This window comes from Falco cherrug, chromosome Z (assembly GCF_023634085.1).
Source record: "Falco cherrug isolate bFalChe1 chromosome Z, bFalChe1.pri, whole genome shotgun sequence".
NCBI lineage: Eukaryota > Metazoa > Chordata > Aves > Falconiformes > Falconidae > Falco > Falco cherrug.
The window spans coordinates 10,918,749-10,987,267 of NC_073720.1; the positions used below are offsets into that span (position 1 = coordinate 10,918,749).

Below are 68,519 nucleotides of genomic sequence, written 5' to 3' on the forward strand. Positions count from 1 at the left end.
CTGTAGAACAAGCCACCATGACATCCCTCGCCTTGGGTATCACAGTGCTCTTTCTCACCACAGGGGAAGGAGCAGCTTTTGAGGATTTGAAGCCTGATGCTGTCTTCACCTCTGCTGTGACTTTCTCATCAGTGAAAGAGGGAAACTCCAGTGTGATGGGTCGGAGTTACTGGGACCTGCTGGTGCTGTGGAGCAGGGAAAGGCCACAGAGGGGTGCGAGGCACAAGGCTGCAGCCAGGCCGGGGACTCCGGAGGAGGCAGATGCCACCCGGGCAGCGAAGCGCATCCCTGGTCTGCAGCCGGGAGAGGGCAGCCGCAGCCCGAGCAGCGGGGCCGGGAAGGCTGCCTGCAGCCCGGGCCTAGGCGGGGACTGTTCCTGCTCCCCCCGCCAGCCTCACAGCCCTTGCTGAGCACCCCCTGGTCCTGCCTGGTGGCTGCTGCCCTCCCCGGGCCTGTGCACACACCAGCCCCGTGCTCACCCGCTAAACACCCTCCTCCAGCAACGACACTCTGTGATGGAGCAGAGGATCCATCAGGATGGAGGGGTTTCAGTGCCGTGCTCTGAGTCTTCCCATCTTGCCCCTATTTTCCCAGCTCTGCTCCCTCCATGCTGCAGCATCACCTGGAGCCCAGAGGCATGGATCCGGGCTCATGGGGGCAGGACCAGTGGGGCTTTTCACGTCAGTGTAAAGACCTTTCCCATCCAATATGGGCCACATCCAGAAGCAGCCTCCAGGAGCATGCGCATAAAAAGAGATCCCATCCTGCCCTGATCCATAGGTGGTAGCAGGTCCCAGGGATGGCTCCCCTCTGATTTTACACTAGCCTGGCCGTGGGATGGGGGGAAAAGGAGGCCTCTCTGCAGGCAACGTGCCTAACAGCCAGAAGCAGGGTCTCAGACATTAGTGGAGCTGGTCCAGCAGGCACAGCAGAAGAATCTCGACCTGGAGCAGGCAGATGTTGCAGGAACAGCAGCATCACGTTGGCTCTGCTGATATTAGCCAGGGAGACAGAGTTATTCTGCCAAGGGACCAAGGAGCAGGTATGTGAGTGATGGGTCTGAACAAATGAAAGCCAGTGGCTTTGGGAAGCAGATGAACCTCATCCATGGGCAGGGTCCCCTTGTGCAGCACCCCAGGGGGTGGCTCCGGGGGCAGCATCCAGCTGCAGAGAGCTGGCACTGGGGAGATGCTGCCCAGAGCCACAAGAGAGGGGAGGAGAGGTGGAGTCATCCATGTCTGGAAGGAAACATTCCAGTTTTCCTTTGCAAATAACGTCTCATGTTCCACTTTTCCAGGTTTTTCTTGCTCACTATCTCACGCTATAAATTTCATGTCTTCAGAAAGTCAGGCTCATACATTGTGAATTCAGTGAATTCCTGCCTGGACTTTCTTTTGTTGGAAAACACAAAGACTTAAGATACCTAAATACAACAAGACTAATATCGAGCTCTAAAAATCCTCCTTACAGGCAACTCTGTACCCTCCATAATTTTAACTCTCTCAGACCACCCTGCTGATGATTTGACCAAGTGTTCAGTTCCACACAGTGGGCTCTGGCACCCAGCTGCCTGCTCTGGGGGGAGGGTTGCCAAATGGCCCTGGTTGTCAGGAGTTGGCTCACCTCCCCCTGTTTATCAGCTCACTACCTTTTTCTCCCTTTTATAGCAAGGCAGCCCAGAGAGCCATGTGACTCTGTTGCGACCAGAAGTGCTCCGAGTGCCGGGAGGTTTCGTCTCATGTCCCCAGGTTGCTGGCTGGTGGTTTTGGACTGAGATCCCTAAACACCAGCCCAGCCCTTGCTGCTGCCAGTCAAGTCCTGGCAGAAGGGCAGCCCCTATAAATAGCCATGTGTATAATGTCACCTCTCTCTGCTTTACTTCTTCAGCTGCAAGTTTACCCATGACTTGTAGCAATGCAGCTTTGCATGCTGCTGCCTGGGTGCTTGCAGTGCACAGTTGTGGGGAGCAGCTAGGGTGGCTTGAACCTCCATCTGGGCACATATCCCCAGCCCCATAGGAAAGAATTCTGTCCTCAGCATCCTCCAATACTTAAAACCCATCTTTAAAGCAACCATGGTCACCACCGTGGTGTCCTCTTCAGGATGAGGACCTGCCATGGCAGCAGAGCTGAAGCAGGCTGTGTGGAGCTGCTGTCCATGGGCAGCAAACAGCTGGAGTCCCACCAGCCCAAAGAGCTGGTGAGCCCCAGGCTCTGCACATCAGATTGGCAGCTCGGCTGTGTACCCCATGCATCCTTTTCAGGGCTGACAGAGATGGATAAAGAGAAAGTCCTGAAGCAGGGATGTGGCTACGGAGACTGGGACAAAAGATGTGACCAGGCTGGGACATCCAGGTGCTAGTGCAGGTAATGACTGTGGTGTGGCATTGGGCTGGGTGTTCATCAACAATTTCTTCTGACATGGTGTGGCTGGACATGTCTGGGACAAGCCACCCTATTCTTGGACAAGACGAGCATTGGATGGATCTCATCATCCTGCTCCTTGACCGGATCGCTCTCAGCCACAGGATAGCAGTATGAATCAGGGCAGGAGCCATACTGCAGCACTTGGGGTTTTTGTTACTTTCTTTTCGCAGTGTGGGCAGCCTGAGCTATGACCATAACAAATAAAGCGACAGCCAGCAAGCAGAGCTCTCTGGTTTCCTGTACACCTCAGGCTGGCCAGGGTAAACACACAACAAGCTTGCACTTCAAACAGGGCCATGCCCATGGCATGTCAGCCAGAGCATGGCCACGCGCCCAGACAGCACAAGCAAAGCTGCTGAGCAGGAGACTTCACGGGACAGGTCTCACGCAAGGCAAAAAGGCTGGTGCTGACCAGCACAGCTCCACTGACCCACAGTGCCCTACATCCAGCAGGCACCTGCACCTCTGGAATAGTCACCTGTTCCTCTGTGATTACAGGGACAGTCACTGGGACTGGCCTCTGGGGCATGTGTATACCTTGTAATTAATTAGTCCAGCCCCATCCAAGCGAAGGCTTCATGGTCATGGACCATCCTTACACAGGGCAAGGAGAGGCTCCACACCACTGGCCATCTCTGCACAGGAGGAGATGCACCCTGTGGCAGTGCCCTCTGCACAGAAACACCACGGCCTCCTGATGCACCCATCTCCAGCCCCCACAATCCTCTTTCATCCATCCATCTCCTTCACTCGCACCATGCAGACAGCAATCCAGCAAGTGCTAATTCATTCAGTGCAGTTGAGGACTGACATCCCTGTCCCTTGGCACGGAACCTGCACATCAGCATGACGCATCTCACTTCAAGTTTGGTCCCACCCCACCTCCTGAGCTTCTGATCCCAAACCTCCCGATCTCTTCACCCAGCCCAGCACATGGTAGCCCAGTTCATGGATGTGGCTGCTTCTTCCCAGCAAAGAGCTCAGGGCATCTTTGAGCAGATACTGGCAGTGAGTCAGGCAAAGCTGTGGACTGAGAGGGAGCAATGCACAGCTCGTGTGGCCCCAGTTCAGCTGGTCCTTGCATGGGTTTGTGATAGTGTAATATAATCCCCAACCGTCTGCTCATGTGTCCAGGTCTCGACCTGCCTGGACAAGAGCTGGCAGCTTCCCCTCTGGCCTGTTCTCTGCTCAGAGGGGAGGGAGAGGGAAGAGAGACCCTACTACCCCAAATTCAATCTTTCTGGGGTCCTGAGAGGGAGACCAGTGGCTGGACAAGATGCTGCAGACAGCTTGGGAGATGTCCTTTTGTAAACTCTCTTGCAACGGCAGAATGGAGGAGTTGGGAGGCTCGTCAAGGTTGCGATCCTCATCTGAGCCTGAGGATGGAGCAAGGGAAGAGCTGCAATGTCAGAGCTGCAGAATATGCCAGCGTTGCTTTCCCTGTGCCAGGGAGGTGCAGAGGAGTCCTTCCCCGAGGACTCCAGGGTGCATGCGGCCCCACTGAGCATGCTGGTCACCCGGCAGACCCACACCACTCCTGCCAAACCCGCTCCTTCTTCACCCAATGTTGCAGCTCTCTAGCTCTGCCCAGAGCTGGTGACCCAGCGCCCCACCACATCCCTTGTCCCAGCACTACAGTGAGATGTCTGTCCGCTCCAACCCGCCAACACGGAGACCCCTCCAAATCAAGCTCTGCTCTCGGCTACCCAGCCTCAAGGGTGGCCCCAGCCCTGCAGAGCTGGGGGATTCCCCAGATCCTCAGCTTGGCTCGGCTCTCCAGCGCTGCAGCGGTGGAGAAAGCAGCGTGTGGCTTCTCGCCAGCGCTGGCGCCAAGCAGCCCGGCTCCCGGCGCCCAGAAAGCACCATGGAGTGCTGGGGAAAGCTCAGGGTCTGCCCCCGGGGGGGGACCCAGGGCCAAACGCTTGCTGCATCCCGCCCAGCTCTGCTCCTTCCAGAGAGGCTGATCCTGCAAGATGCTCAGTGTCCCTCAGCTCGTGCAGACTGCAGAGTGCAGAATGGTGTGGAGAGGCGGGAAGGGGAAAGTGAGAAGCTGGATGGAGAAAACTTCTCTCTCTCCTCTGTCTGCTCAGGACCAGCCCCTCCTACATCCCCAGGCTCTCAAAATCCATGTGAGCCACTAGCTATGGGCAGATGGCAGCAGGCTGATGGGACCAGTCCTCTCCTGCAAAGCACCTGAGAGGCCACAAGAGCTGACTCAGGGAGGGACATCCCCAGCCCTGGCACGGCCCCAGATCTGGTAGCGCAGGAGGGACAGATCCGTCCACACGTGGCTGGTGGGGTGGCAGCCCAGGACACAAGCAGATATGCTGCACTGGGCTATTCCTCAGGCGATGCGGGCACCAAGCTTGAAGCACAGCCAAGCACAGCACCTGCAGCGCCGCAGGGAGCTGGTGCGAGCCCTGGGCCGGGCACACTCATGCTCACACAGCCTGCACCTCTCCGAAATCCGTTATTGTTGGGCGGCATGGGAGGGCTGGAGCGAAGGAAAACACAGTTTGTTACTGTGGGGTTACGCAGCAGGTGAGATGACTCACGGGCGTGTTATCGTGGGGTTGCAGAGGTGTGTCGGGACACAGGCAAGGATCAATTTATTATTGTAGGGTTGCAGAGGGGGGCTGTGACCCCGTTTATTGCTGCCAGGCTGCAGTCTATTGAGCAGGATTGCTAGAGTGGCACTGCACGGGTGCTGCACGCACCTGGGGCATGCAGCCGTTATCTCTGCACAGGCGCTGTGCCCAGCAGAGGGAAATGCTGGGTCTGTCCCAGGACTCCAGCAGTGCTGGTCCCAATGCCATCACGCAGTGTTCCCGGCGTGTCCCAAGGGGACCCCAGACCGCACTTGGTCCTGGGTGTCAGGCGAGGAGGAAATTCTCAATGGGTCTTCACCAGCTGGTCTCCTGTCGCAGGCTTTCAACATACTGTTTTCCTCCTGAAAAGTTTCACTGTGATAAAAATCGCGAGCCAAACCCATTTCCAAGAGAAAGCAGGCAAGGTGATGGAGGGGTCATGCGAAAGGGGTGTGCAAACACCCACCAAAAGCTGTGAGGAGGAACGAGGCTTTTCTTCAGGTGAGGAACACGAGCCCCGGGGCCAGATTTCACCTTGTGCGTTGCCCACCAAATAAACCGCTACAAAAACAAGCCCCAAGGAAATGCCCCTCCCAGTAGCAAGGGAAACTGAGTCACAGGTAGGACCTGCCTGCCTCGGCTCCTCCGGGATGCTGGGAGAGCAGCAGGCAGGGCTGGCGGGCGCCGGAGGTGCTGCCCCGCGAGGGGAGGGCTGTGCCCGTCGGAGGGTCCCGCAGGGACCTCCGTGCACCACTGACCCCCGGGGGATCCCGCGCCCAGCGCCCCTGCAGGGGCGGGACGGCGAGCCGCGGGGGGGACGGGGACCGCGCACCCCGGGGAGGACCCGGCACCCCCGGGGGGCGGGGTGGGGGGGTGGCGGGCAGCGGCGCGGAGCCGTCCCGGGGCGGGGGGCGGCTCGCAGGCAGGAAGCGTCCCGGGGCGGCGGCGCAGATTGGCAGCGCCCTGCTCCAATGGCGCGGCGGGGCGGGCGGCCTCGCACCGCCCGCGCCACCCGCCCAGCCAGCCCGGCGCGGGCACCCCGCTCCCGGCCACGCTCCCGGCCCCGCTCCCGGCCCCGGCCCCGGCCCCGGCCCCGCTCCGCCGAGCGCCATGGACACATAGCCGCGGCGCCACGCAGGAAGGTAGGAAAGCGGCCCCCGGCCCCACCCCGAGGGCAACGGCCCGACGCCGCGGTGAGGGGCGCGCTGCTGCGGCCAGGCTGCCGGCTGCTCCGGCTGTGCGCTGCCTGCGGGGAGAGCTGGGGGTGCGTGTGTGTGCGGGTGCGTGTCGCCTCGCAAAGCAGCTGGGCAGCGACTTGGCCTCCTGCTTCCCCCCGCCTGCCAGGGGGTAACCCCTGCTGCTCCCCTTCCTCGTCTGCCGCCTCGCCCGGAGATGCTCGGGGGACGGACGGAGTTCCCGGAGTGGGATCTTTGAGCCCCTTCCCCAGCTTCCACAGATGTCCCGTCCCCCCCATCCCCCCCCCCCCCCCCCCCGCGCCAAATTGGGACACCCCCTTCCCCCCATCTCTAGGGGGATTTTTCTGGACCAACACCAGCAAAGGTCCCCTCTGGCAGGGCCCCCTCTTCTCCTGGGGGGTCTAGGGAGGGAAAAGCTGCTCCCAATTACAAGAGGCGCGGAAAAAGGCGCTTTCCCATGCGCGGGCACTGGCAGGTCTCTCTGGCTGCCTTGTCCCTCATTGCCCCAGGATGCTGTCTCAATCACGACTTCTCTGTCCTCTGCCAGCCCCTGCGGGTGCCCAGCCCTGCGCTGTGCCCACTGCCACACTCATAAGCTGGGCAGTGTCACCCCCGAGGTCCCCTTTGAGCTCTGGCTACAGGCTAGTGAAGGGTGTCAGAGGGCACCGCGGGGCTGAGCTTGGCTCAGACATTGCTGTCAGCAAACTGAGACCCCACTGTGATGGGGCTTGGGGGTGACTTGTGCCTGGTCTCCATGGGGAGAAACCCAGAGCTGCAGCAACTCACAGATATGTTTCTGTGCCCAAACTGGTGTTGGACCGACTGATTTTGGTGGCATAGCTGGTGCCAAGCCACCCCAGGGCTGGCCAAGTGCCTTGGGTGCTGGGAGGTGCCTGCTGCTTGCAAGCTGCAGCCACATCTGGCTGTAGTATTTGCAGGAGGAGGTGGGGTGTTTGCACTCAGCCTGTTTAGAGGAGGGCAGGTCGCAGTAGCATGGTTACACATGGGGCTGCACAGAGTGCACGGCATCCCAGCCTGGCACAAAGGAGCTTCACCGGGAGCTGTGAGCTCACAGAAGTCCCTCCTGGAGGGACAGGGACAGGACATAGCCACAGTGTCCCCTCAGCACCCATGCACCCTCTGCTTCATCACTTTTGCCTTTTCTTGGGGAGGGAAAGGGGTTTCATCTCCTCTTTGGAGAGCTGCAAACTGACCTTGGCATCCAAAGCAGGAGTGGAGTCAGGGGACAGGGGCTGAGCAGTGACAGCGGGGTTGTGTGCGCGGCTGGATGTCACCAGCAGTGGGTGAATAGAGGATGGGGAGTGCAGTATGGTGGTGGGGAGGGGTCCCTAGGGGTGCAGCTGAAGGCAGAGGCGGTCTGCAGGGAGGTGGGAGAAGAGCAGCTCTGGTTTTGCCCTGCCTCCTGCTCCATGAACAGGAACCTCGTGGGGAGGGGAAAACTTGACTTGATTATATCTGATAAGCCACTTTTTCCCCATCCCAGAGAGCCATCCCAGCAGCGGGGGGAGGAGGATGCTTGGCCAAGTGCAGGCCCTGTTTGTGAAGGATGAATGAATGACTCATGGCGTGGCAAGTCTCCCCGCCGTCTTCATCGTGGCAGCAGTGGCGGTTCCTTTTTGCAGCTGCTGGGTTTATCGAGAAGCCGTCATGCTGGGTGGATGCCCAGGCAGCCCACACTTGAATCTCTTTGCCTGTAGGTACCCCACCTCCCCTGCCCTCCTCCCCTGGCTCGCCTGGACCATCCTGAGTGGGGAAACCCCACAGACGGTGACAGTGCAAGGCACCCTCACCTGCAGTGAACTAGCTGAGCACTCAGTTCAAACCCTTTCTTCCCACTCTGCTCTTGTTCAAAGGCGACTCCAGACTCTTCCTGCTCGTGCAGGGCTCAGCCTCCCTCTGGTTTCCTGCCGAATGTGTTCCTGGAGAGCTTATTCCCCTGTGGGTTTGTGCCAACATTGTGCTTTTAGTTCAAGACCTCTTCTCCCTCTCTGGTGTTTACCCTGCTGTATTTATAGCTTCCTTGTTAGGTTAAACAAGCCAAAGGATTCTTGCCTTCTCTTCTCCCACGGGTTTGGCACTGGAGGAAAACCCCTCACACAGTCCTTCTTGCAGGAGGGGGCAGGTGCCAGCTTGTGGTTCTGCTTTTCTCCCTTCGGAAAATTTCAGCATCTCTCCCAGTTTGTTCCCCCTCTTGTTCAGGCATGGGAGAGGGTGGCTCTGCCCCCGTTGAAGATGCAGCCAAGAACAGAGCTTGGATGGTATGGCAGCTTTTTGCTACGGGTGATGTGCCGGGGCCTCACCAGCATTTGGGATGCTGGTACAAAGCCAGCATCAGGAATTAGCCCTGGGATGTCTGGGTGACTCGCTGGGATGTTTAGAGAGCTTTTGGTTTTTCTAAGTGCTTCTGTGGTTACAACAGCATCACATGTGTGAAAAATCACCAAATCTCTCTGGCTGGGGATGCAGTGGCCTTATGACCTGAGTTCCTACCAGCAAATCTCTCTATACCTCCCAGTGATGGTTCTGTCCTCTGATCCAGGCTGTGAAGGTGGGGAGAGGTACAGATGCCTTGCAGTTGTGGTTCAGTTGTCTTCTCCAACAGCCAGATTCCCATGGACCATTTCCATGGAAAAAGGAAAATTCCTCTGAAAATTAGAAGCAGGTTTGCGGTGTCAGGGATCAGCATGTTAATAGGAATTATCTCTCGAGTCTGGCTGCTTCCCAGGTCTGTGAGTCACCCTGGCAGCGGAGTGGGACGGGGTGAGCTTCGGGCTCTTTTGGACAGTCACAGCACCCACAGCCCCGGAGCATGTGCCTGGCTCTCCAGTACAGGCAGAGGGCTGGGCTGAAAGGTGCGATTCTTCCTCCTCTCCAGTGGTATGAGTCTGGGACATAGGAAAAAGACCAACCTGGCAAACATCCCCTCCTCCTCTGGTGTTTGGAGTGGGGTGGGTCCAGGAGAAGAGGGACAAGAAGTCTGTTAAGAGCTGATTCACCCCCATGCTACCAGGACTGCGCTGTGTCACATCTGACCAGTGAAGCTTGGGCTTGCTCTAGCAGGGATTGGCCCTTGCTGAAAAACCTTCTGAGAGGTTTCAGAAGGGTCTGGCCAGGGGAAGGTCACATCCACTTGTGCCCTGCTTGTACACGTTTCCTGAAGATGCTTTTGGAGAGGACAAGCAGACTGGAGGGACCTCAGGAGAGACCTAGCATGGTCAGATGTGGGTCTGGCCCATGCAGGTGGTGATGGCCAGGGGACCACAGGTAAGACCATGCATCGACCAGGAGAGGGGAGGGTGCTGAAGGTGTTTTGGAAATCAGCCTGGGGCTCCCAGAAGCTGCTCGCCTCTGGTCCCCTCCTCTCAATACAAAGATGGCTGAAATAGAAACAGCCTAATAAAAATGGTTATGGACCCACAGAGATTGCCTTATAGGGAGATGTGGAAAAGTTTAGGGCTCCTTCATCTAATGAAATCCTGATGGTGGAAAGAAGTTTGTTTGGGCATCTTCTGGTTTACCACACCTCCTAAAGTGAAAATAAGGGATGCCAAGCCTTGCTGAAAAGCTGATGCTGGAGACACCCTGAGGGGAAGAGGAGATGCAAAAAGCTTTGGGTAAGCACTATCTCTGCAGCAGCTTGGGGAAAGTTTTCTGATACTGGCAAAAAGGGACTGCCCCTGATTCCCGTCCCACCTTGGGGAGCCCCAAACAGGGCTCAGGGCTGCTGCCTACCACACTGCTGGCAGCCCTAAGGGGTGTGTATGTCTCCACAGAAGAGCACGTGAGGCAGTGAGGCTGGCACGGCATCCTTGGAGCATCCCCACAGGGTGGTGCAGTGATTCCCGTCCAGCTGTTTCCTTTGACTTCCTGTGCTTTCACCAGCCCCTTCCTTTGGGAACAAAAACCCCACACACTTCATCCTGGCCGGACTGAGAGCCACAGCTGTAGGCAGGGACCTCACCAGACCCTTTATTTTTGATGAAGATCAGCATGGGCATCAATGCCTCTTAAATTCAGTAACAGCATGAAAGTCATGTTTCAGCACTCACCTTCCTGCACAAGTAGCTAGGAAAACCCAAAAAGAGGCATCATGTGGATTCTCCATCATGAGTGGGCCCAGCGCCGTGCTGGTCTTGCGACAGAGCTCCCGACAGCTGTGCTGCAACAGCCCCACAAAGGTCCCCAGGGATGGCTTGGTAACAGTGGCCCAGCCTGGCTTTGCAAAAGCCACTGTCACGCAGGGTGCCCAGGCCAGCTGGCATCTCCCCAGACTTCCTTGCAGGGCCAGGGCCAGCCCCAGGCCCCTGGGGAGGTCTGCAGGAGCCTTTCCTTTGCTTTCCATGAGTTTTGCCTGAGGCCTCAGGGCTTAGGATGAGCTGGTGGACCTGACTAGCTATTGCTCCATCCTTGTCTTGCAAGGGCCAACACGCAACCCTGGGGGGTTCCTCAGTGCTTTGGCTGCTTTTGATTTTTTTTAGCTCCTGAGGCTCCTGGGGGGCTGTTTCATAGCTCCCCCAAGGCTGCTTGACCCCATCCCAGCTTTGAGTTTTGCAGCTTTATGGGTGGAGCATGGCTGCACCCGGGGATGCGTCCCTTTTCCCTGGCCTCCCCGATCCTGCACCCAGCTCCTTTTCCCCTCTCCATCTGGGACTGTGCCCACAGCCCTTGCATCCCAGCACTCAAAAACATCCTGGTGCCTCGGGCTCCTTAGCTGCAGCACCAGGGCAGGCGGTACGCGCCAGAGCACGACCCGACCCCCCCAGTGCCTGTGACCATACAGGGAGCTGCCAGTGTGAACTCCGGAGGGGCCAATCTCTCAGAGCATGCTGCTGACACAGCCCTTGGTCTGCTGCACATCCCCATCCCTCCTTCCCAGCCGGAGGTTGCAGATACGTGCTGGGCTCTCTAGCAGCTCCAACAGCCAGGTCGTTTGCCCCAGAGATGCCTTGGAGGGCTCTGCTCAGCCAGTGAGGTGCTGAGGTTTGGACTTGGAATGGCCTGGGAGGAGGATGCTGAGATACCTGGGCTCAAATGGAGCAGCAGCAGTGCTCATGCTGTGCCTGGGATGAGTGAAGGATGTAAGCGAGGCAAGGTCCACGGGGAAGGTTATCTTGGTTTTCACCCCTGGGGAGCAGCTGGAAGAGTGAGAGGGGTACTGGGACAGCATATCCTTCACGTCTTCAGACAATGTCCCTGTCAGACGTGTCCCCAGGAGGGTGGTTAATGGTGAGCAGGGAGAGTTTTCTCTGGAAAGGTCCCTGAGGCTTTTTTTCACTTTTTTTGCTTGTCTGCCGAGGGCAGAGGGACCCTGTAGCAACGTTTAACCCTCCTGGGGCATGCAGGGGACCTCAGCAGTGCTGCTGGTGACGTGGCCACTGCGTCTCCATCAGGAGCGGCATTTCAGGGATGGCAGCGAATGCCTCTCCACCATCCCTCACCGCAACCAGAGGCGGGTGGAATGGAGCCGGAGGCAGCATTTGTGGCCAGCGCTATGAATTCCCAATTACCAGCTCGCCTTGCCACCACGCAAGAGGTTCCTGCACCTAATTTTTGGTGAAACGATCCATTTTTCTCAGTAATTTAATAGTGTGGGCAGGCTGCTTGCTGACAGAGAGCCAGCAGTCAGCACCGAGGAGCCTGTGTGCCGGGCTGCTGGCCGTAACCACCTTCCCTGGGCGACGCAGGAATGCTGACCTAATAGAAAAGACATTTAAAGAGGAGTTTTGAAGAGTCGCTCGGCTGGGATTCAGCTTGCGTGCTTGGCTGCCAGCTGCAGTGGGGTCTCTCCATGCCCTGGCAGGTCACAGGGACCAGCACAGGTGGAGGGGACATCCGCGCTGGGAGCCGGGCACCAAGGGTATGGGCCCTCTTGGCTGTCAGTCAGCACAGAAGCTGATTTATTTTCTGGAAAAAAAGGCTGCTTTGGGGAGGCCATCACAAGTTGTGAGCTGAGGCTGGGTTCAGCGCCTGGCTGCGGCTCTCCCAGGGCTGGAAAAGCCGTGGCATTTTGCTCTGACATTTTCCAAATAAGATGTTTTGATTTTTTTTTTTTAATTTTATTTTATTCCCCACCCCAAGGTAATGTTTGGAAGCCAAATGTAGCTTGATTTAACTCAAACCATTTTAAAAAAGTAAAACCACTGAAAACTAAACAAGGCCTATCATTTAGAACAAAATGTTTTGGTTTTCATTTTCCTTTTGGCACAAAAAGCACAAACACTTTTTGGTTTTGTTTTTTCTATTTTCCTCTTGACCCACAAACAATTTTATTATATGTTTTTTGTTCCTCCTGATTGCTTCTCAAGACCGCATTGTACACCGTGGCCAGGGGACAGGTGAGCCCCAGCGCTGTTCCTGGTGGGACAGGGGTCCCGCGGCGGGTGCTTCCCTGTGGAGGCTGGAGGGATTTTACAAAGGCAACCGGCAGCCACTCTCCCCGCTGCCAGCAGTGACTCAGCTGGGAGCACCTTGTGGAAAAGGGAGGCCCCCAGGCATGGGATTTGGGATTTGAGTCTGTCCCGGCTCTCCTAGGGCGATATGAGCCCCATGGCTGAGCCCTGCTGGTACCTGGGCTGGGCATGGCCATGGCGCGGGTGCTGTGCACCGCTGCTTGTGCGTCCCTGCCAGGAAGGGCGAGCTCTGGCATTGACTTCTCTCCTTGTTTATTCAGGTTTAAAATTAATCTGACCTTCTCCTGCTCAGACTTGTGCAAACACGGCATGTCCCTGAGCGGGGAGCTCCTGCCAAGCCAAGGGGAGCCCTGTCTGTCCCTGAGCTGTGCTGTCACTGTCACCCCTGGGTGAGGTCCCTGCTGGGACCCAGGTGCTGGGCAATGGTGGGGTGCCTGCTCTCACTGTTGGTGCGCCAGCTGCATCCCAGCAAAGGCACCTCTGGACGTAAATCAGCGTACGGTTAATCCTCCAGTGCAAGCTGCCAGGAGGCTGGGTGCCCAGATCCGGCGTCTCCAGGCTGGGTGAGGGGTGGCTGCAATGCCTCTATCCTGGGCAGGAGCCCACATGCCAGAGCCAGCAATTGTTCCCCCTGCCTTGACCCCCTCCGTTGCCTGCTGATCCAGTCCTGCATCCTCCATCCTTAGCTGAATCTCAGCTCTCCACTCTGCCCCAGCCTCACTGCGCTGTCAAACAGGCAGGGATCAGGGGAGGGATGATGGGGAGCAGAGCTGGGGCCAGCCCTGGTGCAGAAGCAAGCGTCCGACTCATCCACCACCTGATTTTATTTTATTCCCCTCTCAGTGCCTCGCTGCATACCACAGCCGTGCTTTTTATAGCCCCCAGCTGCAGCCTTGGCGTGCTCCCGGCCAGCTCCCTGCTGCGGCCCCACTCACTTGGTGCCAGCAATCCAGGCTGGGGGGGGATGGACAACATCCCTGGGGTCCCCGTGGCAGTTCAAAAAGAGGAGAGCACAGGCTGCAGAGGAAGGCAGATAATTAAACCCTAACCCGGAGCCACGCTCCTGTGCCGGCGGAGGCGTTTAAAGAGCTGCATTAGTCACCCCCATAGCAGCCGGCGCGTGCCTTGTGCCAGGTCGGAGGCGAGTGGTGGTGGCCAGTCCCTCACCGTCCCCTCTGGTGCTGCCCAGGGGTGTTTCCAGCCTGCCAGAGCCACCAGCTCCTTCTGTGAGCCAGTTTGCTCTGCTGTGGGGGGTGTCAGTGGTCCCCCCTCCACCCGCAGTCAGCCTCCAGGCTCTGGCAGGGTTGTATTGGTATGAGAGAGGTTAGAGGGAGGTTAGAGATTCCTGCCTGCTCCCTGGGAGCACTTTTACAAGTGCCTTGGGGCTTGCTGCCACGTTTCTGCATCCCGCACTGTTGTCGTAGCTGGGATGCTGCTATGGGATCCGGAGTGAGGAGGAGGAGATGAGATGTGCGGTCCTGTTGCAGGCTGTGTGCCTGGAACATCCCTCTGCTGGGATGCGGGGTTTGCAGTGTGGGGCAGCCAGCCAGAAGGCAGGGAGCGAGCATCCTCGCTGGGAAGCAGCGGGGTGGGGGGGGCAGCGGCTCCCTCTCCATGCTTTCTCCAGACGTGATTTCACCGCTGCGGGGAGGGAGCTTGGCCAAGGGACAGGCCCTGCTCGCCCTGACGGCACCCAGCTCGCTTGCCGGGGTGTTAGTCATCTGGGCCGTGGCTGGGGATGGGGTGTGCCCAGGGTCCCCATGAGCTGGGGGGACGGGGGAGCTTGGTGAACCTGCACTTTCAGGATGCTGCCAGGGAAAAGGGTGAGGGATGGGAGCAGGGGTGGAAGGGGGGGCTTCTGGACCACTGTCCCCTCCTTTCTGCCCTGGGGAGGGGGCAGAGGGCAGCGGTGAAGCCAGGTGTGTGCCAGGTATCTCTGGCTGAGCAGGTAGGTCCGGGACAGGACCACCTCTGCCTGGCTGATGCCTGCAGCAGCACCCCAGCCTTTTGGTGTGGCACTTCGGAGCTGGACATGGCAGCATGGAGGCGGAAGAGATGCTGCAGGGAGGCAGCATCGCACTTCAGGAGTGGATCTGGGGAGACGTCCCAAGGAGAGGGCTTCTGGGGTGGTTTGCTTGACCCTGGGGATAGGCTGAGACCCCAAGATGCCAGGGAGCCACATGGGACCCTGCCATGGCCCCTTGGTCTGTGTGGGTGCTGGGGGTGTCGGGGGCCTGGGACTAATTTTAAACCTTGACCAAAACACCGTCAGGCTTGTTCTGCCTCCAGCGGGGAGGCAGGGAGAGGCCAGGCAGTGGAATACTGGCAGTGCTGCCATGTGGCTGCTGCTAAGCAGCTGGCGCAGGCAGGGCAGTGGGCAGAGGAAGGCAGGGAGCTGCGGTGGCGAGGAGGAGGTGATGTGCAGGGGTGAGTTTTCCAGAAGCACCAGCTGTAATTTTAGCCCCGTGGGGGTGACTTTAAAACAGGGGCTTCCCAAATCTTCACCCACCCAAAGGTGCTGGGCTTCACCCTGTGAGGGTGGGGGTCTCGCCACCAGCACCTCAGTCCTTGAGCGAGCCTGGGTTGGCTGGGGGGGCTGCGGGAAGGGGGAGCTGGTTGAGCTGCCGGCCAGGTGCCGAGCATGCCGGGAGTAGGGAAAGCCTCGGAGACTCGTTCTGAAACAAGGCTACCCTTTTATTCTCCTTTATGACTGCATTTTAGTATCCACAAACATCCCTCCCTCCCCAGGCTGCTGCCAGCAGAGTCTGTATCGCCTGCACTTGGCCTCCCGAGAAACCCCGGCCAAACCCTGGGCCCCAGCACAGGGGAGAGGATTATTTTTCCCCCCTCGTTTTTTTTTAATATATGTTTTCTGTAGCTCTAATTAGACGGGCTTGAGCCCCAGCCAAGGCAAACACACCTGGGGGAGCCTTGCCTTACAGACCCCATCTGCTGCATCGGGGGCTCTACTTCCCGCACAGCCGCTGCCTGGCCCCTTTATAGGGGAGGGGGCTGCTGGGGGGGGGGGGGGGGGTAGGACCGCTCCTACACCAAGCCACTGAGCAGCCTCTGTGGAGGAGGAGATCCCAGCAAGGCGGTGCAGGGAGATGGTGCAGAGGCAGCGGGGGCACCCGGCGGAGCCCCGTCCCACGGCAAGACCCCTGTCCGGCGTGGAGCTGAGGTATCTCCCCCACCCCTGCTACTGCTGTTGCAGTGGCACGGGGCTCTGTGCCCACTGGGGCAGGATGCTGGGGAGGGTTGGGATGCTGTGGGTACCAGCAAGGTTTCGCCTTCCTGGCATGACAGCATGTGTGCATCAAGGGGTCACAGCCACCGAGATCTGCATGTGACTGGGGAGGGAGGACATGGGGGCTCCTCAGCGTGTCCGGGTGTTTGTTGGGCTGCAGGACCATCTACGCAGTGGTGCCCATCAGGGGACCATTTAAGAAAGTGAGCAGGGAACATGCCAGTGAGCATGCCAGGCCACCCCAATGGCTTGGATTGACAACCAAATCAATGCTGGGTTGAGCTTTGGGCGCTTCTTCCTGCGGGTGCTGGCTTTCCTGTGGGGCTTTTTGGTGGGGCTTTTCTCCTGCCACTTGTTTTAGGGGCCACTCCTGATGCCCCCATTGCCAGTGGGCTGAGCGGTGCTCGCACCCCCATGCCAGGGTCCCATGTGTTTCACACCACATCTGTGCCTAGCCAGAGCCAAGAGACCTCTTGGGGGTCTCTGCTTGCCCACATTGCCTGGGGTGCAGGCCCTGTCAGTGCAATGTGGGCCAGAGAGGAGCAGCACCCTTGGGTGGCACCCAACTATGGCTTATCCTGGAGGACATTTCCTCCTCCCTTCCACATGCAGTCTCCCAGGGATCTGCAGGGGAGAGTGTTGTGCCCCGACTCCACATCCTCGGAGCAGACCATCCCCTCCTCCATCTGCCCAGGCACTGAGCAGGCAGCACTGAGCCGGCATCACTGCTGCAAACTGCCCTCCTGGTGCATGGGGTGCCACAGACCACTCCTCCAAGGAGCTCTGGCAGCTGCTTCACCCTGTCCCCTCTGGCTGGTGCTGTGGAGATGCCACCTGCAAAGGGAAATACTGCGTGCTTTGGGATGCACACACACAGTGCACCCAAGCACTTTGCACCAGCGTCGCCATCTCAGGGCACTAATAACTGTAGCGGCAGTTTAAAATACTTAAAAACCCAGTAGGATCTGGCCTCACCAGGACCTGTTGGCTCCCTTTAGGTGATGGGCTGAGCTGGGGGGGATGTACCTGCTGGAACATGCGTTTGTCCCCATCTGGCAAGTGTGCCAGGCTGGAGGGTTCCCTGTGCATGGGGGTGCTTTGGGGCACAGCAGCTGCTGGTCCTTGCTGCCTCTGCCCAGAGCCAGGGCTGTGCAGAGGGCAGCTCGACCATTTTGCCAAGGATTTTGGAGCTGCCTTGGCCTCCAATCAAAGCAGGCTGCAACGGGAACATTTCGAAATTCTTCTGGATGAGGAAAATTCCACGGGCAGCCCCCCTCCAGAGAAAGTTTGGGATGGCTGAAATGTTTGGAGTGAGAGGCTGCTTGCTTTTGTTTACTCTGAACTATAATATTGAAGAGGAGGGGTGGGGGGAACCCAAAAGGAAAAAAAGACACAATAGGAGCCTGTAAACAGAGCTGGCCCCGAGTGGGGCTGGGGCGTCTCTCCAGCATTGGGGAAGGAGATGTGTCAGCACTCTCACCGCGTTGCCCTGCTTTCCCCCCGCTCCCTGCTCGGTTACGATCGCACTTAATCTTTCAGAAGAACTTGGCTGGAGTTTTTTTTCCCCAGCAGAAAATGAGCCGATGGTGTTTTTCCAACCTTCTCAACTTAGGCATGGCTCAGGCCCCATCCCCTGGCCCGGCACTGCAGCCCCTAGCCTCAGCGGTGGGCTTCTGCTCCAGCTTTTCCCCACTTCTTGTCACTCCTCCTTTTGGCTTGGGGGCTGCCATCTGATTGACCTGGCATGAGGTGAGGGGCACAGATACTGCCGCGGTGAGACAGTTCCTCAGTCTCCATCCCTGCCACATGCCTCACACCCTGCTATATCCCCTGGCCTGCCTCCCTTCAGGTAAGCAGGAAGGGTTGTCTCCAAGTGTGATGGAGACAGGACATTGTTACCCCACCAGGTGCCAGAACCTTGCTCCAGCATCCCCACACCACACATTGCAGGGGTTCTGCAACTGCCATCCTCCCCACACACAAGGATGCTGCCGGTGGAGTGCAAAGGGTTAATGGGCCACCCTTTGGTGGTGGCTTTATTTGGCCTCCCAGGTGGCCCTTAATGACACCTGAAATCCCTCTCCAGCCCAAAAGGGATTTTGTTTTGCAAAAGGAGTGACAGCAAATTGCTAGCTGGGGGAGCCTTTGTGTACGGTGAGCTGTTTATTTTGGCCCTGCTGGCCCCACAGCTATTTGGCTGACCCGGGTGCCTCCATGCCTCCAGGATAGAGTGGAGCCCAGCGGCTCCCAGGCACCAGCCAGCTTCGGAGTGCTGGGAGAGGTGGGGGGAGCACCAGGCAGGGGGATGCTGTGGGGCCCCTCTCCTGCTCAGGGTTCCCAGCTCGATGCTGGACTTCATCAGGACCATCAGGAGGATTTGAGCTTGCATGGGGCATTCACATGTATGTACAGACATAGATTAGTTCCCCACATATATGGATGCATATGCTTTTGTATCTCCTTCAGAGCCAGCTTATGGGGGGAGCTTATGCTGGGGGATGTAGATGCTGCTGGGGAGGTGAAATGATGGGGAGCGGGCTGGTGCCCAGCTGCCCTGTTGTGCCAGGAGCTATGGATTCATCAAAACCTCTGCCAGGATAGGCTGAGCCCAGCAGCGGAAAAATGTCCCAAACCCTAAAGCGTTCCTGGGACAGGAAAAGCCTTTCCCACCCTGTTATAATCACAGGGTGGCCCAGCTCCCTGCCAGCGGGTCCCACCCGCGTCCCTGCATCCAGCACTGTGCCCGTCCCTGTCCAGTGACTGTGTGAAGAGGACAGTGGGGACGCAGCCCCCCCATGACTCCATCCATCCATCCTAAAAATAGTCTCTTGCTGTAGCTGTAGTGCCAGTGGGTTTCTTTACAGACAGGAGATTATTTTTAGGAATTTCTCTGGCACGTGGCTTCGGGGGGAGTGTGGGGATGGGGACAGGGGCGGAGGGGCCCTCTCTCCCCCTCCAAACGCAACGCTGCCAGCCGGCGTGGCGTCAGGGCTGCTGGCTGCTAACAGAGCCCTCGCTGTTTTGGCGCTTGCTGATGCCTCCAGTTACAATTGGGAGCCAGAGACCTCTTCCCACGAGATGGAGCAGGGGAGGGTGGAAATTGGGGCATTGGGGTGAGTGTTTCCCAGCTGGGGTAAGAGCAGAGCCTGACCTCCATGAAGCTGTTGGCATGCTACGGTGTGTGGTGGCTTCCCAGGGCCCAGCACTGTGTCCCACCGCAGCTGCTGGCCCCACAGAGGAGGGAGATGAGCCTTGGGACAAGGAGGAGGTGGGTCTGGAGAGGATACCAGTGGGCCTGCCATCATCCAGTCATTGCCAGAGGTTACTGTGGGGAGTTGGTCTGAGTTGTGTGGCGATGTGCATCGTACCTGGCTGGGGAGATGAACCGGTTCCTTGGGCAGTGCTGGGGTTAACCCTGTGTTTGGGCTGAGCTGGGTTTAACCCCACTCCTGAGCTGTGCTGAGTTTAACCCCACGTTTGGACTGCATAACCCCATGTTTGGGCTGTGCTGGGTCTAATCCCACATTGTTGCTGAGCTGGGTTTAGTCCCACACCTGGGCTGAGCTGGATTTAACCACACATTCGGACTACACTGTATTTAATCCCACTCCTGGGCTAAAAGGGATTTAATCCTGGTCCTGGTCTTCTTGTGGTATAATCCCATGCTTGGGCTCCTAGGGGTTAAGCCCCATACTGGGACTGTACTGGGTCTTGCCCCAGGCTCGAGTTGTGCTGGGGTTTATTGGACTGCACTGGCCTCACAGGGAAAGGCTGCAACTGGTTTTGCTGGTTTAACTGGGGTAGTTTCAGTGTGCTGGAGTTGCACTGGCTGTAGTAGTGCCTGTGTGTGTGCTGGCTTAGCTCAGCCTGGCATGGTGTCCCCCCCCCCCGCCCAGCAGGCATGAGGTCCCGAAGGCACCAGAGGGGCTGGGAACAGTGAGCAGGGCTCCCCCCTTGGCCTCAGGGAGCACCCCCCTGGCAGTGCCCAAGGTGGGCAAGGAGTTACCCCTGGGTGCTGCCAGGGGTCCTGGGGACTGTGCATGGCTCCAGTGGCCCTGGAAGTGGTGGGGGACATGCTTCCCTCCCTGCCTGCACCCATTTCTGGGCTTTCTTGGGCACCCAGCAGCTGGCAGGGTGCCAGAGGTGTTAAGGGGACAGGAGTGGCAGGTTGCAGGGGACTGTCCTAGCAGTGACGTCCATGCTCCCCCAGCCCCAAAGGTGCATGTTGATGCAGTGATGATGGAGGTCACCGGTGCTGCAGGGGTGAGATGCTGCTTGGTTTCTGGGCATATCAGTGGCCATGAGGACTCGGGCCACACCACAGCTCCTCAGAGCAGGGCATGGTGCTTCTGCAGGGCTGCTAGGAGGAGAGGGGATTAGTGGGGCACTGTGCTCCCAACCCTGCAGGAAAGCAAGAAGAGGCAAATTCCTGCTGCTTCAAAACACTGCCGCTCTTAGCCACAGGACATGTTTCCCACAGCAGACACTGGCAGAGAAAAGGGTCTGGGCTGCAGGGCCAGGGATGCTCCCCCAGCTCAGGGGCAGGAATACAGTATGATGCCATTTCTAGGGTGTTATAGCTGGCTAGCGTCAGGTGTCACCCATTGCAGAGCAGCTTTGTGCAGGTTGGAGGCTGACAGGACCCAGCACGCAGCAGGCAGAGCTGCCAAGTGCTCTTGGGTTGTTTTACTAGCCACATCTCTATTGCAGCGATGCTGCCCCAGACCACCCTGGGGAGAGTTTAGGAGGCACAGCTTTCTGTGTTTGGTAGGAAGCATCCTGTATATCCCTGCCGCCATCTTCAGCCCCTGCAGCACAGCATCGTTTGCCTGTGTCCCCCTCCCTGCCACCCTCGGCTCTGCGTGCAGCTCATTCTCTTTGAAGAGAGACTTCAAATGAAGCAAAGCAAAAACAAACACAAAAAAACCAAAACCCACTGTCTTTCAAAGCGTCAAGCACAATGGAAAGTTGGCCTCCCCCAGGAATCTGCACTGGGCTTTGCCAGGCCACGGCGGAGCATGGCACAGAGCGGCTGTGCTGGAGGGGCTGTCACACCCCATGTGGGCATCAGTGCTGGTGCACATGGCTGTGATTTTGGGGGATGTTTTGTCTCGCAGTATGTCAGTTTGGATGCAGGAAGGGGCTCATGGCAGGATTTCTCCCTGCAGCTCCCCAAAAAACTTTTGGAAGAGCTCAAATGATGCCCAGTGGGACAGCAGGGTTGGTGCAGGATGGAGAGCAGCGCCTTTTGTTTCTGGCTCACATTCATGGGTGCCACAGTTGGGTCACCCTGACTGTGCTGGTGACCAGGGTGTCCCATGCCAAGGGAGCAGAGTCTGGCACTGCTGCCCTCCCTGCCAGTGCCAAGCCACAGGCCCAGGCTGGGCTGGGTCCCTCTGCCCAGGCCATGGCCATGGGAGGTCACCCAGCCCTGGCGGGCAGCAGATGCCTCTCTGGCCTGGGTTTGCATGTGGGGAGGAAGAAAAGCTCTGATTGTTCCCTCTGTCCTGACTTGGCTCCAGGACCACTGTGCCAGGACTCCCTGTCCCTGGGATGTGTCACCACCGATGCAAGTGTAGAGGGATGCTTTCTCCACCCATGTGCCTGTCCGGGGGTTGCAGATCTGCTAAGGAAGGTGGCCTGGCAATGCATGTTTGTGTGTGTTCAGTTGCACGCCTGTTTTCCCCTCAGTGAGGGAGTTTGGTTGCAGAAAGTAAGGGGATCCTTTATGGGCAGGCTGGTTTGCAGCACTGCCTGGCCTGGAGTGCCTGGCCCCCTGCCACACCACTGCACCCGGGGCGGGTGAGGGCTCTGGGTCTTCCCCGGCTCTGCGGCTCCTTCCCCTTTTGTTTGTGGCCTTTGGGCAGCCGAGGAAGGGCTTGCCCTGTTTCTTCTGTCTGTGGTGATGCTTGGTCATGGCTAGGTTTTGGCAGTGCTCAGGCAGGTCATTTACTAAGCCAGTGTGTGTCTTGGGGGGGCTCGGTGCTGCCTTCCCCAGTTGCTGCACTGGCAGGAGTGGGCAGCTGCCCAAAAGAGACCATCTGAGGCAGGGGAGCTCATGGATGCTGAAGTGAGGATGGGGAGCACTGGGGTCGCCCTGGGACAGAGGGTGCCTAAGTGTTGGAGTATGCAGGATCACCCTCACGATGAGTGGTGAGGTACCACTGGGGGGTCACTGTGGAGATCAGGGGTTGGGATGCAGCTGGAGTGGGGTCTGCAGAGATGTCCTCTGCCACCATGTAAAGGTTTGGTGTGCCTCTGGGTCTATTGGCAGTACCATCCACAGCCAGGCTAGCTGGGCAGGGCTTATACCATTCCGCAGTGATGGTAGCAGAGGGCTGGCTGCAAAGTGTGCCATGCCCCCAGCAGTTCCCTTGTCCATGCAGGGAGGGGTGCCTTTCAGCATTGCAGCTGCAAGGTCATTTTTTCAGACTTGCCTTGAACCAGTCAGCAGCCCTGAGGTGTAACAAACTCATGTCAGCAGTGAGCCAGCACCCAGAGCATGTCACCCTGCTACAGAGCAGCATGGTGGTCGATGGATGCAGCAGCTCTGCCTTCACCCTCTGCAGCGCTTGCACAAAACCCCAGAGCAGTCAGGAGAATAAATGATTTTATTTTAAAACTATTTCTTTCTCTCCACGCTAACACATGCTCCCTTCTCCCTGACCACCCCCCAGCGCTGTCCCCTTAACTGTGGCCCACATGGTGTTTGGAGTTATTTTTCATTGCTGCTTGTAAGTGTATTTTAAGTCTCTTTTCTTCCCCATCACCAAAATATTTTACTTTCAGGCTGAATGTTCCCAGTTCATTACCAACATAGTTTTGGCAGAGACCTTTTAACTGATGTTTCTTGGGAGTGTTTCTACTGGTGGTTTGGTAGGAAAAGCTTATGACAGTCTCATGAGATTATTTACATTTGGGGGTTGCATTTGAGGCTGCCTGGTGTGTTCAGAACAGGGTTGATGTGGGGTGCCACACACCTTCCACCCTGCACTGGCTGGGTTGCAGTGCATTGCCTTGTAGCTCTCATTTCCTTCGCCACATGGATTGCCATGCAGCCATGGGCACCTGCCCGCAGGACAGGAATTGGCAGCTGCTCTGGGGTGCTTTTGCTGGGCTGCAGCATCCTTCCCTGGAGCCCCTCAGCTGTTGAACCCAAATGACTTAAGGGGACACGGATTTATGCCCATGAGTTGCAGTATGCACTTGTGGCTGCCAGGGAGCTCACTGTCTCTGGTGCCCTCAGCCCCTGCCCACCTTTATCCAGGACCAGAACCCAGCAATACGAGTGAAATAAACAAAAGCCTGCCCATTCATGAGGAGTGGGCAGGGGGCTCTTCCAGGGAGAAATGGTTCAGCTGCCTGTGCATGCTGAGGGCAGGCAGGGCTGACTGATAGGGACAGTGTGACCCTGCTGGTATGGATGGTGTGATGCTGGCCAGGGTGGATGCCCCAAAGTGATGCTGGCTGTCACAGACAGGGTGCTGGCTGGGATGGACAGGGTGACACTGGCTGATACATGCAGGACTATGCAGGCTGGAACAGATGCCTTAGGGTGATGCTGGCTGGCACACACAGGGTGATGCTGGCTGGGGTGGAGAGGGTGACTGGCCAGGCTGGCCAGGGTGATGCGGGCTGGTATGGGCAGAGCAGTGTTGCCTGGGATGGACAGCTCTGAGCAGTGCTGGCTGGGATGGACAGGGTGATGCTGATGCAGAGACAGGGTGATGCTAGCTGTGCTATGGTGGGGAGACCCCGGTGTGTGGCTGGGATTGACCCATGGAGAGCTGGGTGCACATCCCTGACTCAGCATGCCCCACACTTCTCACCCCAGATCCAATGGTGATCTCTGAGTGGAAGGAAGAGATTTCAGGGCCATTCTCCATGGGTCCAGAGACCCCAAATGGCCTGGAAGGGCGCTGACCTGCATGGACCAGCCCTGCAGCGGGTGCAAGGGTGGGCAGTGATGCAGGACCCCAGCCAGTGCCAGTCTTGGTACAGCCTGAGCTCTCACAGACCTGCTCTCTGTGGCTGTGTGAGCCTGTTCAGATCTAACTGCTGTCTCCTGCCGTGTAAATACAGGCCAGAATTTCTCTTAAGTTCCTTCCCACTACAGCTGCACTGGCGTAGGTCTCTGGACCACCCTGGGGCTGGGAGCCAGCCAGGGCTCCCGGCACAGGACTGCAATGGCAAAGAGCCCTTAATCCCGCCAACCCACACAGTCCTGAGCTCCTGGTCAGTGTTTGCCCTTTGTTTTCCCCCTCCAGGCATGGGGACTTCTCTGCAGGCAGGGACCAGCTGTGACAGCGGCACAGACCCTGCCAACTGTCCCAGCTGGTGTCCCAGCAGTATGGTCCCCGTGCTGTCCCCTGCACGATGGGGTAAGACAAGAGGGATACGTGGGGTCCATGGTCCTGCAGGGGTGCTCTAGGCTGTGGACCCTGCTGGCCACCCCACTGCAGGGGATAACACCCTCTCCCTCCCGACTCTGCCTCCTCCAGATGCGCAGTCCCATCCCAGGCCTGGGCAGGGTGATGGTGTTCCTTGCGGCAGCCCTGGTGTCAGCCTCCCTCGCCGTCCCTGAGGGCTGGGGAGAGGAAGGTGAGCCCCCGCCAAGTCCCCACACAGCCCCCCATGTCCCAGGCATAGGGACCCCGGGGGAAGCCCATTCCCCCCCAGGCAGGCACAGACCTACCAGAGCCAGGTTGTACATGAAACACAGCCCCACGGTGATGGGTGTCCTCTGGCCAGTGCCCTGCTGCAGCTGCCTGTTGCCCAGCCCCAGGTGGGAGCAGTCCTTCCCAGTCCCCTGTGGTGGTACCTGCATGAGGCAAGACCCGACAGCTAGTGCTTGGCTCCCCAGGGGGGTACAACCCCAGGCTCCCCACCTTGACCCCCCCAGCCCTGGCACGGGGTGGCACAGGGTGCTAACATTCATCTGGGGTTGTGTGTGTCCCTCCAGGTGTGCAGTATGGACAGGTGGGGACAGACGTGACCCTGCTGTGCGCCGGTGCCCATGCCAGGTAGGTCTTTTCTGTGCACACCAGGGGATTTATCTGATGTGAAGGTTTACAGGGTGGGCCTAGGGTGACCTGCCATCCCTGTCCTTTAATGCCACCTGCCCGCTCTCTCCTCACCAGCTCACCAGTGCAATGGAGACGGGCGGGTGCTGTGGCACTGCCAGAGGGCTCAGCCATCCAGCAGGGAACCCTGGTACTGCCACACGCCAGCTTGGCCACTGCAGGAACCTACAGCTGCTACAGCGAGGACGGTAGCCTCCTGCACACCGTGTCCCTGCGGCTGGGGCGTGAGTAGCGTGTCTGCAGGCTGGGGTGTGGAGTGTGTGCAGCCCCACCAGGATGGGCCAGCAGTGCCTGCACACCTGGCAGGGGCTTGCCAAGAGGGGATATTGTGGTGACACAGGGGTTGCTGCGTGCTGGCTGGGCTGCAGGACAGGGGACCTCTCACTGACTCTCTTTTCCCCCTGCACCCCAGACCTTCCAGGAGTCCCCTTTGTGTCCTGCAGAGCGTCAGACTACGAGAATTTCTCCTGCTCCTGGACCTCCAGCGTGGAGACCTTCCTCCCCACCAGATACATGACCACCTACAGGTGATGTGTCCCCCACAGGGCATGGGCTGTGGCGTTTATACAGGGTGAGCCCTGGGGCCCGGCCACAGATAACAACCAAATTCTGTTGGCCATCCAACCCATGCACTGAGTTCACCATGCTGCACCCCAGAGCAGGTCATGTTTTGGGGTGAGCAGAGCACTCAGCATTTGCTTGCTCCAAGGGGAGCCCCCCAGCACTGTTGGGAGGCCAGCACAGGCAGAATCCCTCCCTGCTGACAGCTCTGCCAGCACCAGAGGGGCTATAAAAGAGAAACAGGTCATCTGGAAGCCGCTGAGCGCTTCAGCATGCTTTGGGATGAAAGGAGCCCTGACAGCATCGCTGCTTCTAATTATCCCGGCAGGCCAAATTAGCGGGCTGCTTTGAAGTCAACTGGAGCTCATAAAGCACAGCCCTGATGAAAGCTGCAGGAGCCGCGGGCTGGGGGCTTGGTGGGGAGGGGGCTGTGTGGAGCGTCAGGGGCTTGGAAGGGAGGGGGTGGGAGGAAGCAGGGGGCTTTTAGGGTCTGTAGTGGGAGGGCAAAGCCAGCCACCGAGGAGCTGCTTTTATTTGTATTCCTGCACCTTTGCTGATGCTGCATGATGAAATCCTGGGCAGGGGAGGGGGGTCCTCTGGGGAAAGACCCTCTTGGGCACCCTGCCATCTCGTTCCTCTGGGATTGCCAGCTCCTGCTGCCAGGCTGCTCACTGGCAGGGCTGGGCACAGTTTTGACTCCATCTGCCATGCCACGTCATCTGTGTGCACCACTGTGGAAGTGGGGGGCTGCTCTGTGGTGCGGAGACCGCTGTCCCTCCTCTGGGTCACGGCTGTGTTGGCTTCGTGCTGTGTCTTCATCCTCACCGTGTGCTTTTCCATCTCTCTCTATGACAGGAAGAAATCGCTGACGGGTGAAGAGAAGCGGAGGTAGGACTGACTCTCACTGCAGTCCTGCTCCCTGGGGACTGACCCCTGTCCAGTGACAGAAGGCTCTACCACTGTCCTCAGTGGGGTCCCCAAAGTGAGGACTGAAGGTCCCCATAGGGGAGCCAGCTGCCTAAGCCTGGGTGCCTGGGAGAAGCGTTTGCCCCCAGGAGGAACCTTCCCAGGAGGGGCTGTGGGGCTGGGATGAAGGTCCCTTTGGTCATGCTCAGAGGGATGTGCTGGGCTCTGGAGGGGTGCGGGCAGCGGAGCTGCAACAGGGGCTACATCCTCCACCAGGGTCTTGGCATGGGGGTCTCCCTGCATAGCACCTCCTTGGCAGAACTGTGAAACTTTGTGTGGTGAGCGGGACGGGGGGGGACACAGACGGACATGTCACCACCCTGCCTCCCTGTCTGCAGGAACAAGAACGGGCATGTGGGGCCATGCCTGCAGGATCCATCCCACCCCGGCACCTGTACTGTCCATGGGTCAGAGTTCTGGAGCTCCTACCGCTTGAACATCACTGAGGTGAACCCCTTGGGCTCCAGCTTTCGCCTCCTTGATGTCACCATGCAGGCCATCAGTGAGTCCCCATCCATCCATCTATCCATCCCAGTGTCTGTCCATCCCTTGGGCATCCAGCTCTGGGCGGCAGAAGGGAGCCCAACACCCCTCTGCATGGCATTCTGGTGTGATGAAGGTTCCCTGTCCATTCCTGCACAGTTAAGCCAGACCCTCCAGAGGGCTTGGTGGTGGAGCCCATCCCCCTCGCCCCACGGCGGCTCCACGTGAGCTGGAAGTATCCCTCCTCCTGGCCCAAGGAACCCCACTTCCAGCTCAGGTTTCGGCTCCAGTACCGGCCCGTTATCCATCGCTCCTGGTCTGTGGTAAGCGGTGGGCAAGAAAAGGCAAAGCTGGCCTGGGAGGAGGGTTGGCACAAGGGCAGTGAGGGGTGCCCGTGCCTGCCTCACAGCTCCCCTCTGCACGGCACAGGTGGAGACGGTGAACCTGTCCGAGGTGATCACAGATGCCTTTGCTGGGTTAGAACACGTGGTCCAAGTCAGCGCCAAGGATTTCCTGGATGCAGGGAACTGGAGCGAATGGAGTGCTGAGGCCCGGGCGACACCAGTCAGAGGTGCGAGGGGGACAGGCTGCAGAGCCCACCAGCCCTACCAGGTTGCACCATCCCTCCCCAAAACTCCTCCAGCACCCGGGCTTCTCCTCTCCAACCCCTTCCCTAGAGCACCCATCCTCCAAATATTACCCAGAGCAAGTCGCAGCTCCTGAGGTCCCTTAAAGTTGACCCAGAAAGCTGGTCCTGTGCACTGTCTAAGAACTGGCCCCATGGTGGGAGGCTGCATCAAGGGGGCAAAGCATGTCCCAGCCCCATGGCAGGGTGCAGCCATGCTGCTGCCGTTTGGGGATTGCCCCCCACAGCTTCGGGGCAGAGTGGGACTCCCAGAGCACTACTGGCACCCTGGGGGCATCCTTGGGCTCATTTGACCCCAGGGCACAAGGGCACACTTCTTCACTCCTCTCTGTTGGTCTCTGGGATGCTGCCCATGCTTTTTGGTGAGTATTTCCCATCCCCTCTGTCCTTCCAGACCTGGTGACCACAGCAAGTGAAGAAACCACTACAGACACCAGCCTGGAGATCCTGGCCAAGGAGCCCTCCCAGGCTTCCAACCCTGAGCCTATCAGTGAGTAGAGCCTGGGGGTGGCAGGCAGGAGTGCCAAGGGTCCCTTGCCCCATGCCCATGTGTGGCTGGGGTGCTGGATTGTCCAGGAGCTTGCAATAGGATCCCCCGGGTGCTGGGGACTGTGGCATCCCTTGACCATGGCAGTCTCTCTGTCCCAGACCACAGTGACCCCGTGGAGAAGATGGCTGTCCTGGTGTCCCTCGGGATCTTCGCCTTCTTTGTCCTGGCTGCTGTTCTCATCATCACCATCCTCGTCTGGTAGGTTGGGTTTTGAGACGGAGGAGTCTGCATGATTGCTAACCCATCCCACTCTGGCCCCCGAACCCTCAGGATGGGGTGCCCCATGTCCCCCGCCAGCCCTGCTCTGAGGTCTCTGCCCATACAGACTTGATGCCAGCCCCATAAGCTGCTTTATGCTCCCCTTGCCCCCTGAAACATCACTGCATCTTCCCAGCACACCCCATGGGCTATAGTACTTCCCAGCCTGCCTGGGATCTTTCTGATAAGCCCACATCCATGGGACCTTTCTGAGTATCCCCCAAAGATGTTGCGGCTACTAACATCACCGCAAAGGCTTCTGCCTTTCTGGGGACTCTCATGCTCCAGAGTCATCCCAGAGACACCTCCATATGCCTTCATCCCCTGGGAGTCCTGCCACTGGGCACTGCCGGCTGGTCCTTCCCCAGGTCCCCTCTCATCCTGCCATGGCTGTGTTCTCCCTGACACAGCATGGCTCTGCGGTTGGTCCCTGTCCCGATTCCAGTCCTGCTCTGTGTTGTGACGAGCTCCTTCTGTAGCCCTGGAGCTGACCCACTGGAGTGGCTGAGGCTGGAGATGCAGAGTGGGATCAACAGGGATGTGGGTAGGTCCTGGTGCCCAGGGGTGCTGCTTGGGGTCCTTAGCCACTGCTGCTTTGTCCCCAGGCTCCGGGTGAGGAAACAAGGCAAGGACAAGACCAAACCCCACAACTTCTTGGTTGCTGCCACCCACTTGAAGGCACTACCGAGTGAGTCGGGATGCAGGGGAGGTAACGGGGGGAATGCGGGGGAAGGAGCGTGGGGGGCCCATCAGTGCCCCCCTGACCCCCTGCCCTCTCTCTCGGCAGAGGCCCAGATCCTGTAGTGAGCCCTGGCCGATCCCCACTCCCTGCACCCGCTCGCTCACACGTGGGACTTGATGCCACTGCTGGCCCCTAAGGACCCCACGCCTTCTGGGTTGCCCCATGGTCGTGGACATTGCCGGAGCTCCCAGCACCCTGGGGCTGCAGGATGGACCCTAAGGAGAGAGGCACTGCTCCTGGGAGCTTTGGGCTGCCTGTGCCTTCCAGAAGCCAGCTGGAGGCACCTTGGACTCAGCGTCTCTGGCCAGCCCTACTGCTGGGCGCTGCTAAACACATGGGGATGAAACGCTGAGCCAGCCCCACTTCCCTGCCTAGTGTCAAGGGGGGGGGACCATGGGTGTAGGCTCCCAGGGGCGCCAGGCATCAGTGAGCAGGGAGTGCTGAGCCCTGCCCATCACCCCCCACCAGCTGCCAGCAGGCAGAAGGGACTCCCCCGACTCTCTGCCCCATGCCACGGCTGCATGGAGCAGTGATACCAATAAAGGGGGTAGCATTGGCACTGCCCAAGCAATACCCCCTTGCAGGTGGTGCTGGGCCAGGGGAGAGGTGAGTGGCACTGAGTAAGATGCCAGCTTGGGGACAGTCCTTGCAGGAGGTGCACAGGTGGCAGGGCTGGTCCCCAAACAGGTCAGCTCTTCCCCGGGTGCCTCAAGGGGCTGAGAGAGACCCTTGCCTGGGCCAGCCCCCGCTGAGTGCCAGAAGAGGATGCAGGCAGCTGCCTGGGACATCTCCCCTGCCCTCACCAGCCCGGCAGCAGGGACAGGACCCTCCGCACAGTCCCCCACTCTCAGCATGTGGCCCCCTCCCTGCGTCTCGACCCGGCCCCTCTGATGACTTCCATGTGTTGGCATCTCCTGACCCTGGTGCTCAGCGCCAGCAGCTCAATGAGATCCAGATGGGACTGGGTGGAAATTCAGGCAGCAGTAGTGTGGGGAGTATGGGGAGGAGAGTCAGCATGGGGTGGGGGTTCAGGGACCCTGCAGTGCACCCACCCCACCGGGGTGATGTGTCACTACTAGCTGAGCCCCAGGGCTGCCCTTGAACCCGGGATGCAGAGGGAGCCTGGAGGGGTGTGACTTCCCAGAGGGTCCTTGTGGGGACTGGGTTGGAGGGGACAGGGGTAGGGCTGTGCCTTTTGCAATGGCTCATGTGCCCACAGACCCCTCTGCCCTCACTGGGTGCCCCTGTGCTCCCACCCCATGTGCAGGGGCATAGGGGCTGCCCATGCTGGTGCTTGGCTTTGCCCTCACTGCCTCCAGTGAGCACACTGACAGTGGATGGGGGAGATGGGGGTCAGCCCTCCATCTACGGTGTGCTGCTGGTGTGGTATCATCTTTGGACAGGAGCAGGGCTGTCCATGGAGCAAGCAAGGCAGGTCACCAAGCTGGGGAGGTATAAGGGGGCAGATCCTACTTGGGCTTCTGGGCCCAATAGCGACATCCCTTCTCCCTGGTGCATCTCAGAACTTGTCAGCTCCAGCTGTGTCACACTGCCATCATCTGCCGGGCTCCGATCCCTGGCATCCAAACCAGACAGCACCCCTTCTGATGTGTCATGGTCACCCATTTCCCCTCAGTCCCCAGCATGGCGTGGGCAGCCCTTTCCACTTGGAAACCTGCTCTTATCACCACCAGCTCCCACTCCTCTGCCACTATGGAGGGAATCAGGGCTGTGGTTGTCCATATGATGCTGTTGAACATGGGTGATGTCCATTCCATAGCTAGTGGCTTCAGCATTTGCAAATTGAGCTCAGTGGTTTCCTGGCACCTGGTGCTGGCTTTAGGTGCAGGAGCACAATGGCCAGAAAATGGGAGAGTGTGAGATGGCGTCTCTGACCCCTGTATCCTGCCTGCTGATCAACTCCAGAAGGTCCAGGTGTGCTCCATATAGAAGGAGGTTGTTGCTGGCCGGGGTGAGAAGAGAATGCCAGAGCCTCACACATCCACAAAGGAATGTGTGCCTGCATTGTGCAGGCAAGCTTAGTGGGTAGATAAGAAGTGACAGGCACAGGGACTCCATAGCTATGCTGTTTCCATGTGCCAAGCCCTGTGTCCCCTTCGTTAGCTGAGGCTTGCCTGGCCAGGCACGGGGGACACCCAGTTCTGGTGACCAGAGCAGCTTGAGGGCAGGAGATGCACATCTGGTCCTCATCACCACATCCTGCTGCCCTTGGGCCTGGAGGATGATACCTTTCCTCTTCAATGGAAGCTTTAGAGATGAGACCTGCCACCCATTTGGCAGCTGGAGATACCAAGAGCGGGTGAGAGTGCATGCCACCATGAAGTCCTGCCTGCCTGCACTGCATCTGCCTGCTGGGATGCCCCAAGGCTCAGATCCCTGCCCCAGTAGCCTGTAAATGTGACACATCAAAGGCATCAGGGACCCCAAGGAGCAAGTTCAGTGCTTGGGGGCTGAAGATACTTGGTGCTGGGGGCTGCACTCACAGCTGCCCAGGGAGAGGATGCCCTGGTGCTGGGTAAACAGAGCTTTTCGCTGGACCAGTGAAGATGCAAGGGGAGGGCTGGGGTGGAAGAAATCTGGGATAAAGGAGAGGGCTCTACATGCCAAAGTCAACTTTGTCTTCAAGCATGGAGAAGAAAAACAGGAAGGGACCATGACAGCAGTCCCAGTGCCGGCACCTCCCTGTCCCACCATGGGGCCAGGGCACTTTCTCCAAGGCTCAGGCTCTTCAGTGGCTCACACAGCCACTGACTGAGCAGGAGGCTTCCAGCTGCAGGCTGGAGCCTTGCCTGGGCTCACCCTGCCCAGAGAAGGCAGAGGCACTTCCAAACTTGCCTTCCTGCTGTATTCCAGCCTTCCCAGTGTGGATGCTCTGCCAAGATTGCTGGGGGAGCTGGTACAAGCCAGGCCTGGGGATGTTGGGGCTGTGCCAGCTCGAAGCAGCCTGTGGGCTGCATCCCCAAGGAGTGGGGATGGGCCCAGCTCCCTGGCATGGGACAGGGACCAGCCCAAGCCCAGCAGAAGAAAAGAGCAGGAGAACATGGCCTGGGACCTGCTGGGGGTACAAAATTTCCAGCAGGCAGTGCTAGGTCCCTAGTTTCCAGCTAGGCTAGCGACAAGGTCCCCAGCACTGAGGTGCAGAAAGGTCTGTGTCTCCATTCAGTGCAGGGTGGTCACACCCAGAGCATCTCTCGGGCAGGGGCTGGGCTGCAGCAGGCACCCAGCTGTGTGTAGGTCTCCTCTGGGAAAGCAATAGCCCCGGCAAAACCTTTGCAGCAGGGCAGTGGTTGTGGGCAGTTGTGCAGCAGTGCCTGGGATGCTTGACTGCCACCAACCCTGCCAAATATCTGGGCTAGCCCTCAAGCCTAGCTTCCTCCTCTCCCTGCCTCACTGCCAGGATCAGCCCACATTTTGCAGGGGAGGAAGCGGGTTGCACAGGACTGTGAAGCAAAACAGTCTCAACTTACCTCTCATGGCTGCTCCTGCTTCCTTCTCCACCACATCCTGAGCCAAGGAAAGAAAAAAGCAGCTCTGGCAGGTTGTGGAAGCCATAGGGTCATGAAACATTCTTATGTTATGAGGTGAGGAAGAAAGGGTACATATACAGTCAGTGGTTCGCAGGGAGGGAAGGATGCATGAATTGAGGGAAGAAGCTGTGCAGGTGTGTAGATGGATGCATGGATCAGTTGGCATAGGATGCATAGATGGATGGATAGGTGGATGAATAGGCGGTTTGGACATCCAAATATCATCTAAGCATCAAAGATCCTCATTATGCAGGGGCTGACTTGTGAAGATGGCTGGGAGGCCGAATGTGTAAAGCTGGCAAAGGGGCACCCTTGGGCAGAGCAAGGACAGTGGGAACAAGTTGCAGGTGTGGCCCGTACACCTGGTCTCCATGGAAGTGGCATCATGGCTGACATGAGACAGAGCCTGAATTGTTACCGGTGCAAGTCCTGAGAGTGTCAAGGGAGAGAGTGGAGCATCTCCAGAAGGATTGTATCCTCCTCAGGAGCCACGGGGAGTGGAGCAGCAGTGGGAACATGCCCTGGAGACACAGTGGATCCAAACACAAATGCTTTAAAAAGCCAGTGCTGAGCATGCACCCTGGCCATAGCTTTCATCTCGCCTGTATGTGGGATACTCTGCCTGGGGTCTTTCTACAGAGAGTCCAAGCACCCAGCCCGCTAGAGACCCCTGAGATCACCCATATTCCCTCTTCTTCATCTGCCTTCCTTTCTAGCTGCCACAGGCCTGCAAAGTCCTTGTCCATCATCTGCTCTTTCCCAAGAGAAGGGGAGATCGCCTGCCAGGCCAGATGTGCTGGCACCCAAACAGATGTGGAGAGGGTAGAGGCCTGAGACACCTGTTCTTGCTGCCCCATGGTAGGCTTCTCCCTGCAGGAGTAGGTTGTTTCTTTCTTTGCTTGCTGGGGCTGGACCCTTCCCTGCCTCCAGGATGCTTTTGGTCTTTCACAGCCAGGAAATGCAAGGCACATGGCCACAGAGGTGCTGGGAGGCTGAAGCCAGCAGCTTAGCTGTCCCCAGGCACTGCTGCTCAGGATGCTCCCAGGGAGTGGCTGCTCCCATGTCAAAGCAGCAGCAACCCTTTGGATGAGCTCTCCCAGCCCAGGTCTTTCCTGCCAGCCTTTTTTTTCCACTGAAAACAGTCCTGTTGTCCAAGCAAGAGTTCCCAAAGTTTTGTGTGTTTGCCATGAGGTGTGGTGGCACTAGGGGACACATCCAGTCGTACTGGTTTTCACAGCAGTGTCCATGGCATATTCCCCATGCATACATCTCCTTTGCTGTGCAGCATGAGAACTGTATCTTCTCAATGCTGCTGTGTCACTTGCTCAGAGGAGATGATCTCCCTTCACTATGACAGAAACTTCATCTTCTCCTCCAGCTGTCTTCAGAGCTGCAGGGACTAAAACAGAGCAGGACACACTTTGGGAGCTTCCCCATGGAGGGAGAGAGAGCTTCCCTGCCTGCTCTTCTCCCACCAGCTGCACCTTATGGTCCTCTGCATCCATTGCCACGTCAGCTGCTTCATCTGCAGGGGCAGACCAAGAAAAGAGAGGTTATGGGCAGCATGGCCCAGCCTGACACAGGAGCTCTTCCACCAGCTGGGGACTCCAGTGCTCCATGAGTTTGCAGGATTGCACAGAGCAGGCACTGGGCAGACAGCCAGCCCTGTACAGCAGGGCCTTTCTCTGCATCCCAAAAATGATGGGCCAGAGTTAAATGTGACTCTGGGAATTGCATGTGGCTTTGTAGGGTTACGTGTGGGGCCCTCCCAGCATACAGGTAACTCCCAGCCTTTGCTCCACATTGGGAGATCCACCAGACACAGCAACAGCTGAGTGCCGCATACCTGCTGGGCACTAGCCTAGTCACCTCTGTGCTGATGGATACGGAGGTGGTAAGGTGCTAAAAGTGCCAGGTCAATATCTGCTCCTGGGATATCCAGGAGGATGCTGAATGATCCCCAAGAGGATTTGCTGACCTGAAAGGCACTGATCTGATCCCCAGGGAAATGCTGACCTGGAAAGTACCAATGACCAGGAGGATGCTGGTGTGGAAGACATCAATGCTCAGGAAACTACTCACCTGGAAGGCACTGATGCCAGTGGTGATGCTGACCTGGAAGCGTGCTGATTGCCAGAAGAATGCTGGGGATGCCAACCTGGAAGGCACTGATCCCCAGGGGAATGCTGACCTGGAAGGCACCATTTATCCAGGACATGGTGCTTTCTCCCCTACTCCAGAGCATTTCTTTCAGCTCCCCACTTATGCTGGGCACCAGCTCAGCCAGGGACCACTGCAAGGGCTTGGGCTGAGGATCCACACTCAGACAGCCATCCATGACTAGCTGGAAAGAGCCTGTTGAGCTGCCTGCAGGAAGCTAAGCCAGCATCACTTCTCTCAGTTTCTTTCTTCCCCGGAGCTCCCCACTGGAGCTGGGAGCTGCTGCCCACTTATAGGCAAGGGAGAGTGTGGCCCCCAACAGTGGTCCTGGTAAAACAGCCCCAAGCCCCATCCTTCTGCAGGCAAGAGGAATGCCCAGACCCGATTTTCCCACTAGATGGCAAACACTGCTTTCAAAACAGCCTTTCGAGGAATTACATGTCTTCCCTGGGAGAGGAGGCTGTGAAAATCCTTCCTTGGGGCAAATCCCTGGGGGCTAGGGGTCTGATGCTGTGAGGGAGTGGGGCTGGGGCAACAGGGACCCCTGGCATGAACGCCTCAGGCATGCAGGAGAGACATCTGGTTAAGCCTGGGTAGCACTTTCCACAGCCACAAAGTCAAACCCAGCTTTGTTGGGAATTAATTACACTGTGGTTTGCAAGCCAAAAGTGTGTTCATTCCTCCTTGCAAACCACCAGGTCCACAGGCAAGCCATAATGCTGGGTATAAATAAAGAAGGCAAGGGTGAAGGCTGTGCAGGTGGATGTGCATATTGGTCTAAGATCTTCTGCCAGCTCAGATGTATTTCCAGGCTTGTGTACATTTGTTTGAATTCAGCCCCAGATTTTCTCGTGGTCTTTGTGTTAAACCTTGTGCAGAAGTTTGCTGAGTGGTTGCTGCTGGCTTTGGTACTGCTGTAGTATTGCTGTGTGGTTAAACATGATGTGTCATTGCTAATGAAGGAGCTAACTGTAGATGGTAAATGTTTAATACGGACAAATCAAGCCAATTAGACAGTCTTGAGAGAGAAGTGTGTCATCTCAGCTGTGGCCATCCTGTGTGGAGGAGAAGGTCTGTGGAAAGAGTACAACACCAGCTGCTACAGCATCAGCAGCTCCCAGCAGCACTCAAGGGTAAAGACCCTGAATGCAGATCTTCGTGCAGACCCCAAGATCACCATGTAGGTAGCTCCACATGGGGGAAGAAGACAGTCGCTGAAGAGGAAGATTTTGTTTCTGAAAGACAGACTTCCAGGTGGATAAATGGGATGAGAGCTGTCTCTGGTGTAGAGCTGCAGAATGAGAAGTAAATCATCCTGCTCAAAGCACTCCTTGGAGTTCCCCAGCGGGACTCTTGGCTATTCAACAGCATGCTTTTGTGGCAAACCTGGGGCTCCAGAGCTCAGCAGTGCTTGGACTAGAGCACCAGGTGACCCCAGCAGCTGGGTTCCCAATGGCAGCCCCCCCCCACCCCAGCATTAACGAGGTAATGGCAGCAGCAGTATTTCCTCCACAAAGTGCTACAGAGACCTACCCATGGCAGCATCCTCTGCCCTTGCTGCCTCCAACTTTTCCTGCCTGGGGACATCAGTATCATTTACCCTTGGGTGAGAAGGGTCCTTCAGGGATCCTGGCCACTTCCTTCAGGAAGGGATTGTTGCCTCTTCCTCCGTGAGGGCTGGGAAATCCCTTTCGTGGCCATTTACAGTCAAAGAGAAAAATGTGAAAAATGAAAGGAAGAGAGTGACTGGGGAACAGAAACCAAGGGACTCATGTGGCTCAAGGCAGCAAGACACTGACCCTTTGTGAGCACCACTGAACCACAAGCAGAGCAGGTAGAAAGCCCTTCTGGCCCTCTGCAGCATAGTTGGGCTCCCTGCCAGCCTCTGTGTTGTCATGTGCTGATGCCTGGGGACATGGGATCAGGGCAGAAGGAGTGACAACAGAGGTGGCATAGGCTGATGCATCCCTGTGTCTTGAGGATTCCCCATCCCTTTGCCAGACTCAGCCTCCAAAGGCAGCAGAGCAACACAGATGTAGTTGCATCACTCTTGAAGGTGGGATTTACAGATCCAGGAGGGTTTGACCATCACTCCTGACCTGAGGGATGGACAAGACCCTTTGCCTGAGGATGTCACATCTTTACCTTGAAGCATGAGTGATTTCAGCTTTCCATTCCAGGTCCTGGGAGTGTTTCTGGCCCTTCCCTGTAGGCTGAAAGTTATCAGGGTTTCATCCTGGGTGTTTTTCACCAAGCAAACGCTTCCTGCCTCTGCACGGCATCTCTAAGTGGTGGCAGGATGTCATGGGCAGCAGGCACCTTCTCACCCCCTGGCCTTGCTTTTCCCCCCGTCTTGGGTCCCTAGATGCTGGAGCCTGCTTCCATCTTGGTGCCAAGTGGTCCCAAGCTGACCACCAAGCCAGAGGCTCTGGAGCAAACTGGGAGCCATGTCCTCTCCTGCCTGCAGCAGGGTGACACCATCCACATCCCTCACCTGGTGCTGCCAGGCAAGACCATCTAAGCACCTTGTGTGGCAGGTGGTGAATGAGAGGCATTAGCAAGCAAGGTAGCTGAGGGGGCTGGGGAAATGTTTTTGCTATGTGCAGAGCTGAGGGATGAGCCTTTTGAGACCCAGCTGACCTTGCTTTCCAGAGGGGTAAAGGCGATAACCCCCCATGACACACTGACAGCCCCAGCAGAAGTGTCATGCAGAAGCCAACACCCAGGACTGCACAAAGAAGGGCAGGGATTCTCCAGCTACATCTGCACTAGGAAACCAGCTTTGCTGGGGACCACTTTCTGTCCCTGGGCCAACAGGCATGTGACAGCCAACCTCCACCCTACTGAACTCTCTTCACCCTCCTTGGCTTCACCCAAACTGCCTGTTGGGAATGATGCCCACCTTTGGGGTCAGCTGCCTAGGCTAGTTGACCTGGGCCAAAACCTGCCAGGAGCAACGTTGAATATGTTCCAGCACAAGGGGACATTTGCTTCAGTTACTGTCACCCACAGAGCCCTGATGCCCTGTAATGGGCACTGCTGTGTCTTCAGGGGGCACTGGGGCAGTTGGGTACTTTGGACTCCTGCCTGTAGCATGGCTAAAGAGAACTGCTGAGTTAAGGGGCCCATTGGGAGGATAAATGGAAAAAAATGCAGTACCATTTGTGTGCCACCATGGCCATACCGGCCATGCTGCAGCCTAACAGGAGGGGAACCCAGCAGAGGCTGAAGCCTCAGAGTGGAGGAAAGGTGAAGGAGCCGTGCTTTGTTGGTGGCTTAGATCCTGCAGTGGATTATTGGGCTCTGCTTCCTGCAGATTTTAGCTGTTTGCTTATTCCTGTTGCATAAACACACCGGCTTTGCTCCAGGGCCAAATTCTGCAGTTGATAACCTCTTTCTCTACCCCTTTGCATGACAACCCTTTAAATACAGCGGTTCCTAAGTTGTGGCCTGAGGATCCATGGTGAAGACCTGACAGGTGCTCTACAAACCTGCTTCACCTCTGTAGTGCTCCCTGCTCTACAAGACTGGAAACTCATAAAACATGTAAGAGCTAACCAGGGTCTGCAGCCCAGAGGAAAGGTACTTGTGGTTGAAGGGCCATGCTTTCATTTCCTCCTGAAGGCAGCCACTTTGAACGAAAATACCCAGAAAGTATCTGCTGCCTTTCCTGGGGCACTGACTGCAAAGAGAAGTGCAAGTTCCCTTTGCACAGGCTCCAGCAAAGCCCACAGCAACTGCTGCTGTGATTCCTCCAGTATAATAATCTCCATATCCTTCCTAAAAACACAGCTGGGATCCAGAAAGTAAGAAAAGACAAAAAAGACAATTGCATACAAGGAGGCTGGGTATTGGGATGATGCGCAATAGCAGAACCTCCATGAAGTATTAAGGAAGGGGTGCTGCCCAGATGGCTGTTGGGTTTCACTTCTGTCACACCAAGGGAAGTCCAGCTTCTCAGTGTCTCTAGGATCTGGACGTTAAATATCACACATTTCTCCTGTGTTCCTCAGCTTTGCCGAGGGCAGCAAGGAGATGATGCAACCCCTATTGCCTATCTGCTCACTGCTCGTGCTGGGAGGCAGGACAGAGTGACAAAGTGCTCTCCAGCCGCACAATCCATCAGCAGGACAAATTAGCATCAGCAATGCAAGGAGAGGGGAAGTCCAAGACATGGGGCTTGCAGGTGTCCCTTCAAGGATATGAACCTACATCGTATCACTGTGAATATTTACGCGAATGCACCCAGGGCTGCATAATCTGCAAACCTGAGCACATTGTTTAAAAAGGGGATAAAGCGCTGAGTTGTCCTGTGATCATTTAGATTTACCTTCACTTTTTTTTTCCTTGATGTCTGTTACCAGGCTAAGTTTGTGTATCTTGTAACCAATAAAGATATTAAAAGCCCTTTAACCTACTGCTGCATAATCAACAGCTGATTTCCCTGTGGAGGTAAATGGCACTAAACAGCACTGGTGTAAGACAGTAGCTGTGCAGGGCTGGGAGCTCACTGGGAAACACCCTTCATGACCTGGGAAGTATTCCTGGCACGCACTTGCTGCAGGCTGGGCAGGCTAGCCTTGGCCCATCCCTGGCTGTAAACCAAGTGGCTTTCAGTGTCCTCGCACAGGTACAATGGCTATGCACAAGCTAGTGACAACCAGCCAGGCATGCTAGCAGAGTGAGGTGGATTTTTACAGTGTCACCAAAGACAAGCCCAGGGAACAGCACTAGGGAATGTGTCTGGAGCACTGATGTGATGTCAGCTCTGAACTGATACAAGCCTACATGTACCAGCATAGGAAGTTAAAAAAAAGTAGCAGACCCACCAGGATGGAGATTTTGGCTTCCTCTGATGTATGCTGTGTGCTGTACAAGCTCATTTACCACCATCAGCAGGGCACAAGTAGACTTCTTCTATGCTCAGGTCTCTCTACCTCCCTGCAAGCACTGCTGGTGCTAATGGAGGTTTGGGAGATCCTTTCTCCTTGCTCTCTCTTTGTCTGAGAAAGGAGCTGAGGGGAGCAAGGCTTGTGGACCCATCCCAGCACATCACAGTGTCCTTGAGACAGTGTCTCCAGCAAGCACAAGCAGGGCTCCCCTGGCCTGGAGAAGTATGGCAGTCTTCTCCTGGGATTTTGGGACAGTAGAGAGGGAAGGAGAGCACTGAAGCATTTGCTGTGGCCAGTGCCAGCAGTCAGCACACGTGGCTTGGGTTTCCTGGACACTGCAAGGAGCATCAGCACTCAGACTACAGGGATGTGCCAGCCATGTGCACCTGTCCAAGCCACACAGGAACCATGACTCTTATGGGTGCTGTCCAGAGATCAGATCTACACTGGACCCTGAAGACTTTACAATCTCATCTAAATAGACCAGGCAGGCAATGAGTGGAAGATCTGCCACTCCATTACCCAGGGAAGGGGGAGAGGGACAATGAGTGGTGCACACAGATCATAGCAGGGCCACAGCAGAATGATGAGGCCACTGTCACTGTGGAGCAGAGCTCTGCAGGGTCATTCCCCCACAAGCCAGTTTCTCCTGGGGCTCAGAGCTGCAACCACATCTACCTGATAAACTCTCTGACACAGGCAGGTGGCAATCTGCTCTGCTGGGGCTGTTCTTCCAGCATGATGAGCTGGTGGTGAGGGGTGTTCCCACAAGATGACCACAAACCCTCTTGCCCCTCCAGAAATGGCATTTGGGATGAAGCAACAGTGGCCACAAGAGATTTAGATGGAGGGCAGGCATCTCTCAGGGCAGCCCCTTACTTTGTGCCCATCTCTGAGGCTTGCCACGTTTGCCCTGAACATCCCTGTCCCCAGAAATCACTCTCTTTCTAAATTTAAAAAACAAAACCACAAACAACACCCAAACCACAAAATACTTAAAATGTGCTGGAGTGACCCACCAGCAGTTTTTCACTCTACATGTCAGCACCAGATATGGTCTGGGATGCTCACAAATGCCTACCAGACCTGTCCCTCACCAACCTCCCTGGGCAGCCAGGACTGAACTGCTTCTCTCCTATCAGGAGCTAGAGAGGCCCATCACGGTGAGCAGAGAATGGCACAGGAGCACGCAAAAAGACTGCCCAACCTCATGGATTGTGTCCTGAGCCCTGGGTCCCCCTGGATATCCTCAGTCAAAGTGCTTTCCAGATTGTTTTTCTCTGCTGCCAATTCCTGTAGGTCTCCGGGATGTGCTGGCACACAACCATAGCCGGGATAGGCTCCATGTGACAGCTAGCCTTGGACTTTGCCTGCCTGAACAAAGACAAGAAAAGGCTCAGTGGTGGCTTCCTTCTCCTTCCTGCTGAGTGGCTGCCTTTCTCTGCTGGCCGGGATTTTTCAGGGATGCAGGCACATTTGATTAAATGTTGCTAGATCAGGGCAAGGAGCCAGGAGTCCTCTTGTTCCTGCAGGACAGGAGGTCAAAGGACCAGCACACTCCCTTCCAGACAGCACCCACGGCTCCTCCATCTGCAGTTGCTTCCTCAGGATGTGTGAAATGCTGGGTAGGTGAAGATCTCCTAGGGATGAAGGGCAGGGAAGAGCCTCTGCTGGTGCCCCGCATCCCAGCCTTGCTGAGGGGTGAGGAGTGGCTACAGCAAGCAGGGTGTTGGGAAAGGGCAGCAGCTATGGGGCTCGGTCCATCTGCGAGCTGTCGCAGGACCCTGTGGGGCTGGTCATGGGACACCAGCACAAAAGGTGGGAACAGGTTAATGATGTTCTCTGATGATTCAGGGGCATGGCAATGTATTTTACAAGAATAAGTAGGTGTAATAGATACTGGGTGAAATTCAGCAGTGCAACGGGCAGAGGAAACAGTCCCAAGAATGGCAGTGCTGGGTCAGGACAGAGGGTGTATCACTCTGTCTCTCTCTCCAGCTGAGACCACTGCTAGATGCATAAGAAAAAGCACAAGAAGCAGAGCAAACCAGAGCCATCCCCCCCTGCCACCCTCTCCCAGCACCTAGGAGTCACTAGCATAGGAGTTTCCCCAGGTGGAGTTTGCATGGGACCCACCTGTGATGGGTTTGTCCAGTCCCTGACTGTGCCTCCCCAGTGCTCTGCACTGCAGGTTTCCATGACTTATCTACAGAGGGTGTGAAAAAGACACTCACATTTGCTTTAAACTTGCAACCTGATCATTTTAGGGATGGACACAGGTTGTGCCAGGCCTGGGGACAACATTAGCACAGGAGTGGCTGGGCTGGCCCTGGCAGGGCTGCAGTGGGCTGCAAGGAGGATGTTTCCAACCAAAACTGAAGGAGGGTCAGCCTCCCTGAAGCAGAAGGAAGCTTTAAAAGACCTTCAGGGTTTCTGCGGGGAGCAGTGCACTTCTAAGGGGAGCGTGTAGCATTAGGAGAGGGGAGGAGAGCTCAGGAGCTTAGCAGGCTTCAGTGTTACACTCCCAGCCTGCAGATGGGAAGTCCTGGACCTGCTGCCCAGGACCTCCCAACAGCTTCTCCGTGCAGTGTAGGGGCCCAGCTAACACCACGGCTGTGCTTGGAGCTGCCTGAAGTAAGGATCTGGCTGACTTTTCTTTTCCGAGCCTTCTAACTGCTGTCCTGATGACTCTCCTCTCTGTTTCCTGTAAGAAAGGATCCACAAGCAAGTCCTTCCTTGGCAAACCATCCTGCCTTATCAGACACAGAAGAGCCAGCCAGGGACTTTCCACTCTTTGCTGCTGTGCCCTGGTAGGAATACCAGACTGGTACATCTTATTTGCTTCAGAGACTTCCCCGGCTCCCCTGCCCGGCGCTGCCTTTGCAGCCTTGGCAGCTCTGCCCCTACAAACTCCAGCTTTACTATCTTGATGGCTTTTTCCTGGCCCTGGCCATCCTCTGCCTGGAAATCCTTGGACAGAAGTATCCCACAGGAAGGCTGGGAAGGAAGATGCTGCCTCTGGAGCAGTATAGAGACCTCTGCTCCAGGGGGAGGCCCCCAGAGACCCAGCCACAGTGGCCTCCTCCAAGATCCCTTTGCAAGCACCTAAGAAAAAGGCTCACTTGGGAATGTCTGTGTTCAACTGTGCCTGTACTGTCCCCGATGGCCCACACAAGTATGGCACGGAGCTGCAGACTGTCTTCATGCCAGCACTATAGCCAGACTCAATCTCCTGGCTTTCCGAAAAAGCCCTTCATAGCAGAGCCATACCAGATCATTGCAGAACTACCTGCCCTCCATCTTCACACATGCTGTCTGGAACAGGAAAGAAGCTTCTGGAAGAAGCAATGCTGAACAGATTGGGACTATTTAGCTGGAAAGTGCTGACCCAGAACTACTCTGTGAGTGCAACCAGAAATACCCTACAAGGGGCAAGATCCAGGAGAAATTACTTCCCGGACAGCGCTGGAGGGGTTCTGGGAGCAGAGAGAGCAATGACCCCCCTGAAGCCCAGCCAGAGCCCTTGTAGAAAAGCACCGCAGGGTCACATTTGCAGGGGTTAATGCCCTGCTGAAAGAAGTTGGTCTTTCCCTGCATTTGCCTGCATGCAGTACGGGAAAGGCTGCAGCCTCAAGACTGATGATGCAAATGAGGCAGAGCCCCTCTGGATAGCAGGAAGCTTCGGCTTGTCATGGACTTGTCCCAGCTGCCAGCACAGCCTGTGATGAATGGCCTCAGCATGTTCTGGCACACCATAGCCCCCCAGCATTTATTTTAGACAGTTGCAGTACATGGAAAACAAGTCCAGAGAAATCCAACCTGCTGTTGGCCCCCTCCATCTCCATTTACATGTCTGTTTTCTCCTCCAAGGCCATGTATCTCCTTTGGTTAGGAGCGTGTCTGGCTTCTGATCTTATTCCAGATGTTAGCTGCTCAAGCCCTTCCTCATTCTGTTAAAGCACTGAGCATAGACACTCTTGGACCCGTTTTGGTTAAAAATCCCTTGACTCATGTGCTTCAGACCTTGCACCAACCCAAAACTACAGCCTCCATTTGGTACTACCCAGGGGGCCAGGCAGTGCACATCTCCTGCCAGCCAAACTTTCATGACTGCCTCCACTCAAAAAACCTCAAAATCTCGAAAAGATGTGGATAAACCACCAGGTGGAAACGTCTCTAGCTCTCTGAACTCTCCAGAGGGAGAAAGGACACCCTGAGCCCTGCCTTGCTCCAAGCCTGGGCTGAGCATCATGGTCCTGATGATACACCCAGCCACTCCACTGGAGCACACAGCACCTTGGCAGCTCTGTGGTGAACCCAGCTCTGCAAGAACAGGTGGTCCAGGAAGCATTTGACAAGATTGGAACAGTATGTCCTGCCAGCTAGCTCTCGAGCTTCAAACCAGCCTTCATTTATCTTGGAGCAAGGCTTCACAGCTGCTTTCAATAGGCATTTGATGCTAAACTCTTCAGCTTCACATTTGCCCTGAAGAACTCTTCTTTTCTCTCTTTTGGTTGCTTTCTTTTCTTCTTAAACCCACACTCAAATTATGCTGACAAAGCAGAGACAAGCTTGCCAAGGCCCTAGTCAGGAGCACACTAGCATGTGGCCCAGGTAGTAACAGCAAGGAGGTTGGTTTTGACGACTGATGGTTCATACTCTACTGTTAGTGTCTGCACAGCCTGCTCCACTTCAGAGGGGCCTCATGGATGGCACATGACCTGCTTCCTTCGGCCCAGCTTTCCAAGCTCTCCCCATGCTCCCAAGGCATCTTCATCACATGGGCACTAGGTCAGTTCCTGGATTTGCACCCTGGGACATGGGTTTCTTGTGGTCACGGGCAGCCTCACATCAAGCACCCAGCAAATGAGTGGGGACTTCAGAGTGTGACTCCATCCTCCCACCTCCACCTTCTAGAGAAGTTCCAGGGGCCCTGTGACTTCATGCAGCTCTCAGAGGAATAGCACAAGGCAGAGGAAGCCCACCTCACCCACTGGGAACGTGGTAGGCTAGAATAACAGGGGAAAAAAAGGATTCAGAAGGACTGCCCCAGGTCATCTAATCCATCTTGTGCTGAGCCAGGGCCAGCACTACTTACAGCTTTCTGACAGGCACTGGTAGGACTGTGAAAGTTTTCAGAAGTGGAGCTGTAGCATTTCTTCAGTGCTTCTTCCTGCTAAATGGAATTTCCCCCTAAAGTCTGACCCCAGGGACCCCTGTGGTTTCTTGACCTGTCAGAAGTAAACTCAGAGAGTACTTTTTTCACTTTCTTTTCGCAGCATCCCTCTGTGCACTTGAAGACCATTTTAGCAATTCCTGGAAGCAGGGTAAACCCAGGCTCCTTCAGCCTGTGCTTGGAGGCCAAGTCATTCAGCCCTCTGACCAAGCTCACTGCTGTCCTCCACAACCCTCCCAAGTGGGTGCACAGCTTTCCAGAGCCCAGTTGTCCCACCTGGGACCACCTTTCCCACCAAGGCTGACTTAAATAACTCATGCACTACAGGATCACTCATGAGTGATGCCCAAAATCCTTGCTCAAAACAAAAGCTCAGAGATAGGTTACAACAGTTGTCCCTGCCAGGGGGGGAAGGGAATAGTGCCTGGATGCAGTGGTAGCAGGTTGCAGGATGTGTACCCCCTTGTCCTCACCCCAACAACTGAACGCAGCGTGCACTTCTGCCATTACCACTGCTGTTGTGATTTAACCCCAGCCGGCAACCAAGCATCACACAGCCGCTCCCCACACCCGCAGAGCTGGGGAGAAGAATCGGGAAGGAATGTAAAACTCAAGGGCTGAGATAAGAACAATTTAGTAATTTAAGCAGTATAAAAAGGTAAGAACAACAACAATAACAATAATAACAATAATGATAATAGTAACAGTTTTACTGGAAAGGTGGGGGAAAGGATAAAATCCAGAGGAAAAGGGAGAAAGGAGAACAAGTGATGCACAGTACAGCTGCTCAGCACCCGCTGACTGATGCCCGGCCAGTGCCCGAGCAACGATCCCCAGGCCCCAGCCAACCCCCCAGGTTTATATACCCAGCATGACGCCCCATGGTATGGAACACCCCTTTGGCTGGTTCAGCTCAGCTGTCCTGGCTGTGTCCCCTCCCAGTTCCCTGTGCCCCTCCAGCCCTCTCGCTGGCAGGGCCCGAGAAACTGAAAAGTCCTTGACTTAGTAGAAACATTATCCAGCAACAACTAAAAGTATTGGTGTGCCATCAGCATTGTTCTTACATCAGCCAAAACACAGTGCTGTACAAGCTACTGAGGAGAAAGTTAACTCCATCTCAGCTGAAACCAGGACAGCTCCAGTGCCTGCCAAATTGGACTGAAGATTGGAGCACCTCTTGGTATAAGGCTGTCTCAAAAATGGCTCTTTGTGGTGAGTTTTTGCTTTAGTCTGCAGTAACAGTTTTAAACGCCACTTCCACAGCACATGAGCATGCCAGGAGATGCTAATTTTTGCAACCAGCCACCTGCGCTGGATTTGCTAGCAGCAGGGCTGGTGAGCAGCTTAGCTTGAAAGCAGGCCAAGGTAGAGAGAGCTTCCCTCCTACCATCCCCTGTCATGCTGCAAAAGATCTGCTCCTAGTGTCTGTGCTGAGATATGGGGCGATGCAACACAAACAGGGCAAAGCCTCCCTACCCTCAGTGAGAAGTGCAGAGCTGAGTGCCAGCATCTCCAGGACCTGCTTCCCTGCCCAGGCCAGCCAAATCCCACAGGCTCAGCAAAGCCATTGCACAGCATGGACACAGACTTTGGAAACAGCAGAGATCGACCCAGCGGACTTTAGCCCTGTTTTCACCCCAGGCAGGCAATGAAACCCATAGCCCTGCATGCTCTGACACTGGGAATTCCCTGGAGTATCTGATCTTGGCAGGAACAAAGGAGGATGCTGGAGCATTGCGCAGTAGCTGGGAAATGAAACCAAGCACTGTGGGAAGGCGGCAAATCTGTAGCTGTAGCATATCCGGGACACTTCTGCTTTTGTTCTTTGCAATATAGTGGCTGTCATCCATCACTGTAAGTGCTGACTGGTGCTTTTCCAAAAGCCATGTCAACTAAACAAAGGTGGGAAACTACAAGTTGCAGGGTCTTTCAAGAAAAGCACTTTTCTTCTCCAAAGGCTACCTCAGCAGCTCACAAGACTCCTGACATAAATGCTGCTTTTCTGGAGCATCGTCCCCCCAGAGTCAGTAGAAATTCATGGCTTGATATTTAAACAAGATTAAGGAATGTGCATGTAAACACAGTTGTGTTCTTGCAGTGTGGGGACAATCAGTGTACAGACCAGCAGAGGAGGGGCTTTTCCAGCCAAAACATCTGCAAGAAAGAAAATCTTACTTTCTGTGGGAAAGTGGAGAAGAGTGAGATTTGTTTGTGGAGGAGGCAGAATGAAGGTTGCAGAGGTTGAACCTCCCAAGCAAAGTAGCCATACGACACTTGGCACATCTGTGTGCAGTGACACAACACAGCTGCCAAAGCCCTCTGGACAGGTACAGAAGAGTAATCGCTCAGGTAAAGCCTGGTCAGAGGGGTCCAAGGAAACTGGGCAGGAATGGGGCAGCACAGGGCCAAGCAGACAGAGGGAAAAGGAGACCCGAGGGTTAGAGGTTTGCACTTGATGGAGCTCAACAAGGATCACAAGAAGAGCTGAGTCTGCCTTACTGCTAACAAGCTTCTGGCTCTCCCTTTCCACCCCAGACAAGGAAAGGCTTCTCGCACTTACGGGTTTAATGCACCCCAGCCAGGCTTGGGCTGCACATCAATTTCACAAATACATGAGAAGCTCCAAAACCTTCTCTTCTTTGCTGCTGTCCTTGCCTGGCTCTTGCCCTGTGGTTGTCCCTCCCATCTGCTCCCAAGCAGAGCTAAGTGAGCTCCCAGATCTTCACTAGTCCCCCTCCAAGCCCCATCCCTGCAGTGTGAGCCAGGTGGTGCCACCTCACCTCAGTCTCCTACAGCCCCAGCTCTGTCTTGCCATGCAGCCATGCCATTTTGCTCTGGTGGCAGAGCAACTGAGAAAAGGAGGGAGGGCAGGCTCACCCCCAGCCTCCTGGCCAGGGGGCACACGACTGGAGCAGAGAAGACCTTACCCTGAGGCACAGCTAAGCAGGAAAACAGGAGGGAGAGGTGGGGAGTGCCGCAGAAATGGCACTAAGCCTCCCATTACTGCCTACCAGTTCATTGAGAGGGATGGGTGATGGGGAAGGTACTTTCCAGAGACTTCTGGCAGTAGGACAGGTCTATTTGTTTGTCCTCCTGATTTTCTCTTTAATCTCCAGTTTTTACAGCTACTGTGCACCAAGAGAGGATGGGTGCATCTAAGAGCAGAGAGGATGGTCCCCCCTCCCTTTCAAAAGGGTGCTCTGAGCCCTAGATCCTGGGCAAAGGTGCACCTGGCTCATGGCTGAGCCTATACACTACAATGAGCTGTATTACCTCTCACAGAGCCGAGTCCTGCGTGAGCACAAGGGTCCCAACATCAGACAACTTCTGGGCTCTGTTTGACCCCAGGACCCCAGGCCAGGAAAAGCACCCTGGTCCCATGCTCCAGCCCTGGGGATCAGATCCAAGAAGCCAGACCATGGAGGTGTAGGTTGGGCCATACCACCAGGGAGAGTTCGGCTGCAGGAAGAGGGCAAGCGGGGATGACACCAGCTCCCTCTCGGAGCCCCACAGCCTGGCCAAGGGTGCTGGCAGCTTCCCACAGGACAAATCTCAGCAGAAAGTGTCTGGACAAGCAGCATTTCCATCACCCACATGCATTACTCTTGAGGCAAGAACAAACAGTGCAGTGGGACGAGACTAAAGGGGCTTTTCTTCACCAGGCTTCTCACCCTTCCCAACGATCCACATGTCCCATCTCCTCACAGAAACCCAGCCAGGTCCCTGAATCCCTGCCAGCCGGGTCTGGCACTAGTGCCAAGCGAGCCATGCCCCTGGAGAGAAGCCCCTTGCCTAGGCACCAAGCAGAGGAGACCACCAGCACAAAGGACAACCAGCCCTTGTACTAGCAAACATGCCCAGGGCATGTTCACAGCTCCCGTGGACTTCTCTGCACCACCGGGAGGGCTGCGGGAGGGGGAACAGCTTTTGGCCCCTGTGGTGCTGCTCACCTTGCCTGAGGGTACACGTGGGGAAGGTGCAGCCAGGTCCTTACCAGTTGGTCCAGAAACAACATATGTGACACATGGGGGATGCTAGTGACAGAAAAAGCCCACGTACACCATCTCTTTGGAGGCAAGGGACAAAACCAGTTCCAGTAAAGCCACTGAAAGGGATATTATGGCAGAAAGTGAGACCAGCGTAGCATTTCCCTTTAGTGCCACTCTTGCTTCTGCTGTGGACATGCAATCCTACCTCCTGTCTGGCAATGCCCATGCCAGGCCAGACCCTGAGACCACAGAAGATTGTGCCTTCTGTGTCTTGTTCCCCTTGAATTCAGCCTGGGAAGCACCTGAGATGGTTTTAACCATGCCTGGGATGGACAGAAATGCTCTTATGATCCCAGCTATGAGACCAGGCACCCAGAGAAGAACCCAAAGTGTGCTTAATTTGCTTGCACAGATGCAGCCTTGTCTTTCTTTCCTGGCCTTGTGTGCAGCCACCAAGACAGCAGCTGTTTTGTCAGTTCCCTAGGAAAGCTTTTGAGTTATATATATATATATATGTATATATATATGTATATATGAGTCCTATCATTCCACAACATGTGAAATACTGGTCACAGGCATGGATAAAAACTGCAGGTGATTCAGCTGATGTTCCAGAACCCCTCGCATCAAAGTGATCCTTGCACTAAGCCCCAGACCTACTGAGGGCATGTCTGTTTCATACTGCAGTGGATCCTGATCCTGCCCCAACAACCCCTGAGGATGCAGTGAAGGTAGGCAAAGAGCAGGAAAAACGTGGCTGGGGAGAGAGATACAGGAGGACTTGGAATATTTTTTACTGAAATTTGCTCTTGGCTGAAGCTTGAGGTTTTTGACATGGCAGTCACTAGCTGCCATGGAAAGGAAAGTGTACTTCCCTCTAAAGACATTGTTGACATTTTGTATCTGAAAAACTCACTCCATAGTCTACAAAGTACTGAGCCCTGCTGGTTTTTTGACAGATTTCCAAGAGCTGCGCTCTGTGGTAGGGAGAGCTGCTGCATGGCTGGAGGAGGGACAGATAGGCAGGACCATGTGCCTGGCCCAGGACAGCATCTCCTCCTGTCCTTCTCTGGGGAGTAAGGGCAGCCTGCTGCCAGAGCTGGGACCTGGTTCACCGTCCGCTTGGGAGCCACAGCAGACAAGGACCTGACAGGCATCTGTGATGAATGACTGCATTGCTCTGAAGAGGGCATGTTTACTGCTTCCAGAAGAGATGGGAGCCACGGGCTTTGCAGCCATGCTCTTACAGGCAGGTTGGCCAAGCCATCCCTCAGACTGATGGAAATAGATAAACCTGCTTCCAGCATCACTGAGATTGATGCAAGTCCCTTCTCCCTCAGCTTCCCAAGGAACTGGGCCAGGACACTGTGCTCCTTGTCAGGGTAGCCTCCAGCCAAGGACGAACCTGATCTGCCCCAGGCTAAGCCCTCCTTCAGCCCCTGCCCTGCACAGGGACCCACATCAGCTGCAGCGGCTCAGCCCCAGTGCAGATCCATACCAAGCACGCTCCCCCCGCCCCCAGCCACCCCCCTCAGGGGTCACTGGGCGAGCAGCAGGAAGGTTCCTGCCCAAGCAAGCACCAGTTATCCTCCTTTCCCATTCACACTGTTTGTCTTGGCCTCTCTTCCCATACTATCCTTCCTCCTCCTCCTCCACCCCCTCAGGATTGTATTGCTGGGGCTGTCACTGTAGTTAATGAGCTGGGACAGAACTGGTGCTCTGGGAAAGTCACACCAAGAGACAGCTGAGCCCCGGGCATTGTGTGTGCACAGATACCAGGGCAGAAGACTGCAGCAAGAGAAACACCTGAAAAAGAAACCCAGTCACCAACCAAGGGAGCCAGCCAAGCAGGGGAGGAAAAGGGCCAGGGCTAAGCTTGTGCTCAACAGGTCTCAGCAAAAGCCATCAGGTGCTTGGACATTCCCTGGCTTGGACAGCCCAGCTGCTGTGCCACTGTGGATGCCATACCCTGGAGGGTCTGGTGGCCACGAAACCCTGCCTTCAGGAACAGACCCTGGGCTGTCTCACTCCCAGCCTTTGCCCAGGCTTGCTGGCTGGCACCAAAACTGGGCCAGGGACAGTGTAAATAATTTAACACTGTGGCCAGTCATGTTTGACATTGTGGTCTTTGGAAGGAGAGCACAGTGCCTGGCTGCTGGCCATGCAAATCCCACTCGTGCATGTTCAGCCCATGCTTCAATTGAATGGAGCAGCTTTGTTAGACATTGCATGGCCCAGGCAAAAGGGTAGTTTCCAAGGGGACGTAAGACCACTTTGGGTCAGCAAGACCGTAGTCCCAGTGCACAGACACAGGAGACCCAAGGCTCGGGGGGGAAAATGACCAGGGACTCCTGGCTTATCAGTGATGCAGGGCAGGACCTGGTTTGCTGCCCTCCATGACTTATCTATTGATGTGCCCAGAAGCAGGTGTCTTCACCTGCCTCCCTTTCCCCAAAAACTCCTTCTCCTTGCCTGCACCTCACCTGCTAGCAAGCACCAAACTGATCGGCCATGCTGTGCCTCAGTTTCCTTCCACTGCAAGGACAAAGCTCCTGTTCCTGCAGCTCTTCATCTGTGTCCCATGCTCCCGTGGGAGCTGGGGAGCTGCAGCCCAGCTGCAGCGCTGGTGGGACTGAAGTGGTTTGGGCTGGATGGTGCAATACTGCCATGCTCCCTCCCACCCCATCTCTGCAATACAACCAGCGGGGGCCTTGCTCCCACGGCCTGGCCAAGCAATGCAGAGCAGGGTGCTCACCTCACCATGGTGCTGAGAGACTCCCAGGAGAGACTTGCAGCCCAGCTGCTGTAGAAAGCATCCTTTACCCTTATGAAAGCCCCTTTCCCCCACCTCGCACCCAAGCACAGCCCCTTTGCCACTGAGGCACCACCGGCAGTGCTGGCTGCATGTTGCACACTCCATGCTGCCCTTCAGGCTCAAACACGAGGCAAGTTGACCACACACTGGCTTTTCTTTTTATTTAACAAATTCACAGCACAATAAAGAAGAGAGAAAAGAAGCAACTTACACCCGTAATTGTCACATCAAACAGATCTAGCAGCAAATACCTGAGAGCAGTCTGAACGCTGCTCATGCATCCCTGCCAAGGCAGGGGTGTGGGGCAGGGTTTGAACATGATGGCAGGCTGGGGGACCAAGCAGGGTGCCAACATCCCTGAGGACAGCAGGGACTGAGGGCAACATCACTGCCCACTCTGTCACCACTGCATTACTGGCTCTACCTTACCCATGCAAGGAAGGGCAGGAGGGGAAATGGTGGAGGGAAAGTCAGGGTGTGAGAGGGTAACCACATGGGCCACGATCTGCCCAAGGGCATTTAGGTTGTGCTCAGCAAGGGATCAGCACAGTGCATGGCCAGTGATGAACATTTCCATCCCTCCCATCCATGCCCACACTGTCCTGTCCTGTCAGCCCTTCCCAGGGATGCAGAAGGACTTGGGCATGGAGCTGGCAATAGAAACTAAAGGGATCAGAACTAGCCCTGGAGGTCACAGCTGATGCACTGAAGGGAAGGCTGAGATCCCCCCAAACCTATCTTGCAGAATAGTCCATCAACCATCTTCCAGGCTGCAAAGGTGGCAGAGTGTCTGGTCCAGCAGCCTCCAGCTCAGCCTGACACAGGTTACTGGGTCACAGTGGAGACAGAGGGAAAAAGAGAGAGCAGGCAGGGTTCTGCCCAGCCCAGTGCACTGACACGAATCCCGAGGAGGGTTGGCCCTGTGGCTGGAGGTGGAAGCAGGTTGGCTCCGTTAGCTTCAGATTCACAGCTGGGAGACAGCCCCACTCCAGGTGCTGGGGACAGCCACAGACTTCTTCAGAGGCTACTTGCCCTTGGGTTTGGCCTGGGGAAGTGAAAAAACCAGCTGTTATGGCTGTGATCCTCAGTGTAGGAGCCTTCTCAGAGTCCCTTCCTTGCAGTCAGGGTGGTCAACAAGGGGTGACCTCCCCCAGCCATGCCATAGTAGTGAAGTGGGGACCTGGCAGGCCTTGCAAAGCACCCACAGAACTCATTACAAGCCCTCCCTGTGAAGGTGCACAAATTACGAAGTCCAAGCTTGCAGGGCAGAACTGGGGAGGGGTTTGCTCCCAGTGCCTTTTCCTGTGGCACCCACTGGGCTCATCCCAGGGTGGCACTGGGTGGGCAACAGCCCCAGGGCTGCATTTATTTGGGTAAACCCACCCCCAGTCTTCCCCCAGTCCCATCTGAGAATAGGGACGGCTCTTACCTTCCTGGCAGAGCTGGCATCCAGCTTCTCTTGGAGGCGAACCACCCACGGGGCTTCAAGGGGAGCACAGAGGCGCTTGCCCTTTGTGGTGATGAACCTGCCAGGCCCATGGGGAATAAAACCCAAGATGAGCTGAGCAGAGACCCCAGGGATGCTCAAGCACATCTCAAGCTCTTATCCACTGCCTCCCTTACTGCCCTCCTCCATCTCTACCTTGAGATGACTCTTCCCTGATTTTTGTCCCAGGTTTTACCCTTCCAGAAAGTCCTGCTCTGATTGAACCTCTGATCTCCAGGGTCTTTTCCACAACACTCCTTATCCCTCTCCCCCAAACCCAGCTTGAAATCCCTCCTCCACCCTGCTCTGCCTCCCTTCCTGCCTCCCCACAGGGTCCATCTCTTGGCCATCACCAGTCTGGGGTTCTTGTGTCTCAACCATCAACACCCTGGGGTTCTTACACAGCAGCTGGGATGTTGCAGCCATCCTGCACCAGCTGGAGACGGTAATCCTGCACTATCCGGCGTGGGATGGGCTTCTCGCTTGTCCGCAGGCAACAGTCAAGGACATTGTTCCCACCATGGACTGGAGAAGAAACACACAGTGGATGCTGAGGTTGCTCTCCCTGGTTTGGCTGCTTCTTCACCCAGCCTTCCCAGAGAGTGAAGGGACTGCGGGACCACCCCAGCGGAGTGGGGCAGAACAGTGCCTACCAGCAATGCCCTCACACACTGCCCTGGCTGCACATGCAGGCACAAACTTTATTGCTCCCATGCCCCAGCACCAGGAACCGTTTGCATCCTTTTGACAGAAAGCAAAGGAGTTGAGAAAGAGCAAATTGGCAGACGGCAACCCTTCTGCATGCCTGGCTCCCTCCCGCACCCCCAGGGCCAGACCAGCAGCAAGCAAGGTAGGACAGGGGTCTTCACATAGCTTCAGTATGCTGCAATACAGACAGACACCCATTCCCAAGAGGCTGGAAATGACTTCAGCTTTACTTGCTGAAGAAGCCACAGATTTTGCAGCTACTCCATCACCAGCCCATCCCACGCCGATTAATCCTGTGACATCTGATGGACACAGCTGTCAGCACTTCATTGTGGGGTAGGGGACCTCAGCCATCCTCCAAGCAAATGCTGTATTCACTGTTAATGCCCATCAAGGCTGGCAGTGCCCAGGGATGCCTGTAATCCCAGGCAGCAAGGTGTGGTGCAACATCACAAGGTGTAGGTTGCCCCAGCTGCCTGCAGCAGAGCAGAGTGCCTGGTGTCACATACCCAGACAGCTGTAATGTGTGCAGCCCCCGTGTCCAACACCAGCAGCCCCTCAGGCATGGATTCTGCCCTAGCACACACCTCCCCTCCCAACCCCAGCCCTGCCACTGGCCAAAGAGTGCTAGGGCTGCTCCCCCGCTGTGCTGGGGAGACTGGGACCAAGGTGATCCCAGCCCAGTGTGCACAAGCTGGACTAGGGCACTGGGAGGCACGATTGCTCCATGGCTTTTCCCAAGTGCAGCTTTCCAGCGCCAGTGCTCTGCAGGCTCCTGCCTGGACTTTGGGTAGGACGGAGTCCCTCTGGGACAGGTTACAAGCAGAAGATGGAGGAGGACTGCAAGAGACCCCCAGCCATGGGTCCCTCTAAAAGTCTGCTGGAAATACAAAAGAGAGCAAGAAACTGGATCCTCTCCCTTCCACAAGAAAGTCAGCCTGAGAGGTTCCCTCTTACCATCCAGGATACGTCCCAGCACCAGGAGACAGAAGCAGAGAAGATACAACCGCTGCATTTTGCTGCTGAGGCTGGCAGAGAGTGGGCTGGAAGGTGATGGTGCTCCAGGCAGGAGAGATGAGTTCCGCACAGCTTCCCTGCGCTCTGCTGCTGGTGCTTCCTGCTGCCTATTTATCCTTCCAGTTTGTGGCTTTCACTTTCTTTTGGGGAAGAGGGGTGGGAAGTTGCAACAAGTCTTGCCACAGGCTGATTTTAATCTTTGAGCAGTTCCCGAATATCCTGACTGCTTTCCCTGCAACCAGCTGGTCAGAGCCAAACAGCTTCTGTCCTCCACTGCCAGCACCTGAGCCACAGGGGTTGCTGGTCAGGGCAACCTTTACCCTGCAAAAGTGCCCCAGGGCCCTGGGCAAGCACATAGGTGGTCTCACCCCATACATTTCCCAGTCACTTCTTCAGGACATCTCTGGAACATTCTCATTAGATATTGCATAGGCTCAACACACTGATGCTGGGGGGAGAACTTGCCGCAGCCCCACTTTTTGTGTACGTATTGGTGCTGGGGTAATGCCTGGCTCCCCCTGATCTTCCCCATCTGGTCAGGGGAGCCTGGCTTGCTCCCCCTGCCCTCCCCAGTGCCTGCCTGGCAGGCACATCCAAAGCTAGTGGATGGAGGAGATCTCAACCAGCATGCTCTGCTCCAGGTCTGCAATCTCATGTACCAAAAAACAACCTGGTTTCCAGGTGTCTCAGTGGGCTGATAGCCAAAGGCAGCTACAGATCTTCCTGGAAACAGGCTTTCTCAGCACAAGAGAAGAAATCCCCCACAGAAGTTGTGTGCATGGCGCTGGGTGCCAGCAGCTCACCAGCTGCGTGGGCACTGCAGGGAGTGAAGACCAGCACTCCAGCTCAAAACCCTCACAGGAGAGCAGGGATGGGAGCTGTTTCTCCTTGGGATGGTGACTCACCACAGTGTCAGTGCCACCTGCAGTGATGTGCCCTCACCACCCTGCTTCACCCCTGATACATAGCATGCAGGATTCTGAGAGCAGTAGGGCTGTGCAGCCCAGGGAGGGAATGGTGAAGGGGGTCTCACTGCCGCCAGCAGCTGCCTTGTAGGGATTTGGAGAGATGCCAGAGTCAGGCTTTTCTTGGAGGGGCCCAGGGCAGGATGAAAGGCAATGCACCAGCTGCACCCAGGGAAATTCCTGTTGATGGTAGGAAAAATATTTCTGCACAGGGTGAACAAATCCTGGAGCAGAATCTCTGTCCTTACCCCCTCTCCCTTGCTCCAGCTCCAGCCTGCCCTAGCACCTTGACAGAGAGCAGTGCACAGCCCTTCCACAGGGACAAATATCTACCAGAGGACAAGACACACAGATGGGACCCAGGGACCTCAGTGGGTCCCTCTGCTCCTCTCAGCAGTAGGAGATAGTGAGCTCTGCTCCTTGCCTGCTCCATGGTAAGAAGCAAGAGGAGATTCCAGCCATACCACCAGCCAAGGTTCTCCATCCCTGCACTGGCACTGGCACAAGCCTCCTGCATGAGGTGGTGTCCCCTGTCAGGAGAGCATGGCCTCCAGCCGTTCCTGTGCTCCTGTGCTCCAGCAAGCTGGCACTGTGCCAAAGGGGTACGCAGGGGCTGGTAGGCTGGATGAGTGGCACAAACAGGATGTGCCAGCTTAACTTCAGTCAGCACCTGCCTTCTTCTAGCACTCACAAACTATTGGAGAGAAATCTTGGCTGGCAGAAGGGGAATTTAGGTGGTGGAGGGTTAGTGTCAGTCATCAGCCCCAGCCTGCCTGTGGGTTTGGGGGTTCAGGCTGGCTCTGGGACCTGGTCTCCGCTTGATTTCCCCAGGGTGCACCAAAGAGATGCCACAGCAGGGAAGGTGACAGTTCCTGGGTGCTGGTGGTCAGACCTACATGAGCAACTGCTTCTAACCCAGAGCTGGCTCCTCCCTCTGCAAACTCAGAGCCCCCTGCAAAAAGGGGGTCCCAAGAGCAGAGCCCCGACCCACTGACAAGGGGTGCTAGGGGTGCTGCCTGACAGCATGCCCTCACCTCCTTGCCTGTTCGGTGGGTTTGGCAACTACTGGAGCATGCCCAAGGGCTGCCAAGGGGTGCTGGGGTTCCCATCCTGTGGGACACCCCTCCAGGCACTGCTGGGGTCCTGGTCCCCTTGGCAAGTGGGAGGTGTCCCCAGCCACTTTCCTGTGACTACCGTCTGCTGCTGGCTCCCAGCTGGCCACACACCAGAAGAAGCGTGTTCAGTGTTGGGAATACAGTCCTTCTCGGGGTGAACCCCTTAACGGCCTCTGGCTGCAGGGGAGTCCCTGCCTTTCAGCTGCTTACAGTGCCTGCTGACCCATGGGCAGGAAAGAGAGCCTCTGCCTCCTCCTGGCAGCTGTCTGGGTGCCAAGTGGGTGAAAGCATGGCTGCTCCAGTCACCTCTGCTCCCCATGAGGGACACCGGAGGGTAAAGAAGGGGGCTTTCCACTTACATTGCGAAAGGGGGATGTGATGGGTTTCCCCCCACCTCCAGTGGGGTCAGTGGGATTTCTAAGAAGAGAATGGTCATCTCTGAAGTGCATCCCTGTGGCATGCAGGGAGGTCACCCCATCCCCCTCACAGAGCTGAAGAGATGGTGCAGGTGGAGAAGAGAGGATGTTTTGGGGTCCAGGCACTTCAGAGGCACATGCAGGCAGGGAAGGGTCAGGGGATGCAGTGCAATTTGGGAAGAGGGGAGAGCATTGTGTATGCTGACCCATTTAAGCCTCATCCAGAGCAATTTGGGAGTGCTGGAGCTCCATCCCCGAGGACACCACAGGCAGTACAAAGCATCCCTGAGTGTTCACCCCTGCAGAAGCCTTGGTAACACTGTTGTTAATTAAAGTGGAAACCACGCATATGAGGGGATCCCCATGGGAATCCAACCCATCAAAATGTAAATGGGCCATGTGAGCATCCCCTCCATCCCCTGGCTTTCCTTGGGGAGCAGCAGCCATGCCGCCACCCTCTCAGAGATCTGCTGGCTGTGGGACCCCCCAGGGCAGCTGCTCCCCACCAGTGTGTGGATTCTGGCATGTTCCTGGGGTACCTTGTGGTGCTCTGCTTTGCACCTCTGAGCTACAGAGCTGGAAAGGCAAAGGGGGAATTTCAGCAAATTCCAGGCATAGTCAGTCCCTAGGGCAGGATCTGGCCTGGCTGCATTCACCTCATTGGGAAATACTGGGCAGGCGTTGCAGCTGTTTCAATTTCCCTCGCAACTCCCAGCACAAGGGAGCCTCCCGCATAGCTCCCATTGCAGTCCCGGTTCTAGTGCAGCATGAGGACTGGGACCACTGCCAGCCCATGGGGCTTGGAGCCCCACTGGATCTCCTCTAGCTGAGAGAACCCAGTCAAACCAATTTAAATGGAGTTAAGGGTCAAAAAAGAGCAAGTCACGCCTTTGTCCAGAGGGATCAGAGATGGTCCTAAGGATCTGGCTAAGTGTGATGCAGAAGGTGCCAATTCCTGCTCTGTTAGAATCCGTCTATCCCTAACACTCATTGGCTTCAGCGTCGTTGATGCTGAGGTCACCACAGGTGATGGGCAGCAGAGCCAAGACCTTTTACCTGGGTCCGGCTCAACATCCCCTGGGTGAGCACCCATCTCCCAGGGTCCCTGCAACACACGTGTCCCTCAGCATCATCCTTGGGCTGCGTAGTTTCCCAGCCAGGTGCTTCCTGCAAATGTCCTTAGACGTGCTATGACATCACCGAGATGTCAGCAGCTAAGTGGGATGCCCCCAGCCCTGGCTCCCTGCCATCATGCTGCCTTGTCCTCTTTGCAGCCTCTCCTGGGTTTTCACAAGAAGGTGGCTGGGGAACAGCTTGGAGACCTGTGCGAAAAGCAGCCCATCAGCAATTTCCTTGCCATCTCCCATGTGGCTTGACAGGAAGGATTCCTGGTGAGGCTGCACAACAAACTCACCTGTGGACAGATCTAAAAGCACATGGGATGGACCAAACCCTTGGGGGCTGCTCCCTTTCACTGTTCTGTTGGCTTTTAGACTGACACCGGACAGAGGAGGCTGTAAGGTTTTTGGTCTGATGCAGCTCTGTGACACAGTTCACATTGGCCCCACCACAGGACATCCTCAGAGGATAGCAGATGCTCTACCACCATGCCTTGGAGAGCTGCAGCCCAGGAGCAGGTCTGCAATCTCCAGCAGGATGGGAGGGAAGCAGAAGGACCTGGAGGTCTGGGGGAGTAGAAGGAGGACCGGCAGCATGAGGACACCCCACAACCAAGGGTCTCCAGCCAGAAAAACAGAGGACAGGGGGAGGGAGAGTGGTTGGGAGCTACATGTAGGCAAAGAAAGGGTTGAGAGGATGCTCTGGGCTGGGGACCTCTAGGACAAGATGGGTGCCAAGAGACGGCCAGGACTAGGAAATACCTTGAGGCAGGGAGGCTAGGAGTCCCTATTGCCCACCAGCTACTTTCCCACCTCCTCTTTGCAATCAAGACCATGGCAGACCCCAGAAGGGCAGTGTTGGTGGAGAGAGCACCAAAACAGACCTTGAAGGCTCAGCTGGAAACCATAGCCCCTCTAGCACCCATGCAGCCCCAGAAACAGCCTTTGGCACCTGTCGGGCCGCTGCAGCATAGCCAGATCCTGCTTCTTGGGAACGGCGTGGGGCAGGGGGATGGAGCCAGTGTGTGTGTCTCCAGGTGAGCCGTGCTGGAGCTCAGCCTGGCGTCACAGTCCAGCACACTCTGGGCACAAGCCCAGAGCACTGTCTGCACCAACTAAAAAATTGAGCTAATCATTTGGCCTGTGTTCAAGTCCTCCCTTTTCTTGGCTACACTCCGTGGTTTCTGTCTTGCCTGGCTACTTTCTGCTGTCATTGAAACCTTTCTGCTCCAGGGTGGCCAAGCTCTCCTAACTTTTTGCTCTGCTTGACATGGTTGTAACTTTCTCGCTTTCCCTGCCGAACGCCTAGGCAGGCTCGTACAGCCCTTGCACGCCTGCTGCCCCGGCACACACCGCATTGATGCTGCCTTGTCTTCGCACGTGAGGCAAAGCAGCAGGTTTGCCCTGCGCAGGGGTATGACTGTGTGAATCCTCCCCTGCTGCTTCACTGCGGCATCATCTTAGAGCATCTTCTTTACATCGGTTGTATCCGCTGGGGCCTGTGGATTCAGCTTCTCTGTGCGGAAAGGGTTTTGGCCTCTGCTGCACACTGAAGATCCTACCCCATTGCCGCTCCCCTCAGCCTCTCGCAGGGAACCTCCTCAGAGGTGTTTTGGTGGTGCCATCTCACCATGGCAGCACTGTGGCCACCTGCCTCACCAGCAAAAAGCTCTCACTAACACTGACACATTATTTTCCTTAAAAGCAGCATTCTGCAGTAAAGCTGGAAGTGGTGTGCAAATGTCCGTGTGTGTGCAGGCACAGGCACACTTGGGACTGCATTTGTCATCTGTGTCCATGCTCATGTGTGCCTTCCTGAGTAGCTATCTGTGCCTGAGCATGGGACAAATGCCAGTGCTCTTCCACAAGCCCTGCTTTCAGGGTAAATTTTAGGGTAAATTAGAGCACCCCCATGGGCACATCTTTATAACCTGTTTTAGCCCAATGCCCACCTATCATCTGAAGAGAAAAAAAAACACCCCTGTGGTGTTTACATATGCAATCACAGAGCCACCAGGACACATGTCACATGCTGGCTCACTCCTGCCATCTGCTTGTGCTTTGCTGATCGTGGTTGCAGACATATTCAGCTGGGCCTCATTTCCAGGGTTTTTTTGCAATCGTTTCACAATCCCCTGACACCACCACCAGCACAACAAGGAGTCTTACAGAAGGAAGGGTCAGTCTCACAGGGCTGGATGCAGCGCATCCCCAGCAAACACAGGGCCGCCTCCAGCCCTCCCATGGTAGCCTCAGCTGACTCCGTGCGTGGGTGTCAGTTCCCAGGCTCCCAGCAAAGCCCAGGCCAGAGCACAGCCTCGTTAATAACTTGTTTTAGTGGTGTTTTCCCAAAGTGGCTGGAAGCACACAGCCCCTGCTTTGAGCAAGCACTGATTGTCTGGGGGCGTCAGAGTTGGAGGGACGGGCTCAGCCGTGAACAAAGGACATCACGTACAAAACCATTTTGTGCCCTTATGTTTGCTGGCACCTCAGGACCCCTTGGTGGGGACGGCTGAGCAAACAAGGCAACTTCATCTTGCTGGGCAACACAGCTGCGCGGGAGGGAATTTATGTGGTCCCGTTTCCCCATACCAGCAGCTGCCAGCCCCTGCATTCCAGGGATGCAGCATCCGGCAGTGCTACAAAAGCCAGGACCCGTGGGATGATGTGTATAGGGCAGGAGAGCAGCCCCTCGCACAGCCCTTCCCACACCATCAAAGCCCATCACAACAGCCAGAATGAGTGCGTTTGGTTGTAAAGGATATATTTTATTGCCTCACATCCTGTCCAAAAGCTGGTCTGGCAGATGGCTGCATACTCCCACGTGGAGGTGAGGGCAGCACAGAGCCAGCTCAGCACCCGTCCCATACTCACAGCGGTATCTTGGACTTCACAGTTTCTTTACACAGCCTTAAAATAATAGACCTAAATGCCTGCCTAATAAAGCAATCAAGCCAGATAAACGTGCTTGATAGAAACATTCAGCTACAAGCTTTACTCCAGCCAACACACAGCCTTTGCTGATACTATCAAGCTCTGCAAATCCTATTATTGCAATTATATGACTTAATAGACCTTTACTGACCAAAGTCCGTGCCTGAAGTCTCTGCGAGCAGATAGCACTTGCAGCTGCAGTGTAGCTGCTCGACTTGCCTCTTCTCAGCATGCTGGAGGGGGTTTGCAAGCACAGGGAGAATCTACTTCCCCACCAGCCCTGTCCTGGGCATCTGTCCCCCCTCTACTTGCAGTCTCACCTTTTGGTGTCCTCAGGTTAGTGAGTTCTTATTTTACTGAAGGTTTGGGATAGAGCTGCTCTCAAACAGCTGCAGCGTGTCTGTGATGAATTTTTCGAAGTCTTCTATTCCCCTATGTGCACAGCCGCACACGCAGTTTTCACCAAGTGGGCTTTTCAGATTTGGGAAGAAAGTATATAAGACTTTCTTTAGCTTCTTTCTTTTTTTTTTTCTTTTTTTTTTTTCCTTTTTTTTTTTCCTTTCTTTTTTTTCCTCCCAGAAAACAGAATACTTGGCCTAATAATGTCTGGATCACTGCAAATCACAGCAAAACCAAGGGAGATAAAAGGGTAAAATTCCACTAAAATTAACAATTTGTTCTGATTTCATTGCAATTTTATATCTAAAAAAAAAAAATAAATGAAAAGGATAAATCCTAACTATCTTCTTCCACACTACACTGCAAAAGCATGTTATAAAAGCCAAAGAGAAAGCCTAGAACAGCCCAGACACATAGCCACACTGTCACCTCTGCTGTCCTCAAACTCTCCATCCCAGCTGCTATTAATTGCTCTGCAAGGAAGCGCCCAGCAAGCAGCCTGGGCAGGGCCACGGGAATGTGGGACCGGCCTGGCACCCCACAGCCCTGCAAGCCAAAAAGGAGGAAACAGGTGAGAGAGAAATGAAACACAGCCGTCGTTTATTTGGTAGAAAAATAAGAGCAATCTTCCAGAAAAGCCAGCCTGTAAGCATAAAGGGTACTCTGTGAAGCACAAGGAGCCAGAAGTAAAGCCTTCCAGGAAGATTGAATGAAAGCATAGTCTTTAAATATAAATACAAATGTATAAAAAACCCAAAAAAAAGTCATAGGAAAAGCTGCCATCCTGCCAGGCTACAGAAATCCCCTCTGGTGGGAAGGCTGCCCATGTCCCGCTCGAGGCCACAGCCCAGCTCCCATGCGGGTCCAGGTCCCCGCTGGCACGGCTGTGCGGCGAGTGAGGACCTAGGTGCCCCTGACTGCCGAGAGCACCCAGCCGGTGCAGGGGTCCCGGCTGGGTGAATCTCTGCGGCAGGCACAGCAGCGCTGAGGCGGCTCAGAGCCAAGGGCAGCCTCTCCGCCAGCCCTGTCCTCGCCCTGGGGCCAGTGGGTGTGCGGGTGGTCTGTGGATGTCCATTGCCAGGCAGTGGGTCGGTCGTCAGTGGGGAAGGCGTCCGTCCTAAGGAGGGCAAGGAGGGGGCAGTGAGGTGGAGAGGGTCTCAGTGAGATCACCCACCCCAGCTGGGATACCATTGCCTTGCATGGCACATCTTGCGTGTCCCCAAAGCATTGCCTTGTCCCAGCAGCTCCAGAAACAAATCTGATTTTAAGGCAAGCACAGACCAGGAGGGAGCCATGCCCTAAATGCTTCTGTGCTTCAGTCAAGGCTCTGGCAGCCCTACTAGGCTCAGCTCCACGAGCTGGATGCCTGGCATCTTATGAAGATGGATCTCGGAAGGGGGGCAGCACCCTCACCCCATCACCCTGCTGCTCCCCCCTCCCCCTTGCCTACCTCTTCAGGCCTGACTTAGACCCGCTGCTGCTTCTGCTGCTTGGGTTTGCCCCTGGGACGTGGGGGCTGTCCCTTCTTCTTCTTATTTTTGACCTTCTTGTCCAGGTTCTCCATCAGCTTCTGGACAGCAGAGTCAGTGGGAGAGGCACAGATCTTCTTGTTCCTCTTGGTGGTAAACCTGGGGGTGCAGGCAGAAAGTTTCCCTAGGGCTGGGCAGGAGGAGGACATGGAGAAGGAGTGTTCGGCTGGAGCCAAACCGATCGCAGTGGTCTCAACCATAGCAAGGTACTTACACAACAGCACGCAGCAGACATCCCGACTCAGGTCCCTGGAGGCTGTAGGACTTCACCCAGCTGCTGGGGATGGCTTTCCGGCTGTACTTCAGGCAGCAGTCAGAGGGTGAGCTGCCAATGCCTGGGGGAAAGGGCAGGATGTGGGATTTCGGACCCTCACAGAGCCAGGGCACCTTCCCAGCCCCAGGGCAGCACAGCACAGCTGGCCGATGGCACAGGGCTCGTTTGGTGTCATTTGTGGGAGAGATGCTGGAGCAGCACGTGAGTGTAGGAGCTCTCAGTGTCAGTGCCCAGCTGCCGGTCAGACCCTTCCCCAGGGATATGTGGCTCCAATTTCACCGCCAACAGAGGGGAAACAGGCAGAGACAAGCTCCTTGCAAAGAGACTGAACCTCGTTCTCCTGCCTGCGTGTTTCAGCTCGGGGTGCTGCTGCCCCACCAGCCACATGCACACAGACACGCTCCCAAGCCAAGCAAGCCCTGCAAGCCAAGGCCACACACCTATCAGGTGCACAAACACACACACCAACACACAACTGCACTGCAAACCCCACACCCGCAGCCATCCACACACCCAAACACCCCACAAACACCCACCACACACTGCGACCGCACCACCCAGCACCCTGTGCAGACCCTGTCAAACACCCATATCCCTTGCCCCATCCCACCCCACAGGTGGGCAGGAGGGCGTCTCACCCCTCACCTTGAGCCTCGGTAATGGCGAGGATAGCAGCCAGCAGGAGCAGCAGCAGCAGGAGGCGCAGCGCCATGGTGGGTGCCAGGGGTGACAAGCTGGGCAAGGCTGGGGAGCAGGACATGCACTGCTGCCTTGTGCTGAGGCTGCTCCTATTTATCCCTGGACGCTTTGCTTTCATTTTCGGCCAGCCTGGCAGGCAGCCCACCAGTCAGCCAAGGGCTGGGTGATGCAGAAGCAGGAGGGTGGGGGATTCCTGTAAGCTGCAAGCCCCCCTTTACAGACACGTCCTGTCTTGTTCCCAGCTGCCCATCATGGCACAGGGTGCCAGGTGGGGGGCATGCCGGAGACATGGCCCCCATCACGGATAAATGAGTTTGTGGGCTCCTGTTTCCTACTCAGTCTCACAACCTGCCACTACCTGCTCTCAGAGGGTCGGATGTTGCTGCTTGCCTGTTTGTTCCCAGGGCAGGGACTCTGGCAGGTGGCCAAGCCATTAGGGAAACCAAGGAGTTGATATGTTCTGCTTTCCCACCTTGTGCTTTGCCCCCAGGCCAAGCCACACACCCACACAGGTGAGAGAAGGGGCTCAGGGTGACCCCAGATCCCAGCCCCCAGACCTCCATCCCTGTCTGGCTGCCTTGGGGACCTCCCTGAACAGCTGAACACATCTGTAGGGCTGGGAGGCACAAGGGCTAGACTGCGAATGGCACTGGGGGAGATAGCACAGCCCACCATACATTGGTGCTGGTGCCAAATTGTGGGAAGCTGAGGATGAGTGGGAACCTCCACCAGCTGGAGGAATGGGCTGGTAGAAACCTCCTGAGGTTTAACACAGGCAAGACACAAAGTCCCATGGTCACAACAGTGTGACCTTGTGCAGTGGGAAAGGTTGGGCATGCCTGGTAAGATGGGGGCTGTGCAGAAGTGGACTGCAGGAGCTGGACAGGAGCTCTCAGGGCACCCCTGTGGTGGCAATGGCCACCCAAAGAGGTGGCCATGTAGCTGGACCAAACCTTGAGCAGCCCGCTGTAACATTGGTCCTGCTCTGAGGAGGGGATGGCCAGACACCTCCACATTTTCATGCAGTCACCACAACATGGTCTAGAACAGACCAAGGATGGAGGTTCCACAACCACTTTGGGCAACCTGTTCCAGTGCTTGGAATGTTCTCATGTTGAAAATGTTTTCCCCACTATTTAATTGGAATTTCCCTTGATGCATCCGGTGCCACTACCTCTCACCCTACCCTCTGAGAAGAGCCAGGCCCCAGCATGTCTCCAGCTCCCCTGCACAGCCCCCACTAACAAGGAACCTCCTTTGCCATGCCACCCCCAGCTTCACCACTCCACTGCTAACAGCCCCCCTTCACCCATCCTGGCTTTCAGCTCCTGGGCCAGCCCCAGTCTCACTGCCCATGTCAGCCGTGTCCTGGGAACCCAAGTGGGATGCAGAGCCTAGATGGGGTCTATTCGATGCCAGTGGGGTCCAAGCCTCCTACCAGGCCCCTGCCAGTGACCTGGAGTGCAGCCCCGGGACTTTTCACCGGTCCCTGATAAGGACCCACATAAACAGTTATTAAAAGCAATGAGTAACCTAGGGGGAGACCAAAGTCCTGGCTGCTGTAGAAAGCAGAGCTGCGATAAGATGCCCACACGCTTTCCCCCCTCATCAGGGAGGGGGAGACACTGGAGTCATGGTCGGGGGGCTTACCAACAACTGCCCTGCAGCCCTCTCTTGGGCCAGGAGACCAGCAAGCTGCAGCAGCTTGCTGCCTTCCTCGGGGGAAAGCTGGGTGCCTGGGGCAGTGTGGGATCCAGGGCTGCACTCCTGGGGCTTCCTCCTTCACCCATGCAGAAGAGAAAGGGAGCTCCCATGCTGAAGGTGCCCATGTGCCCGGTGCTTGGATGGGGGTACCGCAGCTCCCCACACAGCCGTGCAGCACCAAGGTCAGTGTGGCCTCAGACAGCAGCTCCTGGGGCATGTGGCAGGCACAGGCCATGGGCCGCAGCGGGTTGCCAGTGGGATGCTACTCCCCAGGGTGCCTGGCAACCTGGGGAACTGATCCCTGAAGGCATCCTATGTGCTGTCACCCATCCCTCCAACCCCAAAGCACCAGTGGCATCAGGACAGGGCAGGAAAAGGAAATCCATGCTGGCACTTACTGCCTTTCCAGCCCTTACCTGTGCAACCCCTCCAGGTAGCAGTGCCTGGGTGCTGAGCACCTGGATGAACTCCCACTCTTGGCATGGGCTGAACACTGTCCCTGTGCTGGAGAAGCTGAGGGAGCACTGATTCTACAGTCATCCACCCTGGTCAGGTCTCTGCAGAGCCTATGTGGTACGAGGACAAGTGATGTGGAGGGAGGAGAGACATGTCACAGGCTACCCTCAGCACAGAACAGTCCAGTCCAGGACTCCATGAGCTCCTGAAGAGCTCTGTGGTCCCAGCACAGAGCTCAGATCCTTTCCTTGCCCAGTCCCAGCCCCGGCCATGGCATCAGGATCCTGGAAAGTCCCTGGCTCTCTGTGTGTTTTCAAGACACCGCAACAGCATCCTCTGGCCAGAGGCCAGCCCCAAACATGGTCTGAGCTGCTGAGTACATTCAGGACACACATTTCTTTCACAGCCATCAGTCTTTGGCAATTCTCTAGTTGCTGTGATTTGCACCCCGAAGAAAACAGCTGGCTGAGCAGAACCTCAATCCAGTCCTTCTAGGAAAGGTGGTTTGAAGAACATGCAGGGGGGAACAAACTTAGAGCAGGAGTACTCAGCCATTGCCCTGGCTGAGCAATGCAGACACACCTGCATGTCTGAGTAGCAGGGCCCCATGGAAACAGGCCTGAGGGTCTGTGCCCCACCTCACCTCCTGCCTCCCTTCTGTCTCACACCCCCTGTTTACTCCTTCCTCTCCAAGTGCCTTGCTCTATCACCTGTCCCCCCAGCTCAAGGAGAAAGCAGGGAGCTTCTGGCAGCGAGAGAGGGTTAAGCATCCCTCTTTGCAGGGGGGTCACAAAGCAAACTGAACTTCTGGGATACAGAGGAGCTGCTGGAGGTGGTGGGTAGAGGCAAGGTTTTGTAGGGTGCTCCAACAGCGGCTGCCTCCAGAGGCTGCTCTGGTCAGGCACAATTTCTTGCACACACTCACATAAACCCAGCTTGGGCTCCTGCAGGCATCAGCTTTTTCCCAGAACTCAGAGGTGCAGGATCGAGGCAGACACTGGGAAGGGGACATAACCAGGCAGGATGCCCCTTTGCAGTGTCTCAGCTACAGGGAATGCCTTTCTGGCCTCAAGATCTGTGTCAGGCACCGTACAGAGCCTTTGCAACAGGGCTTCATGAAATGGTGCCTCCATGCTCGGGCAGCCCTTCGTGCATCCCTGTGGGGGAGGGACCTCCAGACTGCCGGAAGAGGACAGGGTGTTCTAGGCAGAAACTATGGTGTCCCCACACACTGAGTTTGAGAAAACAGTGGGGACACAGCAAAGGTCACCAAACTGCCTTGCTTGTAAGCCTTTCCCAGGCAGTGAAAGCACTGTGGCAGTTTGTCAGGACTCATTCAAGCCTCCATCCCGTGTTTGCACCCTGCACCTCAGCACCAGAACGTGGAGTTCACCTGCGAATTAGTTCCCTGGCTTCCAGCATCACAGCCTCCTGGCACCTCACCCCATGTAATGCCAGGAGATCCTCTTTCCTGACTGCTCAGTCCTCTGCTCACCCAGCCATGAGCTGCCCTTCAGCCCTGCAAAATCCCCCCAGTTCCATCCTGCTTAACCAGGCAGCAGGGTCTGCTCCCCAGGTGGCTCAGGCCTGGGAGAAGAGGCTTCTCAGGTACATGCATGGACCAAAGGCATCAAGGGGAGCCAAAAAGGGGGACTGGGAATTTCCAAATCCTTTTGGATGCTGCCTCCAAGTTAAACTCACTGCTAACAGGAACAGGGTCGCACAGCTCAGCTCCGCACTGACCAGCAAATTCCTTCCTGCAGAGGCCTCGATTCCCAGGACACAGCGCAGAGGTAGTTTGCAAAGCCCAGCATGGAAAACCCCCGTGGCTGGGAAGGGGAGTGGGCTGCCTGCCAGGCACACCGTATAGAAATGCCATATAGTGAAACGATGCTCGGGAAGCAGGAAAGAATTGCTGGAAGCTGGCAGCACACGAGCCAGG

The 68,519-nt window shown here is 56.2% G+C and overlaps 3 protein-coding genes across 7 annotated transcripts; 1 reads left to right on the forward strand and 2 right to left on the reverse strand.

Annotated features, from left to right (window-relative positions):
- The first annotated feature begins 6,041 nt into the window (after positions 1 to 6,041).
- IL11RA (interleukin 11 receptor subunit alpha) lies at positions 6,042 to 39,298 on the forward strand. 5 transcript variants are annotated; one of them, XM_055699438.1, is made up of 13 exons: positions 6,042 to 6,156; positions 24,390 to 24,489; positions 24,851 to 24,911; positions 25,029 to 25,195; positions 25,384 to 25,498; positions 26,388 to 26,420; positions 26,837 to 27,000; positions 27,141 to 27,304; positions 27,411 to 27,552; positions 28,022 to 28,117; positions 28,276 to 28,375; positions 29,041 to 29,123; positions 29,223 to 39,298. In XM_055699438.1, exons 2-13 carry the CDS (start codon positions 24,390 to 24,392, stop codon positions 29,237 to 29,239), a joined length of 1,242 nt encoding a protein of 413 aa, XP_055555413.1. In that variant the 5' UTR covers positions 6,042 to 6,156; the 3' UTR covers positions 29,240 to 39,298. The 5 variants fall into 5 exon arrangements, with proteins under 5 accessions (XP_055555413.1, XP_055555414.1, XP_055555410.1 ...); XM_055699439.1 differs by having other exon boundaries at positions 34,730 to 39,298; XM_055699435.1 differs by having other exon boundaries at positions 38,318 to 39,298.
- A 12,605-nt stretch (positions 39,299 to 51,903) lies between these two features.
- On the reverse strand, positions 51,904 to 55,069 carry CCL19 (C-C motif chemokine ligand 19). The gene is made up of 4 exons (XM_005436905.3): positions 54,909 to 55,069; positions 53,645 to 53,768; positions 53,187 to 53,283; positions 51,904 to 52,802 (listed from the first exon to the last, which is right to left on the reverse strand). Exons 1-4 carry the CDS (start codon positions 54,964 to 54,966, stop codon positions 52,782 to 52,784), a joined length of 300 nt encoding a protein of 99 aa, XP_005436962.1. The 5' UTR covers positions 54,967 to 55,069; the 3' UTR covers positions 51,904 to 52,781.
- Positions 55,070 to 62,029: 6,960 nt separating this feature from the next.
- Positions 62,030 to 64,521, reverse strand: CCL21 (C-C motif chemokine ligand 21). The gene is made up of 4 exons (XM_005436906.3): positions 64,364 to 64,521; positions 63,659 to 63,779; positions 63,366 to 63,543; positions 62,030 to 63,032 (listed from the first exon to the last, which is right to left on the reverse strand). Exons 1-3 carry the CDS (start codon positions 64,476 to 64,478, stop codon positions 63,381 to 63,383), a joined length of 399 nt encoding a protein of 132 aa, XP_005436963.2. The 5' UTR covers positions 64,479 to 64,521; the 3' UTR covers positions 62,030 to 63,032; positions 63,366 to 63,380.
- Positions 64,522 to 68,519: the final 3,998 nt, after the last annotated feature.

Bases quoted from the DNA above. Each gene is read 5' to 3' on its own strand.
- IL11RA (XM_055699435.1), top strand. From the start codon at position 24,390: ATGCGCAGTCCCATCCCAGGCCTGGGCAGGGTGATGGTGTTCCTTGCG. The intron at 25,196-25,383 runs GTGAGTAGCGTG...CCTGCACCCCAG, and splicing joins CGTGTCCCTGCGGCTGGGGC to ACCTTCCAGGAGTCCCCTTT. The intron at 28,118-28,275 runs GTGAGTAGAGCC...TCTCTGTCCCAG, and splicing joins TTCCAACCCTGAGCCTATCA to ACCACAGTGACCCCGTGGAG.
- CCL19 (XM_005436905.3), bottom strand. From the start codon at position 54,966: ATGCAGCGGTTGTATCTTCTCTGCTTCTGTCTCCTGGTGCTGGGACGT. The intron at 53,284-53,644 runs GTAAGAACCCCA...TGGGCCTGGCAG, and splicing joins TGCAACATCCCAGCTGCTGT to GTTCATCACCACAAAGGGCA. The intron at 52,803-53,186 runs GTAAGAGCCGTC...TCACTTCCCCAG, and splicing joins ATGCCAGCTCTGCCAGGAAG to GCCAAACCCAAGGGCAAGTA.
- CCL21 (XM_005436906.3), bottom strand. From the start codon at position 64,478: ATGTCCTGCTCCCCAGCCTTGCCCAGCTTGTCACCCCTGGCACCCACC. The intron at 63,780-64,363 runs GTGAGGGGTGAG...CCTTTCCCCCAG, and splicing joins CGCCATTACCGAGGCTCAAG to GCATTGGCAGCTCACCCTCT. The intron at 63,544-63,658 runs GTAAGTACCTTG...CTGCACCCCCAG, and splicing joins TGTCTGCTGCGTGCTGTTGT to GTTTACCACCAAGAGGAACA.